Source organism: Leptosomus discolor, chromosome 19 (genome assembly GCF_034619465.1).
Source record: "Leptosomus discolor isolate bLepDis1 chromosome 19, bLepDis1.hap2, whole genome shotgun sequence".
Classification (NCBI taxonomy): domain Eukaryota; kingdom Metazoa; phylum Chordata; class Aves; order Leptosomiformes; family Leptosomidae; genus Leptosomus; species Leptosomus discolor.
The window spans coordinates 12,236,049-12,290,929 of NC_141409.1; the positions used below are offsets into that span (position 1 = coordinate 12,236,049).

At 40.9% G+C, this 54,881-nt stretch overlaps 1 protein-coding gene across 1 annotated transcript; it reads right to left on the reverse strand.

Moving 5' to 3' along the window:
• Nucleotides 1–615: 615 nt before the first annotated feature.
• Nucleotides 616–48,639, reverse strand: TTLL11 (tubulin tyrosine ligase like 11). The gene is made up of 9 exons (XM_086475555.1): nt 48,073–48,639; nt 41,051–41,147; nt 39,089–39,222; nt 32,832–33,407; nt 32,139–32,234; nt 31,482–31,600; nt 7,637–7,894; nt 5,106–5,212; nt 616–1,499 (listed from the first exon to the last, which is right to left on the reverse strand). The coding sequence occupies exons 1-9, from the start codon at nt 48,637–48,639 to the stop codon at nt 1,210–1,212; spliced, it is 2,244 nt and encodes a 747-aa protein (XP_086331681.1). The 3' UTR covers nt 616–1,209.
• Nucleotides 48,640–54,881: the final 6,242 nt, after the last annotated feature.

Consider the following 54,881-nt stretch of genomic DNA (forward strand, 5'->3'; position numbering starts at 1 on the left):
CAGCCCTGAAGTTCCAAGTTATTCCAGTCCTTTCAGCCAGTCTCACGTTCTGCTTAGCCCCCCGCTAGGAAGAGTGCGGTTATGGAAGTCATGGTTCATTTCTTGAAAAACAAGACTGCTCTGTACAACTCCAGCGGTATAGCCCAGCATTCTTGACACAATATCCTGTTAAGTAATACAGATCTAAATTGTACAGAGTGATACTGTTATTTAAGGGAAAAAATGAAGAATATGTGCAAAGACAAAAAATAAATCTCCTTTAGATTTCCCTGCAGGTCCAAATAGGGTAACAAACACACAAAAGGCAAAAAAATAAGCAAACCTAGAATACAATTAGTTTGGCCTAAAGTCAGCGACAGGATTGCTTCCACCGGAATTTAGATGAACTCCTAGGCCTTTACACTGTAAAGCTTTTTGCAGAAGCAGTTCTTCATACCTGAGGACAAAACCACCACTTGATTCACCAAATTTGACTTAATAAGTAAATTTTTTCTGTGAGTAAGTGTGAGCTTACTTGTTCTGTGGAAGCAAAAGGATAAACATCTTTAGTTTTTCTTTAAAAAATTAACAGTACTTGTCCTGGCAAAGACACGTACAAAGAAGTAGAAGCCAAAATATGATTTCAGTGTTTAAAAACGGACTTTTAAAAATAAGTACATAGACAATGACCGAATCTGTATGGATTCCAACACGTACAGTCCAAGCCACCGAAAGAAGAGGGTCAAAGCCTGAGGTCTGACCACAAACATAATTCCAGGTTTCAGTTTTCCAAAGTCCACAACTGGTATTTGAGACTGCAGCTCTTTACTCGCTTTCCATGATACGTCCAGTGCACATAAAGCAACATAATTCCTTTGATACGAGCGTGCTTCTCAATCAGTGCAACCAATCCCATGATGCTGGTTATCATCCCCCTGTGTTTTGGTCCTGATCTTCACACGTGGTTTTCTACACGCTCGGGATGAAAGCACAGTTTGTCACGTGAGGTGTTCTGTAGGTCCAACAGAGAGGTAAACAAGTAACCATTGCCAGGATCAGTATTTGAGAATCGGAGCTTGCAGCAGGCTTTTTGAAGAGTGTAAATAAAAAAAGCTGAAATAAATAATTGTGCCTATCAGATGAAGGAATTCAAGAGCCTGTCTCTCCTCCTGCAGTACAGGTATGTACCTGGGGATTAATTCTCAGTGCTGTCCTGGTGAATTAGCACCGTTAATAGCGATGACTTCTATAATCTGCAAATTTACTAGCTGGGGCCGTGCGATTCAGGAGGGGTGTGTGCGCAGCTGGTGTAAGGTGAAGTCCTTCTGTCTGACAAGGAACGACTGCACTTCGGCGCTCCACGATCCCGCGGCCACAAACCAGGCGCTTCTCATCCAGGGCAGCCAGGTGATACTCACAAAAATCGATCAGCGATGCCACTTGCTCGTGAAGGGGGAGGGACTTGTATTTTTTCTGAGCCAGGCAGAAGAAAGCTTCGACAAAGGCTTGCAAACACATTCCTGCAAGGAAAAGGGGTTTATAGGAGACTCATAGCACAGTGTTCTCTAGCAAACTACATTCTTTAAGCACAGTAATATCTCTTGGCTCTTTTGGCAGCAAGGCCAAATGTGTACGAGCTGGGTGTGGGCACAGACAATCGTGTCAGTTAACACCTTTTAATCTGAAAAGCAGGCACACAGAATGCTCACTAAGAAAAGAAACTGTCTTCCCTTTAAAGACCGAAACACAAGGCATTATTTACTGACACACACGAGCTCCTTTAGTGTCTCAGCACAGGGCATGCCCAGACTGGGTTACAGACGGGTGACACTGTGTCACTGAGGCCATTTCTGGTTTTGCAGACATCAGCCTGAGCAGCAGCCCGGCATCCAGAGGCAAACAGGTACAGCAACAATTGATTTTAAGGTATTGCACAATTAAATTGATGTAACGTGAGCCTTGACTTCTGCTACCTCAAATATTAAACTGAAACCAAATCAGACACACACTAACGTATTGAGCTTCAAGGAAAACAGAGAGAAAAACAAGTTTACATCGGCACCCGAATCGGGTCATTTAAACCTTGTATTTTTAGAGATGGACCTAAACCAAAAGTTCACATGTAGAACTACTGAAACAGTATGTCATTTCAGACTGCAGCACTAGCAAGATAACCCCATTACCAAGTACCACCTTATCGCAGAAGTGAGTTTATTTGAAGTGTCGCTTTCCTTCTGCAAAGCCTGCACTAGGTACGAGTCCTTCACCAGGTACAAGTCCTTCACCTTCCTTTTGAAGGTGAAGAGGCCATTTTTTTAGCCCTACCCGGTAACTCTACAATAGTTTTGTTTCAACCGAATGACCACCAGTTGAAGCGTGTACGAAGGGAAAGTGGTGAGGTGCCAAAAAATGTCTCTGCTGTCACAAAACTCTCTGCTCTGCCCCCTCACAAACAAAAGTCCCCTGCAGAAGCCGCATGCTGCAGTACAGACTGTTCAGGTGTTGTTTGATCACATCTTACTAATAACACGTTACCACAGCCAACGGAAAGAGGGGCTGCATATTAACACTAATTACGGTATTTAAAACCTTGAAGTAATACCTACTTTAATTCTTAATTAAGAAGCCAGACCACAATTGGTTTTGCAGAATGCCAGCAACAGGGAACAGTTACAGCTGCTTTGTGCTTTAACTGGCTCTCCCAGTTTGAACATACACTTAAGATTATTATTTTAGGACGAGATATTGAAAGGTTTGGGTTTTTTAACCTAATGTTGGCTTACTGATGCTGCAGGAAAGGCACCTTTTCAAAATATTACAATTAGACTCTGAAGTATAATTTCTCTCAACGAGGGCTGCAGCTGGGGTCGCTTACAATCTTGGCTGTAAAGTAGCTTGCAAAGGAATTGTTGAGTTATCTGAAAGCAGCAGCTGCCAGCTCAGTGAATTATTTTATCAGTCACGGTGAGCTGCCGGCAGGGAAAGCACCTTTGGTGGCACACACACTAGACACACTTTCTCCCCCATAAGGGACACTCATGTGAAGCATTTAAAGAAAAACGTTAGAAGCCGCCGTTTTACAGGAGCAGCAATAGTTACTGTACTGGTTACAGCTGGAAGTGGGCCAAACATTAAGCCAACAGAAATGGTTGGGTATTTTGTGTTTTAACACCTAGAAAACACCTGGTTCGCTGAGACTGTCAACAAATCTCTTAAATTCTGAAAGTCTGAAGATTCACTTGCATTTCTATTATTTTTCCTAATGAAATTCTATCAGCTAATCACATAAATGACTTACACCCACACTGAAATGCTACATCCAAATACTCAAATTTTACCAAGGTGATCCTAACCTTCCCCAAGCAGTACGGGAGTTGGTGCATAATAAACCACACTACCTCCTCTGCACTATTACCTTCATTTTCTCTCTTCTAATCTTAGGTCTGGATTTACTCTTTCTAGCCGCCTTGTAAACAGTCTGTTTTACTTATTCTCCTTTTACCTTATCTTATCTGACTTCATACACACAGACTCTACAGGATATTATAGAATACTTATGTTCAAGCAAGACAAAATAATACTTATCTATTTCAAACAAATAGAACCATCATTAACATTCCTGAAGCACATTCAAATATTCAAAAAAGGTTATATACAAATAATTTTACTGCTGTCATACCTGACCACACTCTCACAAATTATTATGTGTTTCACTGATTCTTGATGTTTATATGAGGGAACTACAGATGTATTTTGGGGTGGGATAACAAATACAAGTCTGTCTCAACTTGGAGACTTCTGATTCTTCTGATAGTTTAGCATGAAAAAAGAAAAAAAAAAGATGCAGGACTACATACATCGATGTCCATGTTCAGCTTCTTATATAGAAATATATTTCGAACCAATTTCTGGGAAGATGCCAGCTCGCAGCTCTGTGACCAGCATGCTAGTTTATACCCGCAGCATCGAGGTGGATTTCTTTATCCCACATGGATTTAAATGGAACCTTGAACAATCCTCCTTGATGGCCACAAGGAGCAGCGGCATAAAACCTTCCAGAATACTCCAGCCGCTGTTTCCCTGCTATAAATGGCTCAAAAAATGTCACCAGGACCATTTGGGGTTTTTTGTTGAGATGGGAATATCAGCGCAACTAAAGTTATTCTATATTTTACAAAAGCTATGGAAAAGCTGCCAAATTTATGGACTCAATTTCATATAGAAATGTAATAGCCATTTTAGAAATTAAGTTACATATTAAATTGTGTATTTAGGCCATTAATATAACAAGAAAATAATCCCTGAAGTCTGCTATTTGATAGATTACTGGCTCAGATCTGAAAACGTGGCCAAAGCAGATGGGGAGGTAGTTCACTACTGAAGGCTAGGTTGGCTGTTTGACCCAGCTCCTGTATGAACAAACAATTTACAGCAATGGGTGCTTGCACCAAAAAAGCACTGCGACTCCTCCTACTTAAGAGAGCCTGTTTAATAGCTGAGCACTCTGCAAGTTTGTGCAGAAACCTGTCGTCCTTCCCTCACCCATCACAAAGACAATGAAAATGAAGAAAGGGAGTGTACTGTTGGGCAGGGGGGGACTCTCTGGGAAAGGAAAAGTAACACTTTTGTTTGTCCCCAAAGGAACCTTTTTGGGGAATGCAAATCAAAAAATATAAATTAAGCATATTTATTTCTAGCTCCTGCATAGCTTTTGGTTTGGTTGGGTTTTGCTGGACGATGTAAGCTTCTCTAGTATGGACATACCTTCTTACACTGTAATTAAGTTGAAGGTTCCACTGAAAATGGTTTTAAATGCTTCTCTGCAAACAGCAACTAGTCCTACATAGGGAAAATTTCTAGCATAAAGAGAGGCTTGCAGAAGACTTGTTCCAATAAGAAAATTGAGAACTAGGAGTGATGTATTCTGTAGATACAGGGAAACTGCTGCAGAATTAACCAGAAGAATTTGTTGTACATGTACATGCCTCGGCTGTATACACCTTGTTCCCTTTTTTTTTTAAAAATTGAATATTTCAGCGTGCTTGAGGTATCAAAATTGCAAACACACACACCCCTGCCCCCCCCGCCCCCAGCTTCCACCGTCTTCAGGTACAAAATGGTGTTACCTGATTCTTTGTGGTCGACTCCCATGCTGTTCCACCTTCTTGTGATATCAATATACAAGATATCTACAGAAGCCATTGAAAAATTGCTGTTACTCAATTTGCAGTTTCTGTTAAAAACAGACAAAATTAAGAAGAAATTCCGATCACATCCAAACTTCCAAGTTAGGAAAAATTCTACAAGGGCAACTGAGAGAACACTGGGAGAAGAGCTGACCCACGTCACACGTACACACCCAGCGTAACGTGCTTAGTCGAACACCACCCCCACAGCAGACAGCAAACCAACCAGTGTTCACTGAGCGTACGCGTCTGAAACGGTGCGGGCCCTGAATTTTCCCCCGTGCAGAACATCCCTCACACGCACCCAGTCCTGCTGCCCGGTCAGGTCACGCAGGCAGCACCCCTGCCCGCAGCAGCTCTGGGCAGGAGGAGTGGCCCACCGAGGGGCACGCACCTAAATCCAGTTTGCGTGTGCCACCTCAGGCCAAGCTCTAGCCACAAGAAGGCAGCAGGTGGGGTTACAGATTAACTGGTTTATTTTGGTTCTGCAACAAAGCAGGGGAAAAAACCAAAACACCAAACCAACCCTGAATATTTTAATTAAAAACATGACTTGACCGTTGCACACCGCTTTCTCCCAGGCTGTGGCTTGTACTTTCTGAGTCCGTAACAGAATGGAATTAACTGGTGCATTGTGGAACCCAACAGGAATCTGCACAGACTATCTACATGAGGCAGAGTTTGCACAGAGAAATACTCTTTTATTTACTGACTGATCCCGTTTGGAAAGGGTTGGAGGAAAGCTTTCAGGCACAGCATTACTTCTTCGTGCCTGAACACTGAACAGATTTACCCTGTGTGTTATGGAACGCTGCACGGAAAACAGCAGCATCTCTGGATGCATCTCGGGCATTTGGTGATAAGCACGTGTAGGAGATCTGACGCTTGTGTGGTCTGAGCCTGCAGCGTGGTGTCCATCAGCACATGAGAATTAGCTATCTGTCCAAGATTTCCAGATGTCTGGCAGCCTGGCTGGAACTAGTGCACATGCCAAAGGGCTGGCCAAAATTCCTAGCCAGGGAAAACAAAAAAAAACCCAACACCAAAGCACCCCAAACCCAGATAATTTAAAAGAATCTTAATCTTTAGTAGCCTAAGTAGAGCTCCCTTAAAACAGAGAGTTAAGGTCTGGCCTAGATAGTCCCAAAAGGCATCATCCAAGCAAGGACTAGAGCCATGTTTGGTTATTTCACTTTTAGTTATTTTTTAGAATAAAGAAATTATTGAAGTGGGACAGATTTTGACCTGCTAAAATTTGAGTGGATAGTCTCTGCAACCACTTGCCCACGCAAACACGCACACACACACAGTGACACTTGTATCACAAACTTAAGAATAAAATGGTACACAACACCCACCTTAGAAACATGACCTTATTTCTGAAATGAGCAGTAATGACAGCATTTCAGAAAAGGGCCGTACAGTTGGGATAGATACTTTGGGAAAAAATAAACAAAATATTTGCCAATATTAAAAAGTTTAATTTAACATGCATTAGGAAACTGCAAACGCTATTTCATTGAGAAATGGCAAATTATTTTAATATTCTTAAAAGAAAACGTTGGCGTTTATTCTATGTTCCTCTGACACTTGCCAAATTAAGGCTGGACTAAACAACAGAAAACACCGAACTGGAAACAGTCCTGTACTGGTCTGTGGATAGCGCAGATGCCTTCAGTCATTTTCTATATATCGTAATTTGTATAAATCAAATTGTTTATATTCATTCCTGATTGCTAAATGCATCTGCATAGAAACAGGATCTGTGTTTTAAGAGTACATCTGCTGCTGCTGCTTATTTCTTTTGTCATTGTCAATGAAAGACAGAAAATGATATATTTGTACCATGACTAGAACAGATATATCCATAAAAAAACAACGAAAAAAACCCTCACAAATAAAAAGTATGTGAAAAAATAAATTGAGTTCCTTGCCATTGCAAGTTGCAATTTCACAATGCAAATCCTTAGTGCACCATGCATCAGCAACTGGCATTCGGAAATCCTTTCCTGCGGCCTGGGGCAGGCGGCTGTGCCCCCCCAGCCAGCAGAATCAGAGGAGCGAGCCAATTCTGGCTGTCACTTTCTCACACTGGTATTCCTACCATTTACTAGGAACACGACACGTTGACTAAAATTGCAAATAGCATCTCCCAAAGTATCTGTAGAATAAAGACCCAGGTTCCTACTAGATAGTTTCACAGGTCAGGTATTTTGGGAGCTTGGAATGGTAAAAATATATCTATTTTATTAAAAAAATATGCAATGGTTCAATGGAACTTATGGGGAAAATTGCCTTTAGCAGGCATTACTAAACCTGTAAGTAAAAGCGTGCCGCTGCTAGGGGCCTGCTTTCATGCCACAGAACTTAGGGTAAGCACAGGCACAGCAGTGCCACCCCACAGGACTGGGAGTTTTGAAGTTCTCAACTATGGTTTCAGCCATCCCTAAAGAAACCTTCACCTTACTCACCTTATAAATGTTCGGAAACCTGTTGGCCCCAACTTTGTTGTCCCTTTTACACCCAGAAAACGGATGAAGAGCGCAGCCACTCTGTCCACAAGTCGCAGATAGTTAAACTGCTTGGCGTACTTGGGAAACACCTGCTTGAGGCAAAGGGAGGGGAGGCCAGCCTCTGGGCTTCGGGGGGCATCGTACTCCGGCCTGTCCGCCGCTCCTGCGTCCAACAGCTCTTCGTTTGCTTCTGACACATGCTCCAAAGTCTGACACCTGTAGCACATAAGAATAAGGTTAACATAAGATACAATTATTTTATGAGATTCAATGTGCTGTCCTTCTGGGTTTCTTTTAATTATAAAACATGACTTTGAGATCTCTACAATAAAGAAAAATCCAGAACAAACACTAAGGTTCCTGAAGGCAGAAAAATAAGGGATTATTTAAAAGGATAACAAGCAGACCATTCTCTGATGCCAAAAACACCACCTACAAATACAACTGACAGAGATGCTGCACCATTGCCAGGTTAATGGTGAGAGCTACCATTAACCCATAACGCCCCTTGAAACGACTGGGAGCTGGGCACAATCATAACATTTTTCTGGAAGTTTTAAAGTTTTTGTTTTATACTAAACCTCTCCTTTATCAAAATCTTGGATTTACCACCCCAAGAAGGTAAGAGTGGGTGCTGGGTCATGGCAACACCGCATGGTCGCCCTGACCCCGCGCGGTCCTTGTCATAGGGACCTGTGGCTGCTGTGTCCTAGGCACAGGTCAGCGATTTGCTGTGCGGGTATTAAACTGCCACCAGCTCCAGCTGTGTACCTCCTGGGCACTGCCCAGGCTGCAGAAACAGATGGAAAACGTTACCAGTGTCCAGAAATTCAGGGGCATGGCTATCAACCCAGATACAAAATTACAAAAATTAGTATTTTTCTGAAAAGACAAGTGATTTTAGAACCTCAAGATGATGACCATTTAAGACATTTTCCATATGACTCTTCAGCATTTCCTGAAAATCATATTCCCTTAAATTTATTTCATATAAAAACATTCCAAAACTGAAACACTGCCAACAGGTACTTACTTCTGAAAATCTTGATCAAGGTATGCCTGCACGATTCCCTTTACAATGCTTGAAAATATTTATAGTGCACTCATGGATAAAAACATTTTAGTTTAATAACAGAAAGCCTCATCTCATTTTTTAAATTTTTTAAGGTGGTTTTTCTTTTTCCTTTCCTTCTTACTTTTCCTTGTCCTAACCAGTAATGCTCCTTAGATCACTTAATAAAGCTGAGGTAACAACAGGTTCTCAACAAACTGGGCCCAACTGAGTAAGTTTTTTTCTAAAATGGCAGGTTGGTTTTTTTTTTTTAATCCACGTTTTTAAACATTAAAAACATTTCAACCTTCCCCCCCCCCCCCCCCCCCCCAATAACACAGAAATTGTTTTTCTCACTGCAGATTCATTGTGATGCTGTAGAACATCCATATATCTTTCAAAAGGTCGTAACAACCTCACGACAGGTAACGGGCTAACTTCTTCCACACAGCCAAAGAAAACACCAACGTGCAGTTACGTGCTGGTGTACCAGCAACAAACATAGGTATGTAGAAAGAAAAGACGAGTTTCATGGAATATTTCAGGGGAAATGCTTAGAGATTGTAATAATCTAATGATATTTAAACTTATTTTCCAGTAATGATTAGAAGCTTTTACCTTCCCTGATTAGTAAGGTACAAAGAGCACAGTGAGCTCTATTTGCAAAGAAGACATTCTAACACTACATTCAGAAGCAATACAGTTTACTGAAATGCATACTAGCAGTACTCAGAAGACAATTTCTGGGCAATCCCATTATTTTTTCTTCAAATCCTCTGTGCATAGTGTCAAAATATGTTATTTCATCTTCATTGCTGTTGCCAAATTCCCTGAATAAAGCTGATCGAGATAATGATGTTCCGAAATAGATGCTACATGTTTATTCAGCATGACATATTTCTACTTTTTTCTCTGCATTTGACATATCTAGATAAAATTAAAGATTGCTATCCTCGTAAGTTCAGAAAGTCTGATAGCTGATGGCAATTATTTGGCACCCACTAAGCCTATGCAGGCTTTCATTTTCTTTCCAGTCATTTTTCTAAGTACCCATCAGCAAGAATAAGTATAATTCACACTAGGTAAAAAAAAAATTAGCACTTTTACTATATTGATCTTTTGTGTTCCTGAGCAAATGTAGTGTTCTTCAGAAAGTTCTGTTCCAGCAGAGGACAACAATCAACATAGTTATTATTCACCCACGGCACTGTAAAAGTTAAGTCCAATCTACAATAAATCTGTACCTTCCGACCTCGACTGCAAAAGGCAGGAGCTTTCCTCAGCCCTCTTGCAGCCATCCTGGAGTCAGCCATCCATAACAAATAGCCCCGTGGGATTTGTAGACTCTCTTTTCTACTAAATTTCCCTGAAAGACATTAATGTGACTGCTTAATGCAGAGCCGAGGCTGGAAACTTCTCCCTGCACCAAATGCCAGCTCCAAGCTCACGGGGACGAACTTTGAACGTCAGCAGACGTTGCAACAGCTCTCTGTGCAAAGCAGCCGTGTCCAGCCTCTTCTGGGGTTTAGGAACTCGGAGCTGCCAAGCCATCGCTGCTCGGATGGGACTGTCACACTGCGATTCACAAAGCCTCTGTTCTTCTGAGACAACTATGGTTGCAAACTTCTAAAATAACGGTACTTCTTTTGTATCCACACGTACATTCATCGATATAAAGTATTTGTGAATGTGATCATTTTTTGAGATGAAAGACTCTAAAAAGTCTTTTAAAAAAACAAATAAAAATCTTAAGTAGTGCTTGTGTAATGTTCCTTTTTGCTGCAGATAGCAAAGTGGAAAAATAATGTTAGTTTTGTCTTTAGTTAAATAAAGCTTAAAGTAATAAACTATTAGTTTTGTTCTTTCCCACGTAAGATTGGATGGTGCTTTCACTGCCATCTGGCTGCCAAAAGAGCAAAAGTATGTACAGCCAAGCAACAATAAGCATGCAGGCTTCTATTTTTCATCTTTAAAGGTCTGATCATGAATTTAAAAATTCAAATCTTCAGCCAGTTGAACTAGACCTTCACAAAACGGGAAACCTTGTACTCAGGAGGAGAGAAGGTTGTGTTGTTTGTAACATAACTCATTTTAATGACCCTTTCGCATTCTAAATCCAAGAGTGTTTTGGATTGTACACTATTCATTCATCACTAATGTTGCCAGTTAAAAAAAATAAAAAGCTTTCCTTTAAAAGGCCCAAGCAGAGCTGAGGACATTGCACTGGATTTCTCTCTTTTTTTTTTTTTTTTTTTTTAACAGAAAATGCTGACAAGACTGTTAAAGGGATCAGCTTCAGAGAAATTAATTGTAGCTCCAGCGCCCGTTGGTGCCTGTGCAGCCCAGCCGCGGGAGGGAGCCCGCAGTGCTGCCCTGCCGCTCTACGTCACCCAGACAGAGGCTTCACTTGTGGAACAAGGGCTCTTCATCTGCAACCTGCCCTTCCTTCACAAATCCGTACCTTCTTCCTGCTGAAGTACCAGTCCCTGCAACTGCTGAGGAAGTACAGTAGTTTAAAAGAGGGTTTTTTTTTCAGCCTGTCACTTTTCAACCCCCACCCTCAAAAGCAATGTGAAATAGTCATGAGGAGAACACCCAAACCATGATGGTAAACAAATACTCCATAGAGCATCACTGCTGGGAGCCACAGAGGATTATCTCCCTGACTGAGGGGGAATGGATGCGGTCAAACTATTAAACGGGACCACGTTTTGTTTGTATTAGGGTCACAGAAAATTGTGTTCGCAAGAAAAACCCCCCACTGTATTACAGCCAAAGGAAAAACCAACATAATTGAACATAACAAAGCAGAGGCTCTAAATTACCACCTAGAATCTGCTTCTTCCCCTCCTTTCTATGGAGAAAAGCCTACAGCTGCCTTTGACATCATGGATAAAAACTCAAAATCAGCTTCCCATTTAGCTCTTGAAACCATGTTTCATATTAGAACAGTATTTTTAAAATAAAACCAGCTTTTTTGTATGCTATTGCATGTCTCATTCCTTTCAGCTTAAGTATTTTATATACTTTTCTAAAGTACAAATCAGAACAAGGAAACTTAATTCTAATCTTTATTGCCCAATCTTGTACTTCTATTAAGTAAAAAAGGAGAATATGCTTCTTAGCTTGCTTTTACAGGTTTTCGCTTTTATAAAGTTTAATGATTTGTTTCCATTCTTATGCCTCCCCCCCAATTTTCTTAGGTTTCCTTTTCTAATGCACTAGAGCTTAATTAATTTGATCATCTAATTTGAATTAAAGTGAGAGTTACACTTTGTGCTTTCAATAAAACCAAGACTTTCCAGAGCAAACCTGCACAAGAGCTTGTCCATATCTGTAAAACTGACTGGATACATACGCTCACCTTAACTGCAAGCTTTTACACTGACTATATTCAGAGTATAATTCTCCACTGCTACCACAGACAGTACTTCAATAAAAGTTTATTTTCTGTAGATCTATTCAACACACTTGTATGCACCCAATCTCAGTGTAGTCTCAACCCAACTAATTAAGGAGCTGCCTAGTTAGGTGTATTACAGCCAGACTCGGTGCCTATAAAAACAGAATTTTACTATGATCTGCACGTTTTTGCAAGGAAACAGTGCACAACGTACTTTTTGCCCTAGTGCTAGATAAACCTACACTCGCTTGCAATCCACCATTACATTTATTTTTTTCAGTGTTTCGCTGCCATCTGCCATCGCCACACCATAAGGGTGAGCCGGATGACACAACTCCCCAAGGGTCGTGCAGTCACAGACTGGTATAAGCACTGGCAGTACAGCTACAAAAAGCAGAAATACAGCTCAAAGTCCAGCAACAATGAAAATGTCAGGGGGATTTTCACCCCCATTTCTACCACTAACTCATTAGTCAACTGGAAAACACAGAAGTACACATTTTTGCAATGTTACCTGTCAGATTCAAAGTGTCACTAAAAACTCCTATCCATATTTACCACGCAGATCTTTCTTACTCCAGAAAGTGACTTCCAGGGAACGTTTTATATACTGTGCTGTTCCAGGCTTCACCCTGGGAGTCTGGGTACAACACACAGGGTTCCCACGCTTGGCCCTGGTCTCCCTGAAAACCCTGTGGACAAGCGCTGCAGTGGAGTTGTGAGGATCAGAAACGCCAAAACACTGAAATAAATCTCCAGAAAGAGAACGTTGCACAGGTTCCCTCCATTAGCTCCTTTCTCGTGGGATTTCCAGCAGGCAAGGGGAGGAGAAGAAAGCTGAGCCCCACGCTTTAAAGCTGCTCCTTAGAATTAATTGTTTTGACTGACACAGCTGAGTCAGGCTAAATGAATGAAAGGTCAACTATAAGGTAATGCTTCTGTTGCCATACAGAATAAAAGCAAAGCTTAATTTACATACTAATGTCTGACCTCAATACATTAATTTCTCTAATTCTGCAGCTCATGACAGATCTCTTTTTAGAAATGATCAACTATGGAGAAAATACTGACTGCATCTTTAAAAAAGAATTTCAATTTTAATAAAGCTTATGGAAATGACATCTAAGACTACTGATCTTTTATACATGATTACTAATTTATTAATGTTTCCTCCATCTATGTTTTATCCCTTTCATTCTGACTGGCCTTAATCTTTATGCAAATACAAGTTGCTAAGGGACAAACAAATTTGCAACTACTAATTAAAGGCTTCAAAATTTGCAGCATTTTGTATACTTGTATATAAAATTTAGCTGTCAAGTTCAGGGTAAAATTGGGTAAGAATTGCAATATTAATATTTCTAAGAATGCTTACTTGATATATGTAACATTTAGGGCATTGCTAGAAGTAGAAATTAGGCAATTTTGGTATCAGCTGACAACTGCTTACATAATAAAAGAAAATATTATGTTCTGGATTCTGAAGCTATATAATTATTCCCTCAGCTGAGCCTCTATTCTCCAAGCAAGGACTATGTTAACATAGTTAAAAGCAGAGAATATTTTGCATGACAAATCTATCTATCCACCCATTTATCACCACAGTATATGGACCTCCCAGGAAACAGATACGTGTTTGTTACTGGAGTGTGTACGTATGAAATGCGTTTGCACGCTCATTCACAGAAAGAAATCAGTTAGCAAACAGTAAGTCAAAGCCTGAGCAGTGTCTCTGCATTACCAGCCATTCATGAATTTTTCTTTTATGAACTAATCCCATTTCTTTTATTAACACACAGACTTCTTGTACTCACCGTATGTGATAACAAGAAGTTTCACAGTTTGACTACATGTTGTCTGAATAATCAGCATCTTTTTTTTGTGTACCGGCCACTTGTGAATTTCAATTGAAGAAACTGAATATTCATCTCCTCTTCACCCTCTGGCAAAGTAAACCAAGTCAATAGCACTAGCACTTCCTCCTTTCAAAAGAATAATAAAATCGCACAAAGATAAAAGTATTAAAAGAATATTAAACCCCACAGAGCAAGAGATTTTTGAAGTTCTGTTAGAAACATTTTGCTCTTACGTATAGTTTATTCAACACTTTGAGAATGCTTTGAGGCAGTCAAAGCAACCACAGTAAAGAGTCCATATTTCAAAGAGCAGAATCAATCCCATTAAAAATAAGGATTGATAATCAGCATGTTGTTGGCAGACAACGAACTTCACATCATACAAAACACATTTTGAAAATGCAGCAGCTGTCCTGTCTCCTGGAAGCAGATCGTGCTGAAAGCAATCAGAATTTCCACCTCTCTCTAAGAAAAAAGAATCCCTAACTTGATTAGAGAAATAAAGCAGTTAAATCACCTCACTTCGATTTTAACCTCATCGCGAGCATGACCATGTCTAACTCTGCCTGCACCTTCAAGGCCTAACATTGCAGTCACTCTGGAAGGGTGAAAAGGGGAGCACGCTGTTTGTTTCTGAGAGCTGGCAAACACATTTTAGGTGAATCCAAGGTTAAATTAAAAATGTACTCCACAGCCTTGCCATTTGCTTAACGAAAACAAAATAATTTATCAGATTCTCGAAGAAGTTAAATGGAAGCCCCTGCAGCCTGTCACCAACAATCCCAGCAGCTCTCACGCACAACATCTGCTAGTTGCAAGCTTTCCATTTTCTGTCCCATGACTGTTATTTGTTTACCACATATCATACTCTAAGCTCCACAGACATCAGTCCCCTTTCTCAGAAGGATGGTTTGCTGCCTCTTCAGATTGGGTGGATTTATTATAAAAATAAACACTTCTCATCAAAGATTAAATGGCTTTTGGAACAAAACAGAAGAGACTGAAAGTCTCTCTCTAAAAGTTGTTAATGAGCATTTCCAAGATGTAGAAACTTAGTGTGGATCCTGACTTGCTCCTCACCAAGGACACAGAGCAACAGACGGGAATATTACTGACATTTTCATACCACAGGCAGAGAAGACTAGAGCCTCCACTTCAAACTCAAAACCTAAGACAAGCTAATGTCCTGTCCTACACGTTTGGTATCCGAAGACATGCAGTTTGTACCAGGAAAGATGTTCAATACCCACACAAGCAATGATACACTTACTGCAGTTACCAACACGGATTATTCAAGGATTAACACTTCCCTTTCAAAGTTGTACAGAGCCTCTCCTGTCCAAGTCATGCATCAATCACAGGAATTTCTGAAAGAGAAGGGGATGCAGAGGCGCGCTGTGCTCAACTTTCCACTTTTAGCCTACACAAATATGGCCGTTTCTGTTCACTCCTAGATGATACCATTCAAGATACTATTGTCTACTTTCATATGGAGAATGCTACAGAAATAACGGCTTCCAATATTCCATGATAGACATAAGCTTTCCAATTCCATTTAAAAACAAAACCAAACCAACCAACCAACCACAACATGGACAACAGCTGACACTGTTGCAGCCATCCACAAAATACCAGAGCACAGGGAACAAGAGATTTACATCCTTCCCTTGACAACGCAGCCGTGGAAGGATGTCAGAAGACGACCCAGCCAGAGAAACCCAAGAGGCCCAAAAGTCGAGTCACTCAGTTATTTGAAGCATTATCCATAGTTTGGAATGGATCTTATCTGCCCTGATTAATAAGTGAGGATTTGTTCCACTATCCTTTGAAAAAATTACTCTCCTAGACAATTTAGGTGCTTGTGATCTTAGTATCTGCCAGATCAGAAAGGGCTTAATTTTAGGGTGGTTTAAAAAGAAACATGTATGAAAAGAAGTATTTAGGTTTTTAACAAGCCTGTTACACAAATCAGAAGTCAGGCTGTGTTAATTCCCTTGTACTTTAAACTGAAGCTCAGTCCCTGTCAAACCTGATATCCACCACTAAACGTTCACCAGTGATGCTGTGATTCAATCTAGTGCCGGTACACTCCCACCCGACTGGGCAGTGACAGGAACCAGCACAGCAGCGCACCAGAGAGGACAGACATCCTTTAGAGGTACAAAGAAGATACTGCGCAGCTGGGATAAACACCCAACTGGATGTCACAGCTGCGCTCGAGCTCTGATTTTATTTCTATGGCACTCCCTAATACATAGTTTAAATCCTTAAAGTGAAGAAAGGCATTTGAGGAGTCTCAGGTGCAATGTGCTGAAAAAAAATAGTTATTTCCTAATTATTAATTAAGATTCTTTACCTCCAACTTTCTCCTTTTATGAATAATGGCAGTATCACTCTGCATTAGGTAAAGATTTATTACTTTTAATGTAACAGAAGCAGTGAATGGTTATGCTATTACCTGTCATCTATTTGAGTGCTGCAGAAAATATGGCATTACTATAATGAAATAATGGATAAGCAATGCAAAACCTGCATTGAAAGACTTTGTTCCACTGTAGCAAAAAACATTATAGAACAAAGATCATTAAATATGGTCCCCAATACTTTATTTTTTTGTGGAGGTAGCTTTTATTATTCCTAATAGATTTATTTGTGTTCACTATTTGCTTTTAAGGCACTTATGTGCCTCATTATTTCTACACAGTTTCCTTTGTTTCGTTAGAAAAGCATGCCTTAACAATAGTAATACAGGATACTGCAAGGGCAAACCAGTGGTGAAGCCTGATAGTATATTGAAACCAACATTAAATTAGACCACCGAGTGTCTTACCGTAGAACAGAAAAAACCCTAAACCCCATGGTGTTTCTTCCCACGCAGAAATTATTCTTGGAAAGCAGTCATGATTATGCTAGGGTAGAAAAGGAGCTTTACCCTGTCATCCAATGGAGTAGAAAGCAGCAGTGCAATTGCACGTTATCAGCAGTAATCCTCCTATTAAAGCAGGTGAATTCTACATACACAAAATAACACTACTGATGATTACACTGCTGTTAAGTCATGTGGCTTTATGCTTTCCTTCTGTGGCAACTGGGTGCTAGGCAGTTTTATTGCTTTCTAATTTTTTTTCAGAGACTAGAGACCAATTATTACTTAAAAATAAGCCAATCATCTCTCCTGCTAAAAGATGACTAGCAGCAGAAGTTAAATTATAGAGAACATCACTGCCCCCAATACATTAATTTCTGTCACACTGTCACTGTAAAAATTTACAGCAGATATAATCTCTTTGAAGGGGGATCAAGTCATAGAAAGTACGAGCCTAGTTTTAAATAGAATTTTAATTTTAATGAAAGCTTCAGGGAATGATGTTTATGCTGCTTATCTTTCATACCTGGTGATTAAGTTAATTTATACTTAATGGAAGAGGATATTTCTAATCCCCAGACAGGCTCAACATCTGTCTGTGACTATGTTTTTGGAAGCCTTAAGCTGCTTGTGATTGATGTAATAAAACCAGGATCTTGCAGAACTGACACCTGAAGGATATCTGTAAGAGGGAAAATGTTATTTTTCTGCTCAATGCCTGTGCTTAAGTCAAGCCAAAATCCCGAGCACTCAATTTTGCTGTCCCTTAAAAACCTGCTTTGCACTCCCTCACCATTATTATGTGAGTATAAACAGGGGAATAAGCAAACTGTTCTCCGATATGGTCATGATATTCATACTAATTACGTGCAGTATCTGAGAACACACAACTTCCTGATGGCCTGAAGCCAATGAGAATAACAAAGCTCCTGCAAAAAAAAAGAGAAATAATCTCCATTTTCCCTTCCCTTCTCATTCCATGTCTATTTAAGACCAAATGCTAGCAAAATAAATGCTTGCATTCACCTTATAGTTCCAACAGAATTAAAAAAAAAAAAGTCTTGAAAAGTAAACGTCTTGCCAGGAAAAGATATAATTTTCAGCTTTGTCCCAACAAATCAGTATACCTGGAAACAAACAAAACCCCTGGTATTTCCAGCTGTCACATATATCCACGCTGTTTTAAAGCGATGGGAGGGGAGCAGCTATGAGAGTTGTGACAAAGCAGCCCGTCAATACCACCACACACTGGAAAAATCTGCGGAAGCTCAGAGCAAGACAGAATGGAGGGAGGACGACCTAGAAGGTGAACAGAAGTCAAGCAGCAAAAGAAAAACAAAAAACTGAAACTGCAGGTTTAAGTGCTTCGTTTAAAACTGTTTCTGAAAAGGGTAAGATAGTGCCCACAGGGGCCCAAATAAGTCTCCCAGGAACAACCAGCCTTTACACGGTAACCAGTAACGCTGGGAGCACGTTGAGTGCTGTAATATTTAAACTCCTATACCGGAGCAAGTGTCTTGTAAGAATGTCTGACACGCATCACTACGATTTCCTCAGGCCTAAAACCCCCTTGTTACATGAAAAATACCCTCAAAAATCTTACTATTTATATATCTTTATATTAAATTCTTAGTATAAATTACAGATTTTTCCCTCTAGTAAAGTAGTGGAGCACTTCTAAAGCATTAGCAGTACAAGCTGGTCCCATTTCAGGGTTCTGTTCTCCGACATACTTGTTCCACAGCCACTGCCTGGGTCCATCCCGGCACAGACGACCGCCCTGACGACCAGGAAAAGGCAGCGCAGAGTTGCTCCCTTCAAGCAAGGCTCCACATCGACAGCGGTGAACACACACGCCATGGAGCACCACAGCAACCCACAAAGCACGGACCAGCGAACGCGCTTCAACACGTCCCACGAAAGCACAGCGAAGTTTGCCTTCACAAACGGGGAACCTGCATTGAAACGCTGGCGCTTTCTAGCCACTGCATTAATCTAAGGCACAATTTCCAGTTAAGTGTCCCTGTGTAAAAGTCTAGTTAACAGGAAATTCTTACCTTTCCCTATTCCATCACGTTCTATCTCAGGAAATCTCCGTCTTATTCATCTCTCCCTATCTTCTGCTTCTGCAGGCCCTCAGGTTCATTTTGCGTCTCCCTCCTCCTGGTTCTTCTCCAAGGACTGTCACACAACTTTTATTTTACTGGGCGTACTTGTTCAGAAATTACCAAGTCTCCAATCCCTTTGGTTTTGGTATTTTCTTGGGAAGGAAAAAGACCCTACAACGCATTTTGATGTCTCACTTCAGAGGTTATTTGGGTAAAGAAAAACCTAGTGATTCTTTATTTTATTTTAAAGGATGAAAAATAATTAAGATCTCAGCAACTTCAGTTGAAAAAATTAATAACTGCACGCAAAAAAACCCAGCAAAATTGAATTTGCAATGAAAACCAGGATCCTTTCTATCTCCCTCCAAGTATCTTACTCAAAACCTTTTAAAGGCAAAAGGGCTTTTTCAAAACAAAGAAACTCTTCAGACTGAAAAGAATATGATAACCTCACTCAAACAGTATTGTCTCATTTTTAATATTTAGAAATATCTAAAAATCATGCAGAAAAAGAATGCTTCCACTAAAACACTAATTAATGTTAGAATTGAGCTGCCTTTTTTCAGGGCTCGCCCCAAACCATGCATCCAAGTCAGTGAAACCTGCCATCCGAGACGTGCTTTGCACTCAATGGAAAGGACTATCAGTTACTTCAGACCATCATAAAAAACGGATGGAGTGTATTTTGTCAAACTAACAGTACCAAACTTGGGCTTTCCTGTTACAGAACAGTCAATTAACGGTTTGCATCAAATGAATATACATAAATACATATATAAATGCTATTTCTCGTAACGACATGGGGTAATCAGATCCCTACATTTCTCTACAGTTCACAGCTGCACCAAGATTGACAACTATTTCCTGTGAGCTCTCCCGCTCTTAACCGCGACATCTAAATACTTTGCAAATAAATAATTCTTAGAAGGCACATGCACGTAAGAACTTTCCACTGGAATGCAGGGATATAATCCATGCCTGTGCATTCATTTATTCCAATTTACTGTTACCTTAATAAAACACTTACGTGGCCCAGGAGCCCGACTCCACAGAAACGATTTGTTTCTTTTGTTTGTAAGGTGATGTACCTTACTGTGCCCTTGGCTGATCGATTGGTTATAACATCATCCAAGTTGCACAAAATCTTGTTTTTTTTAAATCAATTTGTTCGTGGGCTGTGCCATTCCTGAGAGAACATACTGCAACTCAGCAGTCACCTGAAGAATTCACAAAGATGTAACTGGAAGCCCAGACAAAGCATTCAAGGCTCACCTCTCAGATTTCACACAACCAAAACCACAGCTGGTCGTAGTTTTAGGTACATATAACATACAGATCGTAAAGATGGCCAGGAGACAGCTATGAAATAAGACATTTTTATACCTTATACAAAGATCCACATAGGCATGCTGTATATACAGACGTATATACACTGAGTTTATCTTTATAGTAAATAGTTGTACACATATTTTATGAAAACTCTTCTGATCGGAAGTAATTTAGTATCAGGAAGATTACAGAAAAATAGAAGTTACTGGCATTTACATTACAGAGCAACTGGAAAAATTAATTTAAAAGCAGAGTTGATTCTGTGCAGCACAAACATACATTCAAGAACATAAAAGGGAAAAATGTCAAATTAAATAAACATATATCCATAATTTTAGACAAGACAATTAAGCTAACATTCTGAAAATCAAATTTCATTCAAGAAGTATTTAACTGCAGGTTAATAATGGAAATTATGCTGCTGAAACACTATTCCTGCAGTAAGTCAAGATACCACTCAAAACTAGATAACGTTAGCAAGCTACAGGGTAAGTAGAGGTGAAGATTATTTTGCTGATAGCAGAAATTCAGCTGAAATGATTAGCATATTGAAGTGTCAGGAAAAAACCAATTTGCACTCAAGCCTAACAACTAATCACCTTCCCTGTACGAACGTGCAAATTCAGTGAACCCACTTGGGCCAACAACGCACACAGGTGCTGCCTCTACCCCATACTTTAAGACAGCAAGAAAAAAAAATTGGTTTTAACTCCAAAACACAACAGCTTTCTTGTACTGAAAGCTAAAGAGGAAATTATAGCAAACCCAAAGAAAGAAGATGTAGTACTACCTCTTAAAAATGTACTTTAAAAAATTAAGCAGTTTCCTTAACAAAGGAAACAATTGCTCATTTTCCTTCTCCTCTTTGCTCTAGACAGGCTGTGACTAATGCAGTCTAGCAGAGGAATAGAGGAGATGGCATTTGTAGAATGAGTACAGAAGACAGAATAAACTTAATTTTTTTCCCCGATGTGAGGAACAAATTAGATTCAATTAAATCAATTCACAAGCAGACAGGTACTTCCTTATGTAGAGTGCTGCTGAGCAGCCTGTTTTCCAGTTAGACAGCACGCTAAGCCCCGTTCTCCTCTGCCCTGGTACTTCAGTGGATTCACTAGACACAAATATATTTGTTTAGTTTCTCCTACACGACAGTTTTTCAACTTAAGAGTTAGTCCAGATCAACACTCTAACAAAATGTATTGCACTTTGAGCTGGACGGATGCCTAGATCACCGAGGCAGAGAAGCCCAAAACAACCTGAGCCAAGTACTGAAAATTAGTTGGAAATTAAGCCCTTGTTCAACACAAAAACATGAACCCTTTTCAGGCTGAAGAGATGCCAGCCTTGAAGGCTACATATGAGAAGCCCTGAATGGTGGAAATAACATCTAAGAAGATCAAGGACTTCTCTACCATATTATTTTTGCAAGCCAGTTTACCTCTGAGGTAAAAGGTGAGTGGCCTTAACAACTACAGTAATTTCACTCTCTCAAAGGTACAGAGAGCTAACTCAACAAAACACTCAAGTATGCACTTAAGTACTTGATGAATAAGGTCAAAATTGCTATTTGTTTTACATCCTAGCCAACGTAACCAAAGCAAATTTCCGACCATCCTTAATCTTTCACTGGTTTCCAGCCGAAGCTTGCCGTCAGCAATGGCTCAATACAGCAAACATCTGTATGCAAGAAAGCCCCCAGGGATGCTTTGAAGTATTGCTGAATTTATGTTTAAAAAACCCCAACAAACCACAACACAAAAGAAACTTACTGTGTTAGAATTCAGTCAAAGCAGGAGCACACACCAAAGGAGCGCCAACATCTATGCTGTCAGTTAGGGAACGAGCCTTGAACAGCCGCCGAGCGTTGAAAGCCTGGCTATCAGGCTGTTTGGTACCGCTCAGTGCAGTCAACAGGACTCCTCTTGCCCCACTCCTTACTGCAGGTTATGAGGGATGCAAAATACAGCCTGCCTTAAGCCAGATTCTATTATCATTAAGACTCATTTATAATTTCTAATCAAGTAACTGAATTCAAAGATGTATTCAGACCCACTGCCTCCATTTTCATTTTTATGACCTTTGGAAGGAGACCAAGCAGCCATCCCACTTTATTCCTGACCTCCCTTCTTCTTGGGCAAGCCTTGAAGATTACAGAAACTTTTGTGGCTGCACTACAAAGACTAGAGGAAAGTGACATATTCTGATAAAACCTTCCTTTTCTCTGTATTTTATCACAAAGGTTTTCTTTTCATTTAAGAACCATCATAAGAGAAAGAAAGCAAAAAGAATTCCTAATGATCAACTTAAAATGTAACACAGTGTGACTATCTAAAAAAGTAATTGCTATAGCACATTGCGATGTATTTGAATGTTTGGAAAGTTCAGGTTTCATGAAAATGCTCTTGACAGGTCACATTGCTCAGTTTATTTCCAATCCTTCCTCTATGGCTCACCAGAAATTTTAGAGAGCAAAAAGAAAGGAGCTGTCAATAAAAGTGCAATTAAATTAGCTGCCTCTCAAAACATTGTGATCGAAGTCTAATTGGACAAACTAGTCTCCCTTCGCAGCTTGGTAACACAACTCAGACTGCAGTTCACACCGGAGCTCGGGGCACTGCAGCACGCCCGTCACTGCAAAAGCAGGCTACGGTTTTGGACCAAGTAATTTCACAGCGCTGAAAGTGAAACCTTTTAAAATTCTGCAATCCATATCAATTCTTGTCCATTAAAATTTTTAAACGAACTGGGCCTGTCATCAGCTTGCTTAGTACATTCTGAGCGCTTCCAGCTGTCCCTCAATATGGGGTCATTTCGAGAGACTCAAGAGTGAATTCACTCTCTATGTGGAAGTTAAAATACAGTCTTTACCTTCAAGACATTAGGGCTTAGAATACAATATATGAGCACACACAGACCAACCTGCAAAACTGGACTATGAATAACAGCACTTTTTCCAGTGGTGAAGGTTAAAATGGGAATAATCGTAAATTAATCTGTTGTTACGGATGGCATTATTTAGTGCTGTGTTTGTGTGCATTCCAATGATATTCCATAAGTTTGCATTTTATTAGCAAAGGACTGTAAAAACGAGAAGAAAGATGACAGTAACACCAAACAATGACATCAAGAAAAACCCTTTTTTAAAATCCTGATATCCTGAATATTCAAATAGCACACGATGCACCAAGTTATGATATTGTATTGAAAACGCAGTGACTCGAAGCACTCTGTATGGGAGAAAGTAAGAGATCGCTAATGACAATCAGGTTGGCAAAACGTGAAAATGCTTTGCGAGCCTTAGTAACCACCAGGGATATTTACTGAAACATGTAGTTGCTGTAGTCTTCCAAAGAAAAAAAGCTGTACTGTTTTCTGTAATATTTTTATAACACAACAATACATAAACTGACCTCACACACTACTACACATAATAACAGGCCATACCCTGAACACCATTAATTTAAAAAGACTGGCAATGCATGGGAGAAGCCAGGCATCATCCCCTTCTCATAGAATGGAAATGGTAGCAGAAGGAAAATGTTTTGTCTAAAGGTCACTGAGTAAACTGGCTGAACCAGGAACAGAAATTGCATCTTTTATGTTCTAGTCCAGAATTATTTTCACAAAACCAACTTTTCCTGTAATGGTTTGACAGAGAAAAACATCGAAGTGAATTACTGAATTCCTACTGTATCTATGCTAGGAATACAGTTTTAGCTATTTTTGAAGAAACGTTATTATTGCTCATGTATTTATGCATTTTTAGTGAATTAAAACATTTCAGATTATGTGTGAAATAGAGCCAGTTATAAACTAAAAGATCTGACCTTCTTTCTATCAGCAGGTTCTATTTTCTTTTCTACGTTCGGACTGCTGCCACAGCACATTCAAGTTATTTGCCACTGCTCTGCACCCAGTATTGTATTTTCTGCTGTTGTAGTAAACTCTCTTGCGGTGCTTTCTTCTATGTGGCTGTTAAAATCAATGTAGAACTATTCTGTGAGTCAAGCACTACCAGATCCTTCCCTTCCCTTTGTGGAGGGACGTCTCACGTTGTAGTTTGGAAAATTTCCAACAGGGCCTGTCCTAATCAATAGAAGAAAGGTTAAAAGCTCTTAAGGATGAAGCAGATAAGTAATTGGAAAAGCGAGAACAGAGGGCAGAGACCAAGGCACCTGAAATATTTGCTTCACAAAACTGAACAGAATAGTGGAGGCTAGTTCTTGAGCAGGATGAGAAATAGCAGTAGAAATAAATACTCTCCAACTACAGAAAAACAAAGTTAACGTTTCACTAATCTGAACTGAAGTAACATTGACAAATATCACATTTAAAAGTCTCCCTCACATGTCTAACTCATCAAAAGCCGCATCGGCTAATGTAACAGACAAGAATTGATACCGAAGTTGGCAGACTGCCTGATGGAGGAATAAACCAAAAAGCCCTCTAGGAAAGAGAAAGGGTCTAATTCAATGTGCTTTCAAAGGGCTTTGACGGAACGATCCTGAATATGAATGCTGGGTCATCTTGACTGATGGAGAAAAAAATTGTGTCAGCCTGCAAAACGAACCAGAGTAGAAAGATCAATCTCAAGAAAGCCACACATACGAGTTTATACACTCTCGGACAGAAATAAGGCTTGGAATGAAGAGGTGGTGCTTGAGGAGCATTTGAATAACTGAAAACCTGACCAGACTTCCAAGCGATAGCAAAGGGATAGAGGAACCAACCTAAAGCTCTAGCAGTCAGCTCAAAGTCAATTAGCAAATGGAAAACACCACCCTGATACCACCATAGCTAGGTGTGTTACGTGCTTATATTTATAAGCACTATGCTCCTCCCATATAATCCACAAGGCACAGGCAGCCCTGAGTAATGAATCCCTGCAGAACACAATACAGTGGCTCACAGAAGCGGAAACTAAGATACATTATAAGAAGACTGAAGAACAGTCACTGTTTTCTGATCAGCGATAGCTGCAACACCAGTTTTCTCCCATCCAGGCTCTCTGTATGTTTATGCGCTGAGTTTCTGACCCTCTTAAACCACCCGTCACACAATCATAACCTTAGAACATGTACAGTGAGATAAACACAGTAATCAATGGCAAGAATGACTTTATCATCAAAATCTAGGATAATCATACTCTCAAGACATCTTTGCACAGTGTATTTTCATATTTCCATTAAATATGACGCAAACATCAGGGAGGTTATGAAACTGAATTTTAAAAAATCTGGAAAATAAATGGAATGCACAGGTGAATTCCGACTTCTTTTTTCCTTCTTTGACGAGGTACAAAATTGCTCCTCAATATCAAATCCAGAATAGCATTAGGATTTGGAAAACATCTTTGAAACATACAGAAGAGAAACATTACTGAAAGGCCTGTAAGTAAAGACCCACATTCCCTTTGCAGCTGAGTAGACAAGGCTGGACCCATCAGTCACTAGCACGGCAGCACTCATCCCCTAAGAAGCTGCCACTTTAATGTAAGTTACATTTATGCAGGAAGTACATAAGTAGGAAACATGAATAATTTCTGGACACTCATTTAATACAGATCACATATTCTCCTCCCAGAAACTATTAATGTTGTCCTATATCAGAGAAAGAAATCATTTAAAGTGAGAAAGGTGTGTCATCCACACAACAGAAAAAATGAAGCATGTTGTTTTGTGCAAGAAAAGAGCAAGATCTTTTGTGTAGTGAGTTCTACAAAGCCTTGATTAGAATTTCGCCCTAACTACCTAACACTTAGAGATAAAAAGTCAAGCTGACACACATTAATATTTACAGGGTGCTCTCTGAACAGAATGACATTAGCCAATGTTTGCCTGCTGATCTTGCAAAAATTTGAGAGGGATCACATTGGCGTTCCTTCTGCTCAGAAAATTAGTTAATCATATTTGACATTTGCTAGAGCCATAGAATCCAGAGAAGAGAATCGTACCTGACGTATTTTAAAAAGAAGAAAAAAAAATAATCAGAACATCACAAATAAATTTCAAGGCTGAATTCACATACAAAACCACTGAAATGGTATGTACAGAGAGTAGCACCTAAAAAAAGATAAACCAGCAATGAAACAGCAATACTATCATAGGTAATAAAACAAAAGCACTCATTTTTGTGGGCACAACGAATCGTTTTTGTAAAGCCATAGATTAAAGTACATTTCGTCTCCAAAGTGTTTCAATTCTTTCTTCTGTCAATGGCTATTTCAGTGCTGAATGAGTCATTACATTACTCAGGGGGCTGCACCTCCATCATCTCTAGCACGTAAAAAGCATTTTATTCCATGAGCAACTCTTATTTCTAATGACAAGCATGTCATAATACTATGCTTTCTTTGTCAAAAGAATAAGATGCTTATTTTCTGTCTTGAAGTATGTAAGAAACTAGGCATGTAAACGCAAGAGATCATACTGGGACAGAGAATAAACAGCAGCAACAAAAATGTAAAGAAGTGTCTTATTATCACTGGATTAATTAGCATTAATAAACTAGGGCACAAATATTTCTGACAGGACAGGAAAGCAGGTCATTAGCATTGATGAGATGATATAAATGATCTTCCTAAGACATTTAGAGCAGACCCACTCTAAACGATACTCACAGCTTGCAATTATACCACCAGTCAAATCTAACATCCAGTGGAGAATATACAGTATTTGCATACAAGACAGACTCCTGTTTGCTCCTCAAATCTAATGCAATTTTAAAAAGAATAAATTTGCTAATAATTAAGCAAACACTGAAACCAAAATATTTTACTACTACAAAGATTCAAAATTAGGCACAAAAAAGCAGAAGTTTGTGAAGCCTTTTAAAGTAGATTTTCCGTTGGAGTCACAATATAAACAATGATTTGCATCAGTGATTATCTTAATTAAACTGCTGTTTACATATGTAACGTTGATTTACTTTAAATGTTGTTCGGTGTCATTAGACCATTCATTTAATTGTGCAAGTTTCCTTTAGCTGAAGCCTTCTCCCACCTTCAGCAGGCCCTGAACAGCACCTCTGCTGCAAGAAGTAAATCCAGAGCAAATTTAATTCCACACAAGCTTTATACAAGTTTCTTTGTAGAAAGCACAATCCAATCCCTTACCTTATGCTACCACATGACAGGGATTTCACTCTACATCAGGTGTAGTCAAGCTTTCTGACCACGTTGCCTATTACAGACCTGGATAAAAACGCATACTGTGATCGCTTCCCAGGCCCGCAAAGGGACATGTGCCACCCCGGCTCTACGTGAAGCTTTGAATATGTTAATTAAAAGACCCTACCTTTCCCCATCTTTTCTTACTTGAGATTTCTCACTCAGGGAGCAAAGCTCCCTCCTGATGACACGATCACCAGCTGCCTAATCTGGTAGGGAAGGTCTTCACTAGATCATAAATTCAAGGCAAACCAGCTACCGTTGCTGCAACAGTGTAAGCTGGAAAACAACAGCTCTGAAATGAGCAGTGACAGCTGTTCAGAACAGAAATCAAGATTACTGGCCATCACTACCGCCTGAACTCACCCTGTAGTAATGCTAGAAGAAAGTAAGCTTAGTTTGATAATATTCACAGATTTACAGAGGAGTTTAAAAGTCCATCTTTCCAGGAAAACAGCTCAGCCACAAATGACTGTGGTCGTTCCAGCATGTCATCAACCCGGATGATTGCAGTGATCTACTCAAGCCTTAAAAAGGCATGAGAACAGTACTGCCACACAAACAAAAGCAAAGAGTTAGTATCTTCCATATTACTGTATTAAATGCTTTAATTTCTTAATTACGAGTGAAACTTGAGTTCCAAATTAAGAACACCTAAGGAAAATAGGACTAGTCTAAGAACCAAAGCTAGGACCAAACACGCTCTACATTTTGGCTCCTGCAAAGTTTCACCAGGAAAATTAAAAATTTGAAGAAAAAAAAAAATCAGAAACCCTCTTTTTTAGCTGGATTTTTATTTTTTTTTTAAAGAAGAGCAAAAAAGTAAAACAAAACAGACACCATGTAGTTGACTAGCTGCCGCCTTTAATTTCAGAAAGGGCTACTTGGTCAGGCAGAGCCAGACACCGCTCACCCTCTGGGGGCCAGAATGGCCTGAAACCAGCCTAACAGAGCAAGCCGCAGAGCCGCTCTCAGACCCTCCTCTCGCGAGCTCCCGGCCGCTGACACACACCTTCACCCTGCAGAGCAGCACGCGGCTCCAAACCGCTCTGTTGGGAACTCGGCTGTCATGGGACTGCGGTGACACTGGGGCGAACGTAGAGGATTCGGGAGCAGCAAGGAAATAAATGGAGCAACGCGGGGATTTAACCTTTATGGGGATACCTAGTGCCTTCAGGATCTTGACGCGCCCAGGCAGTCGCACGAGGTACAGGGGATTTGTCCAGCAGAGCTGCACAACGTGGGAAAGCAGGTGCTGTGCAGTGCCCACCCTGCTCCAAAGCCTCACATGTGCCTGGGCCACTTCTAATTCTATTTTGATTCCTTATGTTCTTTGCATCACAGAGTAACACAAAGCCTTCCCTCATCTCTACAACAGAAGAGATTTCCCCTATTAAAAAAAAAAAAAAGTTTTAAATCTTTGCATGAGTTTCAAGTTTCTGTTTAAACATGTTACATGCACAAAATATCAACCACATACCTCGGGACTTAAATGGCCAGGACAAGTTCTTAAAACTAAGAAAAGATCAGCCACACTGTGGAGCAACAGCCACTAAGGATATTTAAGTACGTTCATTTGAACGTTTATCACTGTAGATTTTCAATGACTAATTATTGGCAGTGCCCAGATAATTACTAGTGATTGGTGCACATAAAGACTGGAATTGTGCTGGAAAAATTAAGAGATATGTAGGGCATGATAAACTGATCTTACTCAACTTTTATTTCAATATTATACGTCACACGAAAGGAAGGAGGAAAAAACCATCAAAACTCCATTAAGATGTGGAAAAATTAAACTAAAAAAATTTGAGCTATTAATCTTTCCTGATAATGAAGTACTTCAGGATGACTTCTAAAACTCACTTGCATTTAGATCTTTCATTTATTTTAATCTGGGAGATAATTAGAGGGAAATCAAATCCATCTCCAACAGCAGAATATTTACCTGAGATGCAGCTCAGACTTCTCAGTATTTCCCCTGGGTGTTCAAACTCGGTGTTATCTGTATCATTAAAACTTTACTTAGATGAATGTCCGTTACTTAATTAGCATCAAAACTAGAGCCTGCAATGTTTGCTGCTGGTTAGCTGTCAGAACAGGAATCCTTTCCATTTTTTTTTTCTATTAATAGGTCAAGTTTTGCTTTCCCTACTGCCAGGCACAATTAGACTTGCCAAACTATTACAATGGATAGGTAAACTACTGTCCAGCTTTCTAGCTTCCAGCCAATTATTTAGTTATCATCTTTGTCCTGCAAACAGAGGAATGATGCCATTTCTCTGCAGTTACCGGTAGGAGTAAACACTCCTACTGAACGTGGGAGTACACGTTAGAACTGGTCAAAACGCACCGAAACAAGTGAGAGGCAGGACACAAAGTGAAAGCATTGCAAAACCTTTGCTAGCGAAGATGAGGCAAGAGCAACCGGTGCTCAGTTCTTCTCTCAAATGCTTTTACTTTGATGTAAATCTCCAAGGTGATCAGGGTGAGGTCCTTTATGTGAAGCTCACAGTAAGACCATGAACCATTCCCAGTTCAATAAAAAGTACTTGGAAGGGGTAAGTCTCAGCTGAACGGGTGGGCAGTTGGCACACGTGAGTTCCTGTATACCCACAGGAAAAGTTATCAGAATATTGCCCTTTGCAGCAAGAAATAGGATTGACTTATGGTGAAGACACAGAGATGTTCATCAACAAGATGCTCTGTTAACCAGATTATCCTGAAAAGGAGCTGCATCACTGATGAACTCTTGCTGTGAAGAGCCAACGGTTTAGCTCATCACCAACTCATCCTGTTACAAATTACAAGTTCAAAAATGATCTTTTTTCAGGTCTATACATTGAAGTAATCTTAAGGGTAAAGGTTAGAAGCACAGACAACACACAGAATAGATTCCTTTGCAAGACATTCTGTATACTGACCACAGCAACCTCCACGTGTGGCACTGCAACTGAAAGAACAATTTGATCTTATAATAACATTACAATACTACAAAATTTAAGTATTATCAGTCAAGTCTTGTTCATGGGACTCTGTCTACAAAAGGTCAGCAAATTTGTACTTTAAATCATTATAGAACATGAGTAACACATTTAAGGTTGCCACTAAGCATCAAGAGAAGAACAAAATCGACACTCTAGTATGGAGGCAGGCCTATAAGCAAGAATATCTGCGGACAAAAAAAAAAAACCCACAACCTCCCTTTCATGTCTCCAAGGAATGGCTTAAAGTAAGGTGTTTTATCAAAAAAGAAGATATTATTTCTCTCAGCCTGATCCCACCACAAGCATTTCTGTGCAAGCTGCTTCAGGCAGTTCCTCTCATTTCTAGATCACAGATTTAACTATGTTTATTACACCAGATCAAGGAAGCAATTTCTAAATACAATATTCATACTTTCCAGCTCCAATGGGGCAGTTCATTCAGAGTAATTTGTGACTTTCAAGCAAATTAATACACAAATTTACATCTCATGACTTTTTTGAATTAAAAAAAAAAAGAGAGATGCCTCAAGTAAAAGCACAAATAAAAGGATCTGAGTTACTAAATTGCTTGCACCAGTTCCGAATCAAAGGTAAGATATTTCAGGGGAACTGATAAAGCCCAATTTACTATCAGTTTGCAGACCTTTTGAATTCCTTGAGCTAGAGCATGTGCATGGCTCCTGCCACGCTTCCACCATTCCTGTAAGAAAGCAGCACGTGAATCGGTCAGCGCCGAGGTGTGGGAGTACCATTTGGTGGACTGCTGCTACTAAACAGAAAGTATAACCAACTGGTTTTTCCCCTGCCCTTCCCCTAGCAGATCCACAGATCTGAGTACTCTTTTTGTACCACACCACCAATTCACATCCTACAAGCCGTTTTAAAAGCGTTAACACCGTGGATGCAAAAGGAGTCAGACAGTTGGGAACTCACTGTCCCACATAAACTAACATAATTGGGAAAAAACACTTCACTTTTATAATTATTGCAAGGCACTGATCCAAAAAAAACGAAGAAAGCCAACACGCTTACTGTGTATCTTTTCTCTTTTTTTTCTGAGGGTCCACTAGACGAAGAGTGTCTCTGATAACAGCTACTTTCACTTCTTCATCAACAGGGCTTGGGACATTTTCAAACACTCCAGGAGAAAGCTTTAAATTACAAAGGGATACAATTATTCAGTACAGAAATAAGGATTATTTATTCCATATTTTCTCAACCTTCATGCATGTCATATGTGTTTTAAATACACAATGATAGATTCCAAAATACTACACAGAGGATACACAAATACCCTAACATTTTCAGTATGATATTACAACAATTTTTGGCAAGTTCCTCTAGGAAATTGAAATATTAAAAGAAGATTGTTGCCAATATTACCATTTACATTATGTATACAAACATGAAAAAAAATTATTAGCAATCCCCTAAACACAATTAAGTCAACTGCAGGGGAGGATGAATAAATGTATTTATGACAAAGATGATGGAGAGCTTTCACAACTCCAGTAAGTCATATTTCCAGCCTATAAGATTAGCAATGATTTTAAAGCAGAAAATTACAGAGAACCTTGGAGGTTTCATATTAGTAGACAGCTTTCATCTTTCAAACAAGGAAAAAAAAGACCAGAAAACCAAGACCTAAACAATTTCATTCCATATCACCATCATGTTGAGAGGTCTTACCTCTTGCTCATGTTCTATTCTCATGCTGGGGTTTGCATTTACTTCTAGTAACATGGGCTTCAAGTTTTTCATCAGGAGAATGTCAAACCCTAAAATCTGTGCATGACAAGCAACGTGTTACTTCAGTTCTACTCACAGCATTCTTCTAGCGAATGCAATGGTCATCCATATGTCAACATGCAGGAGGAACATACATTGGAGGGACAAAAGAGAAATAACTGAGGAACGTGCTATATTGCTGAATAATTACTGAAACCATTTGTCTTCGATCCCAATGGCTACATTCACACCACCCCCATCTCCAACATGGAATCTTAGCACCTATGACAAGTGGGTCTTAAAATTACCACCGTGATAGCTGCACTAGGAAGCTGCAAAGCATCATAGTTATAACATCCAGGAGATGGAAACTGGAGTGAATACCGCTACTAATGACTGACACCCATTGCAAATTCTCCACGTCTGTCTGTGGCTGTGTACTAACACAGGTCAGGAGACTTGAGATCCGCAAGGTAAAACCTGGGCGAGCAGAACCTAAGCTCTGAGCTCACGCAGTGCTATTCAGCGCACGCACTACGCCCAGCCAGCGATCAGCCACACAACTAGAGACAGATTTTTGAAGAGGAATTAAACATCCAGAAAATTAACCCATCCATTGAAATAACTGCATTCCTGGCAGAAATTCCAACCCACCTGGAAGCAAGTTGGCCCAGGCTTTCCTGCTGGTATGTCAGACTGATAGTAAACTTTCAGTTCTGGCGTCAGTGCAATAATTGTTTTAATGACCAGTGAAATTATATCTGACCACAGCTTTTTGACATCAGCTCCTCTGGAAGACAGTCTGCACAGAATGCTTGAAAAAGTTCTCTTGCTGCCAGTGTTTGCGCTGTCAGAATGGATGAAATTCCCGCTATGGATATTTAGCGAGTAGTTGGTTAAGTGCATAAAAACCTGGTGCAAATTTTTTAGAGTGGGTTCTTGATAGGGCTCTGTACAAAATCTAGAAAGTCCATCTTTGGCTATATAAATCTCTAAGGGTTCTAAAGATTTCAGTAAGACATAAAGACGAATATCAAATTTCAGTTTGTCAACAAGCAGAGGTTTGCAAATATATTCCTGGACCACAGCTGGCCGGCTCTGGATGCTTCCCGTCAGTCTGATGTCACTTGGGTCTTTAATGAGGTAGATTCCATCCCCCTGACACCCTCCATCAGGTTTTACAATAAAAGTGGGCCTCCAGGATGGATCGCTGTCTTTCATCATACGGACCTAGAAGGAAACAAATTACACTGAAAGACACTAATTGCGGGGAGGGGCTGATACCATGAAAGCAAACAAATTGTGTTCATAAATAAAAAGAAATAAAATAACATGATGACATCACTATCGTAGTAAACACTGTGCAAAAAAGGTAGAAGATAAACAGTGCTGACAAGCACAAAGACAAACAAAAAGGCATGAGTAGGGAATTACTAGTACAGGTAAAAGGTCATTTTACTTAACAAGCTGTTGTGTAAATGATTTCAGGAACTTCTTTTTACGTTATGTACCAATTTATAGAACGAAATGCTGTATATCTCATGAGATCCATTTTATTAGTCACTAATGTATATGAAACTGCAAACTCAAACTTTTGTGCTGCATTTTGAACACCTACTGGCAAAGATAATCAGTAACCTAAGGAAAGGCACTTTATTTATTGAGGTACAAATGCAGACGAACAGTACCAGAAGAAGGAATTATAAAGTAAAAATTTGGCACTGATAATACCTTTTTCCACCACTGAATATTTTTCACAATCAGACACCCAGTGTTAGCAAAACCAGGGAATATTGAGCCACGAACAGATATTAAGCAGCCATGTACCGGTATTAAGCAAACACCACAAATTTACTAAATAAGCATGGAGTTTATGCCTCCGTTGCTACCTACCACCATTCCCCAAAAATGAAGGGGTTTCTAAATTATACCAGAATTCCTCTCAGGCCTCACAGGCAATTACTACCTTTCTATCCAATGCAAGAAAATTCTATCACGATTTCAACAACTCTTTTCAGTAGCTTTGATTTGTGTTAGGAAGATCTGTTCATGGCACATGACAATTTAGATGCTGTCTTCAGACGTACCTAGTGTGAAATCAGGAAAGGTTGGAAAGTTGGTGGAGAATTTGATGGTGCCTAGTACCAAACCAAAACCTTTGGATGAATCTACAAAGCACTCCACGCCTGGCCTGTCGTTTCCTCAAGCTGGTGGACACGTTCAGTCTGTGTTCAGACCTTCACCGCTGCTGTGCCGGTTCAGTGTGAAACACAACGCACTCTAGTGTACGAGCTCGCAAACAGCCAGCACCAATATCTACCCAGCATACTGCATTTTAATAGGCAAAAATGCTTAGAAAAGTCAGAATGCATAAGATATATTTCCCTTCTTTCACAGAGAAATGCTTCCAGTTTGCAGATTTCTTAAAAAAGTTATGTCAAATACTCTTTACTGCTAACAAGCTAAATTAACAGAATCATTCCGGAAAATGTTTTTTCCAAAAGACAACAATTGACAATTGAACTTACTACGTACGGGGCGATGGGAAATGCCCCCATTAGAAAGGAAACAGCATTCACAAATATTTAGGAGGAAAGAAATTGTTAAACTCCAAGTTGTTATTTATCAAAATGCAGCTATAAAATCCAGGTTTCAATAAACAGACGCTGAAGGACTGTAGCTCACACAACTCCTAACAGCACTGGCACAGGGAGCCCTGACAAAGAACGCAGCTAAAGACAACGCAGGATGCAGGCTAACACCTTTATCAGCCACTCACGGGATTCAGAAGAATAAAGCACCTAAATTCTCTTCTTTCCAAAACGGAGGGATGTCACAGCATAGATCTCTCTTTCCTTGCGTTCACACGCTTTACGGCACCAGCCCTGCAGCTGCTGCTCTCTCCCTTCAGCCAGACACGTGCTGAACAAAGTCGGTGATCTGGTTTCGCGCAGGCCTGCGGCTCACCCACAACAACTGACTTTAAGAAGCCTGAGGACACAAGCTAACGAAGAAAAAACAATCAACTGCCACCATCAGCCCCGGCGCTGCAGAACGGAAGAGGAAAAACGAGCGCAGAGGAAAAGGCTGAGCACGGGTCAGGTCGTGGTGATTTTTGAACAGCACCCTCTGCGGCGACTACACGGGGCCGCTGACCCAGCCCAGAGGCCCAGCTCGGCTAGCGGCGACGTTCCCAAGGCCCGAAGGACTCCTGGCTCCGTCCCACCCGGTCACGCATGTTGGCGAGAATCACGCTGCTAAAAGCCTTCCTACTAACTACGGCAGAAATTCAAGATTAATTATTTAGACTAGGATTTTTCTCATGGACGAGTCTCACATTAACTCAATGAAAGCTCCTTCTTCAAAATAGGTCGCTTTGAGGGATAAAACACCACAATGGAGATCAGGCTTACGTAAACCGTGTGTGGATAAATACATTCAAGTAGATCAGCAGGCCTAGATGTGCCAAGAAGGAAAGCAGGATTTATGCCCTAGTCTTTTTACCACTAATCTTCCTCTGACGTGACATTACTCTGCATACTAGAGGAGTTTCTCTGGTTCACCGTTGTTAAAGTCAGCATCCCAAGAAGATTCCCCGTTAATCTTAAACCTCCATGACTAAACATACCCTGCTATGACTCTAGTCGTACATATGAAGTGCCAGTCATGGTCTACTAGGGCAGAAAGTAATAAAGAACCTCTAATGAAACCAGCCAGGGCAATCTGCCTCCCATTCCCGTGTCTGTTGTTCACGCCTCGGGCTACTTCTGCTCTGCCACAGCAGCACCTTTTCAAAAACAATAATGCTTTCTGGGGACTATTGTTAAAGATGCAATAGCAACCTGCTTTTGAAGTACTGCATTTTAACAGTCATTGGTCTCACAGACCTCACACTTAGCTCTCTCCATTTAGCTGGAAAGGAAATAATTTTCTCCATCATTTTCTAGTCCATTGTTGATGGAACAGAAGGCCTGAAAAATATCCATCAAAATAGTCCATCAAAACTTACACAGGGCAGATGAAGATATGATGGTGGGGAAAGGGGGAATAGTAATCCAGAGTTGGTCTGTTTTTCAGCAGACTGTGTGTCTTGAAGAAAGCAGATGTTTCTTGATCTTCAAGGAAATTCCCAACAGTCGTCTTCAAATTCTCCACAATGCCCTCAATTATATTCTTTCAAATTCTCATTAGAAGGCTATCCAGACTTAGAAAATTCAGTCATGTAGGAAAATTAGTTCATATGAAATGAGATCTTTCTGTGTACTTAGCTTGACAGAAGGACATTATCTTCCAAAACATGTTAACTGTTTACAGTCAACAGCAAGAGGAGAGTATGATGTCTAACGGTATGAAAATCTGACCCAGTTGCAGGTTTGCCTTTCATGAGGGAACACAGGCTGAATGAAGAGTGTTCTGAAAAAAATGCATCTAATGGGTTATAAGATTTGACAGCACAGAGACTACAATATTCATGTCTATGCCTAAGAGGTAACCAAAAGCTGAAAATCTGATTAAACCACCAAAAATATGCTGTGCTGGAAATTAGACAGTCCAAATTAGATTCTTATTAAAAATTAATCATACTAGGCCTATTCATCATCCTCACAGACAACACAAAAGCAGCAGCATGAGAGCAATCGAGGTCCTAGTTTGAATTCTAAGCTAGTTACTTTCCAGAATTGGAATTTCCTATTAGAAATAAGGTCTTAGCACACAGATTCCAACAGATTCTTCTCTGTTAGTGAAGGGGTGATTACTGTAGCACCCGAGAGATTTGCTTATCTGGAATTCATCTTTTGTTAGTGATGTGTTAGTACAAAATGTTTTAGAAGGTAAAAAAATAGGTCAATATTAAAGATAGCTAAATATTTTTTTACTTAGTAAAATGAACTTTCAAGCCCTTGTTAAAAATACCTATCACCATTTAATTTCACAACTTACACTAAGGGAACCACCATTTTGTTGGCATTTCCCAATACGAAGCTCATCCACAACAAACTCAAGAGTGCAGCTTTCTCACCAATTACTGGCTTTTAAAGCACAGAAGATTAATTATTAGATTAGACGTAGTGTTTTCTACCTGGACGTAGGTACAGTGGAAAGTGGGAAAAGCTGACAGCATTTGATTTGGTTATTGATACAAACGTATGTTAACGAACATGCCTACAGAAGTGAATCACAACAAAAATACTTGAAAGACAAATTGCTTTGAAATACAGCGCTTCAGGAGGAAGCAACGAGATTTAAATTCTCAAGGAGATTCTTCTTTCAACAGTCATTTCTATTGCAGGCAAAATCTCACAGGCGCTTTCTCAGTCCAGCCCTTCGTGATAAAATCCTAGACTACAGAGAGCACCAAACCATCTTCTCATGTCTCACCTACACCTACACTGACACAGAATTTGTGACTTTTGGTAATCAACTGTGCCCTAAAGGACTTGAATACTAGTAATAGCGAAGGTACAACCAGAGAGCTTTCCTGAGAACTCACGAAACTGCAAGTGAGAAGTGTTCTGAACTATTTAGGGCTCACAGCGGATTCGGAATTTCTTGTTTTGCCTTTTTTCTTCTTTTGGAGGGGTTACGTTACAAACTTGTGTTAAGCAGAACATAAACTCTTACTACATAAAATCTAATGTTTGATAACAAGAACTATGCTTTTCTCAAACACAGATGGAAGAACATATGCAAAGGAAACTCCTAGGAGTGTGTTACTGGACATCTGTTATTCTTGGAACAAAAACCGAATCGTTTTCACTCCAGTAACCGTTCAACCAGAGCAAAGTATTTATTTGCAGTGCCACCTGCTGACAGCGTGCGGGTCTCCGCATTCAACCCGACGCACAGACATCGCTCCGCGCTGCGCAGTCCATCAGGGCCTGGTAACGCAGGCGGGCACAACTCCCACAGGAGCCATCGCCAGAGCCCCAGTGTGCCATTTCGAAAGTTTACTTCCGAGTTATTTGCACTTACCTACCTGTCACTGCTAAATGGATTGGATAATTTACGCTCCTTTCACAAATTGGACTTTATCTAAAGCAGTAAGGCTGAAGTGCTGTTGGGATTTTATTCGTTTCTGCTGTTACTAGCAGCGCCGTGGCAGTGACCCAGCGCACTTGAAGAGTATGTATTAAAAGATGTTCATGGATTTAACTGGACTGTGGATATGGTAATTATCTAAAAACTAACACACAGTATAAAAGTCTATTAAAGTCCACACCTTTTTCTCTCACTTTTCCAAGCAGAGGATACTGTAGAATACAAGAATGCACTGGGCAAGTCAGACCGGGTTAAAACAAACACATACAATATTTTAAAAAATATTTGTAATAACAGAACCAAACACCAACACACAGCATCACTTTTTTTTTTTTCCCCAAAAAAAGCTGAAAAAGAATGGCATTTTATTACATTCTGAATATTTAAACAAAGCAACAGTCTGACAAGAGACTCAAACAATTATTCAGGAAGATGTGAGTAAATTTAACGACACACAGTACAAGAAGCTGTTTTCAACGCTTTGGATAGAACAAGCAGGATGGACTAAAAAGATTTCCGTGACAACGAACGTGGTGAAGCACCACACTCCACGCACTACTGCACTGGAACCTCCTCAGCCCTTTTAAACTCCGTAGAATATGCAGCGAAAGGGCTTACGGTTCTACCACGCTTGATTTTCAGACATCTCTTCTGGCCTTGCAGAGACGCATAATTGTTTTTAAGCTTATTCTAGAACATAACAAACGAAAGCAGTTCATCTAGACTACGTCTGCTCTCAGGTGAATTGAGTAAGATGTCATCCAGAGTACCCAAGTGTGTTTTCAAATAATCTGCTAGGTATAAAAAATTAAAGAATGACACGGGGTCAGTATGCAACAAGTTTTACTATTCTGAGAGTAAAAGTAATCTACCTCAGCCACAAAGAGAGGAAATTCTTCTGGCAGAATCCAGGACCGAGGGTAGAAGTTATATTCAAGAGGAAACAGATCTTGCATTGTTCGCACTGCCCGACTCAGCGTAATTTTACGTACCATCTCCGTCATGCCTGGGAAAAGAATAGACAGTGTCTAAATTTGATGATTAACTCTGCACTGAAGTCTCATCCTAAAAGTAAATTGTTATACCATCACTCACCCTACTGGTAGGCACTCCAGTCACTGCTTTCAATCAAGCTGAAAACCTTTGAAAATTTAAGATCTGATAAAATATTTGTAGCATTCCCCTGCCATATTTCATACTGTATGTATTAGTGTACCATATTAGAAAAAAATTAATTAACAAAAATACAGCTCAGAATAATAGAGGGAAAGCTTTAGTCAACTAATAACTACTGTCTTTGCCATAGTCCAAAATTGTTGCCCTAGCCTGCTATCGTTCCAGGAACAGGCAAAAATGTAATTTAAATACAATCAACAACTTTGTGTTTACTTTGCATTCATTTAAGTAACCACGTCAGAACGAATAGGTTATTTAGCAGCCAAACTTAGCTGCTTTCCTGCAGCTTTGAATCTCATGGTTGGGTCATGCCATTTCCAGATCCGTGGGAGCTCTGGAGGAAGCCTTCCCCAAGGTCAGGGCATTCAGCGTTACTCCCCTGTTGGTCATATGCTTTCAGGTATACAGCTTAGTTCATACTGCAGTTTCTTTCTCAGTGAGAACATCATCTGTGGGCTTCTTTCTTACATGGTCAGCAAATTTACGCAAAACCTACAGGAACTCAGTAGTCTGTGACAGCAAACCTCTGTCCAGTGCAGTTGATTTTGGCCAGGAGGCTCCAGAGGTACAAAGAGGACAGAAAGTGACAGGGAATACACACACATTTGCTGAAGTCTTATTTCCACCAGGAACATGACTAAAAAGCTTTTTTTTTTTTTTTTTTACAAAAAAGTTTCTAAGTCTTCCTGAGGAACAACCCTTTCAGGTTCTCTGAATGTCTCACAAGTAACTAAGAAGAGCATCAAGATCTCTTCTTCAGAAGGAAGAATTTAGTAAAACCCAGCATCAAGGTAGTGCAACATTCCTGGAAATCAGGTCTAGTTCTCAAGGGCTCCGGTTTTGACTGCTGTGCAGGCCACTTGCTTACTATGTAGAAGCCAGAATACAGAGAGGGTAACGTTCACCTAACACAGATTTAAACCACCAGAAAACTATACCAGCCAATATCTGAATCTGAACTACTCACAGACAGGAGAAAACCAGGGTAAATAAAGCATAAAGTTCAATATCTGAGGGTTTTTATTCCCACAGCATACTAACAGCAGCAATAAATCTGAAGTAAAGGGCTTAGGTAAGTCAATACCTAAGCTCTTAGCTCTTATTTAGAGAGATCTCAATAGGGATTAAATGAGAAAAAAGGGAGCTTAAAAAAGCAGAAGAGTCATCATGAGATGAGGGCTGACATGAACTCTTCAATATTAAAAAATCCATTTGAGGAACTCTGCTTCGAGCTTCTCCCTGAGATAGGTCAGAGTACAAAACCAAACCGGATTCTTTCCACTTTGAATCAAAACCAAACCCAAAGATACAGCACTGCTATCAACGCTAGATAGCGGGCAATAATTGCGTATTTCACCTAAATTATAGCTAACACTCTTATTTTTCCTAAATTCATACTTAAGAAGTATTCTTTTCATCAAAAACACTTTCTCTCCAAAAGAAATTTCAGTTCAGAAATTAAGACATTCATTCTGATATTTTTATCCCCTAAGCAAAATCACATACCAAAAATGGTAACATGCTAAAAATACTTTCAGCTGATTAGGCAGGTAATTCACATTAAAAAAAAAAAAAACCAAAACAGTAAACCACAGAAACAGTTAAAAGTAATCATGTTTTTAAAGCATTTGTTTAAACTAGAGACAGAAGTAAGGTACCTGGAAACTTGTTGACTTGACCTGAGAATATATCATTATCATGAAATGATACCCCATGCCAATAGATATCACACGGCAAGCGTCTGCCAAAAGGAAACTGGAAAAGAGACAGAAACAAGTTTTGAAGCAATCTGGCAATACCCGTTCATTCCTTACTTTTGTAAACGCTCCTATTAAGCGTAAACCACTGAAGAACAGTCTTCTGACTGTCAGAAGAAAACATGCTCTACATTGTGGCTGCAAAACTAAGAATATTTTGATCAGATCAAGACCCTAAATTCAAGATGTTAACAAACAGGGAAAGGTTTCTAGAAACGAAAACCAAATGACTGAGAGGCATGATCTGTGCTGAGAACCTCTGAGCTTGTTATCAACCACAATTAAGGCATGACTCATTTGTAATTTAAAATACGATTACAGGGAATAAAATTTCATTAAGAAGCACTTAATTCCGGCACATGAAGGCACAGCAACAGCAAGTGCTACAGCTGGGAAGTAAACAAACTCTGACAGTGTTTTGGGTTGGGGTTTTTTTCCCTCCTCCATTTAAGGGGTGATAAGCAACCACCAAGGGAAAAAAGCACTAGAGGTCACGGAGGAATTGTCGTTATTGGCAGTCGCTAAATCAGTTCCTACACTTAAATTATCGCCGTTAATGCCGAGTCTCACGGCCTGCAGGCGTGCTCCCCCTCTGCCGCTGGCAACCCACGTCCCTTCCCCAGAGCGCACCCGTAACCCCGGCGGCCCTTCAACCCCAGCCGCGGGGCATCTCCGTGCCCTCCCAGTCCAGCGCAGCAGGACGCAGTTCTGCTCCCTAGTACTTATTTCAGGGAATGCACGCAGCCAGGAATATTGTTGTAAATGAACAGTCAGTTGTAACGGCAGAGCACTTTCTGAGCAAACGCATTTACGTTGGTGTCCAAGCGGCACCAAGTTTAAAATGGATGTTCAAAGCAAGGTATCAAAGTGATGTAACTATAATATTCATTTTTATATGTTCAGTTATAGGTACTAATCTATACAGTATTAATTCCTTTCTGGTACTAACAGCCCATTATTAATAGCTTATAATTTCATTAATCGTTTGTTGAGCGCATGTATTTCAACTATTAATTGACTAAGAAAATCATTTCAGCAATATTAAGTATTCTAACAACTTAAGAGCTTCTTGTCCCATTCACACAAGATTTCACCATAAATTGGAAGACTGTATAGTTTTCTAATACCAAAAAGATCAACCTTTTTTTAGTCTGAAGAGCTTTGAAACAGCGCTGCCAATTACCGATAGCAACAGTTTCTAACAGTAATAAAATGGTTTAAATAAAGCAAGCTACCAGCAGTAAGAACAAAAGCCCCACAAATTAGCATTATCAACAATCCATAGCAAAAAAATTACTGTTAAAAATCAAACATTTTTAATCCATGTTATAATAATTATAAATCATTAGTTGTGTGTAAAAAAGGTACTCATTTTCCACACTTGTTCTCTTAGACACATCCCTTTTATGAACTAAAAAAAGAAATAATTATCTGCAACTCCATATAGATGCCATGAATTAAACACTACATGGAATACATTCACAGGAATCTCTTCTATTATTAGGTTACATCTTTTTCAAATAAATACGCTGTATTTCTGACCGCAGCATTTTTAGGACACACTTGTATGAAATACCTACCACCCTCCTCACCCAGTGACTTCGGTACCACTAAGTTATTGAAAGAACCACAGTGTTTTGCAGAAACTACTTGTTCTTTACTCCAAATGGAATTTTTCTTGCTTTGAAACATTTCTTTAAGCACTGTATTTTTTTTTTCATTATGAGAGAAAAAAAAAAGAACCTCATAAAGCATTTTAGTAAATTACTTTATTTGCTACTTTAATTAAAATTTCAGTTTCCTCAGTAAATAGTCTTGAAAAATTAATTCAAAATGCTAATTGAGCAATGCATCCTTCCTCTGTTTCCTTACTCATAGGGATGAGATACCCAATTTCACAGAAGTGGATTCTTCACTTATTGCATTATTATTCAGCTTGCAAAATCTGTTTTTGTACAAGTGAAAATTAATTCTGTTAGGCTCTGAAAGACAATCAGTGGCCTTAACCTCTCTCCACAGGTATATCCAGAATACAGATGCAGCATTAGGTCTCATGAGCGCCCTTCCCACAAAAACCTGAACTATTTATTTATTTATTAAATTAAATTGAAATGAAAGGAATGAAATTTGCATTTATATAACACCTTTCATCTACAGAGGATATCAAAGCGCTTTACAAACACTGCACAGAAATCATTTCACAACAGATGAAGTGGGAGCATCTCTGGACTGGAAAATGGAAGCACTGCACCCTGCATCAGCGATTCAGATAGCACAGCAACTTCCCTACTCCTGACAAACCAAGATTATTTGGATTTATCCAACAATGGGATCAAACTCGCCTCCTGAATCAGCTGGGAAGGATTCTTTATTGTCTGCGCTATACTTCTGCCTAAGTACAGTGCTGGGAAAGGAACAAACAAGTTTGATTACTTGGCTCCCTCTGGCAGTGCCAAGCAGATAGAAATTAATCTTATTCTGGTAAAAGAGGCCTTTTGACCAGCTCCTGGTGCAGGGGACTGGCTACAAAGAAAGGTGGATGCTTGGAGCAGTCCTTGGTTCTCATAATAACGTCTGTCTAGGGCCACCCAGTGTCAGCTGGAACAGCCTCAGATCTGCACTAGCTGGTGCCAAAGCCAAGGTGCCCACAGCCCAGGGACGCGGGGAGCTCACAGCCGCAGGGGACAGAGGTTGTGAGCACGACTGGGGCCATCCTTGCTGCTGTGTACTCGTCCTGTGCAGAAACCTGAGAGTCTGGTCCTACGATCAGTCACTGCAAACAACTTTCAGGTTGCAATCAATTCACTAACTCCTCGAACAATTTATTTAAAATCTTTTTCACTCAGAGTCGGGGGGCATTTGTCAGAACAAATAAACAAGGAGCCACAAAGAGAACAGAATTGTTTCTACAACTTTGACACAATTAATAATCTGTCATAGTCAAATTTGTCTGACAGGTCATTTCTACCTTTTGATTAGAAGCCAATAATTCAAATGGTGTCACGGGTCACATCAGTCTGTTCCATCACATTCAATGACAAGTTAAATGACTCTTGTCTTGCAGTCAGCCTTTACCAGCATAAAATTTCAAACTATTTCTACGCCTCCATGCAGCTACTGAACAGCAAGACAAATGAAACGCTTAATACTGGGATATTTGATGCCCAAGACATCTGCTTCTTCCATTTTCCTGGTAATTGAAAGCTAGCTGAAGAAATAATTTATTAAGCGATGAATAAACTCAGGATGCAAGCTCAATCGATGCCCATTATTTCATTTGGCATATCATGTTCATTTAAAGAATCTGACACAGTAAATCAGATAGTCCAATCTAGTGCTGGGAGTAATTGCTTTGCTGGCATGCACATTAAAATTCTGCAATGCCTTTTAGAAGGTCCACCCCTGCGCGTTACCCCAGACAAGGCTATCACGGTTGATAGTTTAATTTACTCAGAATTCCTACAGCTGAAAAACAAGGGGGGTTTTTTCTGTCTTTTGCTTCCGATAACAGAATCTCAATAGTCAAATTGCTCTCTCGGACTCTTTCACCTCTTCTTCATGTATCAGTGCCACAGAACAAACTGCTCACCAATATTAGCCATGTTTAGAGTATTCATCCCTTTTTTTTGGTCTTATAATGGCACTTACCATATGTTAGTTTGCTAAAATGAACTCCTACCATGTGGACAACTCTGTAATCGCACAGTGCATTATGTCTTACTCCTACAAATTATCAGGGAGCATATTGCAGTAACAGACCATTATGGAAACAAAGCTCTTCCAGCAACTCAGAGTAACTACAGTGAGGAGATTTCAGAATGTGCAACTTAAAACAAAAACCGAACCAGAACAAAAGCCTCTATGACACTGTAATAATGCTATCCAGTAGAAAAAGTCACCAATAAAAATGAGCCCGCTTTTAAAAGCCTATTATAATGTCTCCTGCCCAACAAAATATTCAAGCCAACACATCCAGCGGCAACAGAGAAGAACAGAAACAAAACAAAAGCAGCAATGGGAAAAAATGTAAAGGAAGTGGTGAGGGGGAAGAAAGATCAAGTATATTAAACCAAAGCCCGAGGTGCAATCACCTTGAAAAGTATTACACGAGGGAAGACAGCAGAATACCAGCCCCTGAAACATCAGTATTTAAAATATATACATTTCACTATTACTTCTAAGATTTTTTTTCCATTATTTTTATGGATTCTACAAGAAACAACACCTGCATGCCGTCTGCTGGTCCTGCTGTAACCGCAAAACTATTTCCAAGGCTCTTTTGCCATCAATGATAGTTGTTTGAACAAATTCTTTAGCGCTATTTTTCTAAACATTTGAAAGGGAGAGCTTTCAAAATTATATGCAAGTTGAATAAAAGAGTTTTCCTTGGATTTTTCTGCTTAATGTTCATTTTTCTCTTCAAATTTACACAAGATCTTGCCTACTGATACCCTGTGTCTACTGAAGTCTGCTAGCTTGATGTTGCCTGTCTTGCTCCTATCCTGGAAGACTTTCATCTTCATATATTCCTCAATGTAAACAGTACTAGTTAAGTGTCATGGCTAACATTGGCTCCTTTCATTACTCTTTCCACCTTTGGGGCAGGGTGGGTGGGTGGGAAGAAAACAAAGGAAGGAAAAAAAAAAAAGAAAGAAAACTGATTTAATAGATATACATCGATATGAGAAAATACTTTCTTGACAAAAGGTAACATCATGTTCATACTTATTAACCTATTTATAAGCTGAAAAAAATACAGAAGAACATTACAGTGACCTGTTTACAGGGAATGAATTATTTGCCACCCAGATGGTACATCACAAAACTCCGTATTAGGTCTTTTCTTTATGAAGAGCACAAGGGGGCCAGAAGAGGAAGCAACAGGCTAAATGAAAATATCGACTGAACTAACGGATGGAGGAGAAAGGATATTGAGGGAGACAGCAAACAAAGAAAGATGAAGTAAAGGCAAAAGCAACTGCTGTTGGGGGATGCAGAGCAGGAAGGAGAACGCCGATTAATACAGTGCAGATACTCAAGAGAGGAACGAGAGCAGGTGAAACAGGTCAATTTGTAGGACAGAATACCAAGTGCAAGACAGATATGCAAAACAGTAAAATCTCAGGCAACAGAAGAGACAAAACTAACCACTAAGTATGGCTCATTACCAACATAATCTGCAAGGCCAACTTACATCAGTAATTCAGAAACACTCACTGGAATGGCACCGGACACCCTGAACATAAAACTTAACCAGAGGAATGAAGAAATTAAGCGTGAAGTGCCCCTTGCTCTGTATGTCACCAAGTAAAACACGGAGCAAGGCTGCTGACAAGACACTCCACAGGTGCACTCAGGGCCAAGAGAGGTACACGTAAGAGGTTTTCTTTTCATGCCTCTGGTGTTTTGTTACTATTTCGCTGCAAGAGCAGGAGTTGAGAACTGGAGCGTTTGTGCAATGAGATTTTGAAATTCTCCCACTGGATTTAAATAACAAAAATATTAAAATAAAATTCTATGAAGACCGAGAATGAGAAAGCCCTACTCTCCCTGGCAAGGAGTATTTACGTCTTCGTGGTATTTGGGACATTATGAATAAACACAGGTAATATTTACTGCCAGAAAATAAATTTGTGGTGTTTAACTCCAAGGTTAGGAACAACACAGAATATACTGTCTACCCCAAGTCCATCGAAATTTTGTTAGAAAAGCACCAGGTGCACAGAAATATCTTGTGAATGGGCATCCCAAAGGCAGCTTTGTAAAGTGGAGCAGGTGTCATAGATCACACACAAAGCTTTGCACACAAAGAAACCATTCATCCTCAGGTTTTACCCTTCCACTTTGTCCCCTCCAGCCTCCCTCTTCCAAACAGATTACAAGTCCCCTTTTTCTTACAGAAGTTCCTTGAAAAGCCCCTAGAAGCCATCTCAATTTCCATAAAGCCATTTATAAAGTTGTTATGGAAAGAAAATGTTTACAATTTGAGAACAATTTAGCATCTACAATAAGATATATATTAGAAATCTTTTCAGGACTTAAATGAGTACCAAAGCATCAGTTTTGTGCCAGCTCCCACATTGTCATGACTCCAGGTCAGCATAAACAGCCAGACACTGAACTCCTCACACAGCACAGAGAAAACACATGACTCAAGCTGTAGGGAAAAAAAAAAAAAAAAACACAAACAAAAAAGCCATACCTCTTCTACATACAGTAATCTAGAAGGCTAAAGCCTGTTATGTATGCTTTATTAGGTGGTTTAATACTATTTCATTCATACACAATGCTCTCTGACATGCCTTCAAGATAATCTGTGATGCAGAGGCTTTGCCACCGGATCAGACAGCTGATCCATCAGCTCACGCTTTTTTGTCCTCTATCACGAGCCTTATCACACATACCCATACTATGAAGGAAGGGTGGAAGGGAAGGAATGCAAATTGACACAACACCACAAACGTTTCTAGAAAGGGGAAGGTTTCTTTCTTGCCCTTTCCAGTCATCTGTTAAACTTTGAAGCATAATATCCGATTGCCCCTATTTTGGCTTACATAACTAGGGACAGCACTCTCGGTCATGAATCAAACCAACCTCCATACCTGACATCTAATCAGAAAGAACCCCAGCGTCAGGATGCAGCCCGCGACTACAGGAACCTGCTTCGGCGCTGGTTCAGGGAGCAGAGGGAGGAGAAGGAGGAAGGAGAAGGGAAAACGCTTTGCCAGAGGCAGACCCCAACGCAACGGAGGGGAGGCTTCCCCAGCACCGCCGGCAGAGCGGCGGCGGGAAGGGCCGGAGCTGGGGCCACCGCTAGGCCGGGGCCAGGGCCCTGGCGGAGCCGGGGCAGGCGGGGAAGGCTCCGCCAGGAGCCTCCTGAGGGCCGGGCTCGAGGGGCCCGGGGCCGCCGGGCGGGCGCTCACCTCCCTCCAGCGGAGCTGCCGCAGGCTGATCTTCAGCGCCTCCAGCGAGGTCTTGGCCTTGGAGCTGTCCACCGTGACGCGGGGCCGCCGGCCGGCGCGGCCGCCTCCCTCCTCCCCTCCGCGCCGGCCCGGGGCCCGCCGCCCCCTACCCCGCGCCGCCCGCCCGGGCGGGCCCTGCGAGCCGGCACCGCGACGACTCCGCTCCCGGCCGGCCGCGGGGGGCGGCGCCCCTTCCCCCGGGAGCTCCTCAGCGGGGAGGGCCGGGGACCCCGGGGGCTCCTCCGCCTCCCGGGCCGGGGCGCAGCCCTGCGGCGGGGCCCCGGCCGGCTCCATCCCGCGGCGCGATGCCTCGGCCCGGCCGCCGCCGCCGCCCCCGCTCCCCGCCCGTTGCCATGCGAGCGGAGCGGCGGACGGGGCGCGCGAGGGGCCAATCCCCGTGAGGCGGTGACACCGCTCGCTCCGCCCCGCCGGCAATGACGTGCTGCGGCCGCCTCGGCCATTTTGAGAGCGGGAAGAACCGCCGGCCTCTTCCGGGGAGGCCATTTCGGAAAGGCGCGGGGCGGCCATCTTGGAAGCGGGCGGCGCCCGGCGGGACATTACCCCGTGGGTGGTGGCCGACCCGCCGCGGCGGTGACCGCCTGAGGTCGGTCCTGCGGATCAGGCCGTGTCTGGCAGGCGTCGCCTTTGCCACCGAAACCCTTGCCCGCGTGGCTTAGCCGTTAAATCCATTCCTTAGCGCGTGGTGGAGGGATTTCCACGTGAGGCGGGGGGGACTCCGGGACAAAGCCGCGCTTCTCTGTTTCGGACCGGCACCGCGGCTCAGCTCTTGAGCTTCCTCACCCTTGTCCAGGAACGACCAACTTAATGCCCTGGACTAGCGTCCACTGTGTGGTGTGATTAATTTCTGTGTTTTCCTGAATTATTTTTAATCACAAGCCGCCTGGAAGGCCCACGCCGGGGCGTGCCGCTGGGCCTCTCGCTCTGAGGGGGGAGCGTGGGGCACGTCGAGAACGGTCCTTTGGCCCAAAACCCTCTGGGTGTGCTGGAAATGTCTCCCAAGACATGTTATGCCATCGTCTGTTTAGGGTTGCACAGTTTCGGCTGAATACCGTGCTGCTAGAGTCACCTCACTGGATTTTAGACGCATCCTTACGCTGATGGAATGAGTCAAGCGCACAGCAAGAAAATACAAAAGCTTTTACGATGTCAATAATGGAGTGAACAGGCTTACCAGCAGTTAAATGAATCCCTCACAATGTTAGTTAAAAGGCGATGATATTGAGAACATGTGAGTGAACCGGGCGCTGCCTGCAGAGCGTCAACACCAGAGCTGATGGGGATTTAGAAAGCGCAGGGCAGCAGCGGCAGCGTGGGCAGGCGGTGGCGCTGCACCCTGGGAAATCCAGCCTGGCTGCGGGGGAATTGGGGTTTGGAAGCGAGACTTGGGAAGGAGGAAAAAAAAAAAGGCAGGAATAATCAGGATTCTGTGTGAAGGAGTTGTCACTAGAGTCGTGCTCCTGATACGGAGCAGGACTGAAAAAGCACATCAGATGGAATCTTTTACATGAAAGCAAAATTTAAATAAACGCAGCAAAATGTTGGGACTGCCAGTTAGCTGCGAGTTAAAACAAAAAGGTTGTGTCGAGACTAAGCTCCTGACTGTGGAACTCCTCAGACCAGGAGGAGAGATGAACGTGTCTTTTACCCTGCTAGATCAGGTTTTAGGAACATCTGGATTAATATCCCATTTTCACCTCACAAGCTCCCTGGTATTTTATAGAAACCAAGATGAGACACAATGTGCCAGTAACTGTGGTTTCTTACGCATCCACCCTTTTCCACAAGCAGCAGTTATTTATAAAGAAGAAAGTTTAATCACCAAGATACTGTCTTATTTCAATATCAAACTAGAGCTTCACCTGCAATCCTGACGCTACCCATATTTTTTCAGTGCATCACCTATCTTCCGCCATCTACTCTTACAGGCAACAAAGGAACTAATTAATTAATTATAGTGTCGTGTTTTACCGTGTGAAGTGACCAGAAAGGGTCTGGTCACGTAGCTCACTCTTGGTTGCTATTAAATGATGTGGATTTTTTTTTTTTATAGCTGTGACAATTCTTAATTAAAAACTTGGGAGCATTTCCCTGTGCCAGCAGGAGCTCAGAGGGGGCTGTAACTCCGGCACAGCTGATCTCTCCAGGTGCTGTCATTTCCCTGTCCACCACTGAAGGGCACATCCTGGTTGTCTCACCAACCACCACCAGATGTTGGTGTCTGCCAGCTGGAGTGTGATTTAAAATTGTGACCTGACTCTGATGAACATTTTTAACATGTATTAGAGATTTATCCTCACCAATGTCAGCAGGAAAGCCAGGGAAATAGTAAAGATAGGCCAAGGCATTAAGAGGCTTTGGAGCATGGGAAATACCAAACAAAATTATTTCAAAGGAGAAATATTTTTATATCGCATTATTAGAGATCTGTATTTCTTACAGGTTAATAATGTACTAGTTGTTTCTCTACCAAAGAATCTGTAATAGAGCAGCTACCTGGTTTGCACTGTATTGTATGGATAAAACCTTCATTTCATGTTGAGATAAATAGAGATGGTTGGTGGCGTGCAGCATGAAGTCAGGCTGTATGTGGTATTCAGGTACTGCAAGGCAGGGGAGTAAAGTATAGGTTGAGTAGTAATAAGGTAGCAAGGTAAAGAAGGAAGTACATCCCGCGGAATACTGCAAGCTGGATCTAGCAGCGGGAGAGAAAATATATGAAACTTTAGATCATCTGTCCCCTGTGAGGAGAGGGGAAATTTAAAGTTACTGTGTGCTCTTAAACACAAGCTTATTTCCCAAGACCCTTACTCAGAGGGAGTTGCTAACAAGAACAAATTGTTACTATCTTGTGATAACAAGTGAACAAAAATGTGTATTCTGTCTAGAACCGTTCATCTGTTAGACTGTCCTGGGAAAACAAATCAATGAGGTTTTTTTCTGAACCAGCTTCCAGTGTCACAGTGGCAATGGTACTTGTAGGCAGGACAAAGTGTGCTCTCCTACACAGGAGGGAATTTGGCAGAGTATCGGCATACGTGTACGTTTATTAGCACAGTATCTGTGATACCTTCAAGAGATACTTCAGTTCCAACCTCACAGCATTCTGGCCTTGTACGAGCCCTGATCTGACTCCTAGCGTAACGTCCCTGACTTTCCTTGGTTACATTCAGGATATCAAATACAACGGAGGTGCGAGTCTAATGTTACGGGAATGGGGAAGGACACTGCTTGATTCTACAGTATTTAACTCATCTCTTAGGCCAACAACTTCACTCTCATTTATCCCAAATCGTAACTTACTGTGTCATTATACCATGACACGGTTAACCTGCTGTTTTACCTGTGCAAATCCACGCCTTCCGATGATGTGCACAGGTAACCATCAGATCCAAGGATGAGTCTGGTAATAAAGCAATTTTACAGAGGCAGACCCTGCTGGGTAACATACTGGAGCATCACTCCAGAGATCGGCCTGTTTCCCTGAACGGTGCTAGCAGGCACAGCATGTGTTTGCAGGAATATTCTCTCGGAAAACCCAATTGTAAGAATTACACTTTCCCAGGCAGTACACTGAACAGTCTCTGAGTTTCACAGCATGACAACGTGCTGATCCAAGCAAGTCATACTGAAGGTGAACTGTACTGACAACTTGTGGTATACAGAATTCATGCGTTAGACACGTGAACACATCAAGCTTATGGGTTTAATAAGTAACATTCTTCTTAAATAATAAATTTGACTTCTTCTAGTAAGCTTTTTGGTTACTGAGTCTGGATCAAAATTTCTAGCTTTTACCTAGCATAAGGACAATAAATGTTTTATTTTCTGTATTTCTCTTTTTTAAAGATAGCCAAGAGAAGGAAAACATTAAGTAGCATGTAATTTGCAAAAAGGACATATAATCTTTTTAAAATATCATATAAAACTGGCCTCCTGCCAGTAGCAAAATAAGAATTATTTGCAGAAATACTTTAATTTTGAAAAAGAACATATTCCTGAAGCTATTACTAAAAAAAAAAAAAAAGTTACTCATCAAGAACCCTCCGTCCATGTCTGAAGTTAATATCTCCTTTTGCAATGATGGTATCTTCTGTCAGTTGTGCTTTCACAAATCAATACCAAAGGAATGCTTTATAAAATGAAAATTCAAAAGAAAACATACCTAGTAAACCGACTCCACAAGGAAAACCTCAGTGGTGGTGTTACGCTTCAGACTGGGTTTAAATCTGTAGACATCGACTGAGGCTTCCAGTGTTTATGTTAGACCACTGGAGATCTGTGGTTGACCTACATATGCGAACAAAACATTTGCTGGATACTTGGGGTGGGGGGATTTGCATGACAGAAGATGATGAAAATATGCATAATTGCAGATGACATTTTTCGTTCCCGAGTCCTGCTGCACAGAACTGTGGGACTGGCCATGCATGAAAGAGGCTTGCAGTTCTAACGGGCAGATTGCCTGGCTGTGCTGCTAAGCTCAACCTTCAAGACATTAAGCTTCTGTCCCTTCTTGAGCAACACAAATCTGGTGTCATCATCTCACCAAGCAGACCCTGTGCTTGCAGAGGACAGGTATGACACTGACCGAGGGGGCTGAACCAATGACAGTTCCACATGTCACGTCTGACTTCGTGTCATGTGGCAGCTTCAGAGACTCAGAAGATTTTCCTTGCGTGTTTTCTGTTTTCTTCAAATCCCCAATACGACAGAGGGTAACATCACACCATTCCAGTCAATAGTACCTAATTTATCTATTCTTGCCTCCGTATTTCATCACACAGCAGCATGTACAGGACCTGGTTGGTGCCCCCAGGCTTACCTGGTTAAACAAAGATTTCAGTTTATCACCTAGTGATCATGAGTGATAGAGAGTTATCTGATGTAAAGCAAACCAGAGGAACCGCAGGTCAAAACATATTTCTGTACTACTTCATCCATCTTTATTTTGATAATTTACCTACACAGAAAAGTTCCGATTTGGCAATTGTTGGGGTTTCTGATTTGTTCCCATTTTTTCTGTTAAACTGAAGCTCAGGATCAATCCATTTAAATGAAGGGTGGGCAGTTACACAGTGGGGAATATAAATCTCTACCTTCCTTTGCTTCCAGATCTTTTTTTTTCACTAGGGTGAAAAAGCACAGCTTCCTAGAACTGTTAACAGAGGGAAAAAACACATACTGTTTTTCACTCTGGCCTTGCAGTAGCTTTGTATGACAATGTTTCACGGCTGCGGAGAACTCCTGACATGCTGTTCCCCTTAAGTCTGCATCTTTTGATCGCTGCCTGTCTTAAGATACCAAGAAAAGCCAACAGATTTTGCTGTGTAATAATACTGCTTAATTTTGCTTCCTTGAGTAAAGAAAGCAATTGTAAGGGAACTAGAACGTGTCTGAAATTTTGGAAATCCAACTGCAATATACAATTTTTTGCCTCTGCTAGCAGAGCATGTTATTCCCATAATATGCGGTCCTCCCCTTCCCCCACAACAGCTCATCCTGCCCTGTAGGAGGAGGGGACAGAAGCTGGTGTTTAGTATTATGCATGAAAACAACCCTAACTCTTAAATGACTATTATACATGACTGAGATAAAATCCAAAGTCACTGAAATTAGTGAAAGGGTTTACTGCTTTGATGCACACCCCAGATGATTCACCAGTATTCATCTTCTCCATCCTATAAAGCCATCAGTAAGCCAGTTAAGTCCCTTTGGTCTTAATTGATGAGACTTTATGGCAGTAACTGCTGTTTCTCAGTAACTATGAGTTGGGCATGCTTCGCTTCATTCTGCCACTTTATTAAATGTATACAGAAAAATGCTGCTTTCAAGCAAAGACACATCTCCCGAAGAATGGCAAGTAAATTCAGCTGCTGAATCTCAAAGGGATGCCCATGGGCACACTGCAAGTCTGCTAGCAGGATAGTACACCAGAGTCTCTGCTCTAAAAATTGCACCAGCACAAATATGTATTAATAATGTTGATAAAGTTGCATGACAAAACCAGATCTGCTACGACAGTAAGCATGCACAGATCTCTCAGATCTCCTAAGTGTGATATGGAAGTGATTTCCTGTAACAGAGGTTTTGTCTGCCGTGAGTGGATGTCTGCCTGGTTGCTCTTGCTATATCACATCTTATTTATCATTCAAAATCTTTGCAGCTCTGCTGTGCAGAAATAAGTGCTTCAAATGGTTAGCAGAAGGGAGGAAAATTCCTTGGCATCAAGACCAGGTCTCCTTTGGAAAGCATGCAGTGCCTCTGCAGCTCCTTTATCTGAGTTGTGAAGGTGGGTTTGGGCGAAACCTGAGAGGATCAGATGGGAGCAACAGCTACCTTCCCTGCAAACCAACTGATGACAGCATTAAAGAACACCCTGCGTATCACACCCACTACCCGATTTACAGCACAGCCGAGGGCTCTTCAAGCAATGAAGCTATACAGGAAGGAGGATTGCCATGCGGAGTAAATGTCAATGCAGAAATGTGCATCCACGTGAGAGAAGGAGAAGGAAAGAAATCTTGGTAGCCTGCGCCTGAAAAAGCAAGCTGATCCAAACCTGTTCTCTGCAAAAACACTTGAAACTACGAGCCAAGAAGCTGTCTTTGGTGCTTCACTCCTACTGTGTTCAGGGAAACGGGACTTTCTATGTGCGCTTTGCACATCAAAGGAGTAACTAGCTCAGTCCCTCCGTCTGATGCAAACACCCACTATGAAGTTTGCCTAACTGTTCGCGTCAAGAACGGGTA

Excerpts from the sequence above, each read along its gene's own strand:
- TTLL11 (XM_086475555.1), bottom strand. The coding sequence starts at position 48,639 with ATGGCCGCCCCGCGCCTTTCCGAAATGGCCTCCCCGGAAGAGGCCGGC. Across the intron at positions 33,408-39,088 it reads TTCCTCTCTTTGTGGCTGAG|GTCCGTATGATGAAAGACAG; the intron begins GTAGATTACTTT and ends GTTTCCTTCTAG. Across the intron at positions 32,235-32,831 it reads CTGGGCCAACTTGCTTCCAG|ATTTTAGGGTTTGACATTCT; the intron begins GTGGGTTGGAAT and ends TGTCATGCACAG.